The sequence below is a fragment of the Pleurodeles waltl genome, chromosome 1_2 (assembly GCF_031143425.1).
Source record: "Pleurodeles waltl isolate 20211129_DDA chromosome 1_2, aPleWal1.hap1.20221129, whole genome shotgun sequence".
NCBI classification, from domain to species: domain Eukaryota; kingdom Metazoa; phylum Chordata; class Amphibia; order Caudata; family Salamandridae; genus Pleurodeles; species Pleurodeles waltl.
This window is the reverse complement of record NC_090437.1, coordinates 78,416,348-78,488,436: the sequence shown is the minus strand read 5'-3', so window position 1 is coordinate 78,488,436 and position 72,089 is coordinate 78,416,348.

Sequence of the window (72,089 nt, the reverse complement as noted above, 5' to 3'; positions counted from 1 at the left end):
TTGGGTGAATAGAACTGTTACTTTGGATTCCTCTTTCTGTAGAACCAATTGCTATCAAGAAGCAGGTACAGAACAGAGCACAGTATTACACTGTGCTAGTGTTACACAAGATGAACCAAGTCTCCCTCCTGAATATTCTGACTTTAAAGACGTCTTTGATCCAGTAAAGGCTAGTGTGCTGCCCCCACATCGGTCTTATGACTGCCGTATAGATCTTATCCCAGGGGCCCCTTTACCTAATAACAGAGTATATGCTTTGACTGACGAAGAAACCAAATACTTAAGAACCTACCTAGATGACCTACTACAGTCTGGGTTCATCCGTCATTCCACATCTCCGGTGTCATCTCCACTCTTTTTTATCCCGAAGCCGGATAAATCCCTGCGCGCGTGTATCGATTATAGAGGACTAAATAAGGCTACAATAAAGAATAAATATCCTCTTCCTCTAATACCTGTGTTGTTGGATCAATTAAGACATTCTACTGTATACACTAAACTAGATCTGCGGGGAGCTTACCACCTGGTCCGAGTAAAAGAGGGGGATGAGTGGAAGACAGCTTTCAAGACAAAGTTTGGTTTATTTGAGTACACAGTAATGCCCTTTGGGTTATGTAATGCCCCTGCGGCCTTTCAGTTCTTTATAAATGAGGTCCTACACGAATTCCTGGACGTTTGTGTCATAGTATACATAGACGACATCCTCATTTACTCTAAGAACTCAGAAGAACATACCCAACATGTTCGTGCAGTATTATCAAAGTTAAAAGAAAATCATCTTTTTGCTAAGTTAGAAAAGTGTACTTTTAATGTCAACAAGGTGGACTTTTTAGGATACTGCCTGTCACCTCAAGGAATAACTATGGATGTAAAGAAAATCAGTGCTATTGCTGATTGGCCAGAACCATCCTCTGTAAAAGATATTCAGAAATTTCTGGGTTTCGCCAATTTTTATAGGAGGTTTATTGCACATTTTGCAGACATTGCGGCCCCAATAACTACCTTGTTGCGGAAAGGGCAACGATTTCTTTGGACTGATGAGGCGGCACACGCCTTTCAACTCCTAAAACAAAAGTTCACTTCAGCCCCAATTCTGAAACATCCTGATCCTGACTTGCCCTTTTTTGTTGAAGCGGATGCTTCACAAGTAGCTTTAGGAGGAGTTCTCTCTCAACGAGATGCAGTAGATGGCCAGTTACATCCTATAGCCTTCTATTCCAAAAAGTTATTGCCAGCTGAACAAAATTACACTGTGGCTGAAAGGGAACTACTAGCTATCAAAGTAGCCTTTTCAGAATGGAGGCACCATTTAATGGGAGCCAAGTACCCAGTTACAATCTTTTCTGACCATAAGAACCTACAGTTTTTTGGATCACTTAAAGCACTAACACCACGTCAGATGCGCTGGTTAATTTTTTTTAGCACATTTGACTTTGTTATAACCTATAGACCAGGTGCACAACAAATTCAATCTGATGTGTTATCTAGATACGGACATACCTCAGACATGAAACAAGATAAAATAGGAGAACCCATTATTCCTCCCCAAAAGTTGTTGGCACCAGTACAACAGAAGGATTTCATCACAGATCTATATAATGCACACATGCACATAGCACCTCAGGATTGGTTAAAGGATTCCCATAACACAATACAACGAGGTTTATTGTATCACGACAACATGCTGTTAGTGCCCACCTCTGAATTACAAACACAGGTGATAATTTGGCATCACGCCTCACCCTTGGCAGGTCATCCTGGTTGGGTAAAAACCCTGGAAAATGTGCAAAAACACTTTTGGTGGGACACTATAAGAAAGGACATTAAGCAATTTGTCACTACCTGTCCAATTTGTGCAAGACATAAATCTTCTCATAAGGCTCCTGACGGCTTGTTAATACCAATGCCAACACCCAAACAACCTTGGCACACTGTGAGCGTAGACTTTATTGTAGGTTTACCACCTGTAAAATCCTTCACAACAGTGTTGGTTATAGTGGATTTTTTTATCTAAAATGGCACATTTTGTACCATTACGGAAATTACCCACGGCGGCAGAATTTGCCGATATTTTTATAAGGGAAATTGTGCGTTTACATGGTTTGCCAAGCAAAGTGGTTTCAGACCGAGGGAGCCAGTTCAACTCCAGATTTTGGAAAAAATTATGTGAAAAACTGAAAATAGATGTGGCCTTATCCACTGCTTTCCACCCAGAGACAGATGGACAGACTGAACGACTGAACCAAACCTTACTTCAAACGCTACGTTGTTTATTGGCTGATTATTCTAGTGAATGGTTGGAAGCTCTCCCTGTAGCAGAGTTTGTTTATAATAATACTGAGCATTCAGCTCTACTTTGCTCACCATTCTATTTCTTGCAGGGGTATCATCCAAGAGCTATACCCATTTTGTTAGAAGATTCCCTGTTGCCTACAGTAACGGATAGACTAACGAGGTTAGGTGACATACAAGACAAAGCCAGGAAACATTTATTAAAGTACAAGGAAAGCATGAAAAGACAAGCAGACAAACACAGGTCTGAGGCCCCAATGTATAAAATTGGTGACAAGGTATGGCTCTCCACAAAGAACCTAAACATAGAGGGATCCCGAAAGCTGCAACCACGTTTCATTGGACCCTTTAGTATAACTGCCATAGTAAACCCGGTAACAGTAAAATTAGATTTACCAAAAGAATATCCAGTACATACTACATTCCATGTGTCCTTGCTTAAGCCGTACAACTCAAAAACCCGACCTGAACCACCACCTCCACCCATACCAATTAAGGGAAATCTGGAATATGAAGTGAAAAGCATAAAAGACTCAAAAAGAATTAGTGGACGTCTGTTTTATTTAGTAGAATGGAAAGGATATGATGAATCTGAGAATTCATGGGAACCAGCATCATATGTACATGCCCCACAGCTGATTAGACAGTTTTATTTAAAAAATCCAGGAAAACCCCGTCCTGTAGGAGGGCCTTTGAGGGGGGCAACTGTTAGGGTTTGTACACAGCAAAGAGCATGTCCCCTCTCACTGCACTAGTGGGTTCTGTAATAGCTCCCTTTTAAACTTACTATTGAAAGCCTTTCTTGTTATCTCACCTTCCCCCCCCTAGGCTTCTGTGTATGTTGTTTAATGTGCTGTTTTGTTTACACATTGGGCCTTGCTTTTACCAAGGCTTCTTTAACACACTCCTCCCTAGGCCATGTGTTAATCCAACTCATTTGCATAATAACTGAAACTCTGCACACCTTTCAAGAACATGTGCAGCATGTGAGGACCACACCCAGCTCTTCAAACCACACCCAGCTCTGCACACCTTCCAAGAACATGTGCAGCATGTGAGGACCACACCCAGCCCTTCAAACCACACCCAGCCCTGTCTATAAAAGGCATCCCCCGAGCCTCACCCAGTGCTTGTGCTCGTCTACCTCCCGCTTACCTGAGAACAGATCCCTCGGCGCTGGCACTCCTGCTCTTTACAGACTTTCATTGACTTCAATGGGCGCAGCTTATGGCTCTTCCTTCTTCCGGTTTCCGGTTTTTCCTTGCTTCAGCCTCTCTCCTATGAGTAACCTGCAAAAGAGAAAGAAGACAAGGTTAGACTGATCAGTATCTCTTGCCAGCAACAAGTAAGTGCAAAACCTTTTATTACCTGAAAGAACTTTGACAACAATTTCTGAATTCGTGTATAGACAATTTGAAACGAAATACCTTCCACGAACATTGTGATTCAAACTCTTTGTTACAAGAATATTTTGCAGAACTTTGTGAAGCAAACATTGTTTTTTCTCATGGAACTTTTAAGAATCGAACAGTGGAAACCATTAACAGCAAGGCAAACAGTAAATCAAGGACTTGCACAAATTACATGCTGTATTTTGATGTAAAAGTACAGTATTTGTTTTATAAAAGATTCTGGAAATATGGGAAAAAAGTTTTACAGTAATAGAAAACACATCCCAGAGCAGTAACACATTCCAAACCTGGAAACTAGAGACCAGGATCCAAGAGGTACTTTTAGAAGAGAATTTCTAATAAATAAAGGGATAGTCAGGAACCCATTTAGGAATAGGTTGCACTTATCTGTTCTTTGTTTATGTTTCATTAGGCACCAGTTTCTACAGAAGTCAGAAAGGGCCGCAGATTTGTGCAGCACTTCAACAGTGGAAACGCAGGAACGGGGTTGTCTCTCTTTTTTTATTTTATCCACTTCCCCCTTCCCTTGAGCTTCTGTTCTTAGTGCACTGTTTTAAAAACTAGTGTGCTGGAACAAGCAGTTTCAGGGTGGGGTCGGATTGTCTTCAACCTCCATCAGAACTGAACAAGAACTCAGGTGAGCTGGGCTTTGACACCCACAGATACACAGAACACGACACCAAACACAAAACTCTTCCTGTATGTGTGTTGAGTGTAGGCCTAGGTATGTGTGACGCAGTACTAAATGAAGCCATGTGGGCCCCTGAAATGGCGGCTGCCTGACCTCTAAACTGGGACAATGGGATGTGAGGTATCTGCGCTGGCGTTGTACACCGTCAAGGTAGGCGGTTGTAGACTGCGGCGCAATGCTGCATTGGTTAACATTGGACCCAATGGGTCCCAGGAGCCAATGATGAGGTGTGCCGGCGGTGATGATACGCACCGCCGCGGACGTCACCGCCATTTTCTATCTGTTAAATCACTCGATACCTGATCTTCGACAGGAGAGGACCTACACTGCAAGTGCTGCTGTGACCTCGGTCTGGAAGAGACAATGGCTGCTGCGTCTGGGGAAAGGGGCCCTGCCTTCCCTGCTCAGGAGTTGGAGAAGCTAGTCGACGGGGTCCTCCCCAAGTACACGCTACTCTACGGTCCTCCAGACCAACAGGTAAGTACACAGGGAGCACGTTGTATGGGCTATGCCTGTGTGGAGAGGGCTGGTTGTAAGAAGGAAGGGGGCAGAGTTCAGGGAACATGAAGGACTGTGAATGCATGTGCCACATGGCAAGGGTAGGGATGGGGGCCACTCACATCGACGGTGCAGTTGGTAATGACTTTTCTTCTTCCCCTGTGCATGTCATGTAGGTCAGCGCCCACCAGAAGAAGGACATTTGGCGTGCCATCGCCAAGGACGTCCGGACCCTGGGGGTCCACCAGAGACGGGGCACCCACTGCCAGAAAAGATGGGAGGACATTCACCGCTGGAGCAAGAAGATGGCGGAGGCTCAGCTGGGGATGGCCTCCCAACGTGGGAGGGGTGCCCGTCGCACCATGACCCCCCTGATGTTCCGGATCCTGGCGGTGGCCTACCCGAAGTTGGATGGGCGCTTGAGGGCATCACAGCAGACACAAAGGGGTGAGTACACTCTCATTCTGGGGACTTTGCGCGCAGTGGAGGTCTCTGGGTGGGGGAGGAGGGCTGTGGGTTTCCCTAGGCCAGGGCGAGTTACGTAGGCTAGGCCCCTCCGTAATGCAGGCCATACAGTATGGTACTCCACCCCACCTCGGTAGAGTGCCAAGTACAGGTATACATGCCCCTGTGGCATCCATGTGTGCAGATGTCCACCATAGCCATGAAGGCCAGATCCCAGGAATTGCATCTGTAGAGGCCAAGAGCACGGCGTAGTGCAGGGGGCTGCTGTGTCTGTATTGTCCGCCAACAGTAACGGTAAGCCATGCACTCAACCTGTCTTTCTTCTGTCGTCGTCCCCCCCTTTTTCTGCTCTCCCTGTTCTTTTGTGCATCAGCATCATCAGGCGGAGGTACAGTGGCACCGGAGCACGAGGGAGCTGCATCCCACATGGCCATGGAGGGCCACACAACGGACTCAGAATACACCAGTGGGACGGAGGGCGAGGGGAGCTTCACGTCGGTCACCGGATCACCAAACAGCGACACGGACTCGTCCGCCGATGGGAGCTCCCTTGTGGTGGTTTCACCATCTGTGCCCCTCACTTCTACAGGTACAGCCGCCACCTCCCCTACCAGCACCGCCCTCCCAGCAGCCCCTCAGCGTTCGCCCCGTGCCCGCTCACCCAGGAGGGTGGGCATCACCTTCGCCCCAGGCACCTTAGCCCCTGCCCCTGTCACCCCTGCTGCCCTCAGTGAGGAGGCCATTGACCTCCTCAGGTCACTCACTGTTGGGCAGTCTACCATTGTGAATGCCATTAAGGGTGTAGAAAGGGAGTTGCAACACAGTAATGCATTCCTGGAGGGCATTCATTCTGGTCAGGCTGCCATTCATCGAACCCTGTGTCTAGTCTCCCCCCTCCAACTTCCTCCACCCAGACCCAATCCCCTGTATCCCAGCCTATCCCAAGAACACCATCAGACAAGCATGCATACACCTCAACACACACAAGTAGCTCAGGCAAACATAAGTACCACACAACCCACAGGCACTCACGCAAGCATCACCCACATACAGACACAGCAACATCCACTGCCTCCACTGTGTCCCCCTCCTCATCGTCTCCCTCCTCCCTTCCAGTGTCGTCTACACTCTCACCTGCATGCAATACATCTACAGGCAGTAGGACTCGCACCAGAACACCCAGAACCACACCCCGCTCACCTGCACTCACCACCCCCACTACCATTTACACGTCCCCTGTGTCCACTCCCAGTGTGTCTGTGACACCCCCTCCCAAAGTACACAAACGCGGGCACCCACACACCCAACATCCATCCACCTCATGACAGCCTCCAGTACCTGCACCTGCACCCAAATCACCTAAAGTGTCACTTCCTACAACCACCTCCTATTCCTCCACTCCCAGACCCCCTCCAGCTACCCATCCCAGTCTTCGTCAGCAACTCTTCCTCAGCAACGTTGACTTCTTTGCCCCCACCCCTCCAATTGATAGGTCCCGTAGTAGCACCTCAGCCAAAAAAACTCCAGTACCAGTGGTGCGTGTTAAAGGTGTGTGGAGTGCACCGGCCACCAGGGCAGCCAGTGTGACACAGAGCCAAAGCACTGCCAGTCCACCCCCTGTGAAGACTCCTGGCGGCAAAACTGCTCACAAGGGTCCCAGGGGAATTGCAGAGTCAGCTGTGACTCCTCCAAAGGTGGTGAAGGGCCAGAGGAAGTCTGCACAGTCTGGTAAGAGCAGCACGGCGGAGAAGGGCGCCATCCTCCCCGGCGGCCAGGACCCCACCGCCAGCACCGTCGTCACTGGTCAGGAGACCACCGCCGGAGTCAGTGCCCAGGAGGGCAGCAGTATCGTCACTGGTTAGGAGACCACTGCCGGAGTCAGTGCCCAGGAGGGCAGCAGTATCGTCACTGGTCAGGAGACCACCGCCGGAGTCAGTGCCCAGGAGGGCCCCGGCAGCCACAGCCCCGCTGGGCAATGAGGGACCGTCATGCCACACACCAATGCACAGGTCAGAGACCGCCATGGCAAGCACCGCTCAACAGGTCAGAGACCGCCATGGCAAAGCACCGCTGAACAAGGAAAACACTGCCATGGTGAAGACGGCTGAACAGGGCAAAGCACTGCTGAACAGGTCAGAGACCGCCATGGCAAAGCACCGCTGGACAGGGAAAACACCGCCATGGTGAAGACCGCTGAACAGGGCAGAGCACCGCTGAACAGGGCAAAGCACCGCTGAACAGGTCAGAGACCGCCATGGCAAAGCACCGCTGAACAAGGAAAACACCGCCATGGTGAAGACCGCTGAACAGGGCAAAGCACGACTCAACAGGTCAGAGACCGCCATGGCAAAGCACCGCTGAACAAGGAAAACACCGCCATGGTAAAGACCGCTGAACAGGGCAAAGCACCGCTGAACAGGTCAGAGACCGCCATGGCAAAGCACAGCTGGGCAGGGAAAACACCGCCATGGTGAAGACCGCTGAACAGGGCAGAGCACCGCTTAACAGGGCAAAGCACCGCTGAACAGGTCAGAGACCGCCATGGCAAAGCACCGCTGGACAGGGAAAACACCGCCATGGTGAAGACCGCTGAACAGGGCAGAGTACCGCTGAACAGGGCAAAGCACTGCTGAACAGGTCAGAGACCGCCATGGCAAAGCACAGCTAGACAGGGAAAACACCGCCATGGTGAAGACCGCTGAACAGGGCAGAACACCACTGAACAGGTCAGAGACCGCCATGGCAAAGCACAGCTGGACAGGGAAAACACTGCCACATCAAGCATCGTTATCCCATGTGCAGCTGGGACAGTGACAGAACAGGAACCGTCACGGGGAGCCTGATGTAGTCTGGGCACCATTCCCCCTCCAGAGCCAGTGGAGACATGCATCCACTCCGTCTGTCCTTAACAGAATGCAGCACTCTGGGCACTAGTCCCCCTCCGGAACCAGTGGAGACTGTTATCCACTTGAGAGACTGTGGCTTTGCACTCCCCAGGATGGTACAGTGGGCAAGCCACCCACTGTAGAGACTTGAGAGACTGTGGCTTTGCACTCCCCAGGATGGTACAGTGGGCAAGCCACCCACTGTAGAGACTTGAGAGACTGTGGCTTTGTACTCCCCAGGATACATCAATGGGCATGGAGCCCTGTCGTGGATCTGGCGTGGTGCTGTAATCCGGCTGAGGTGCCCCCCCTTCCCTTCCCCCTGAGGTGCCTGTTGTATTTCTATCTGATGCCCCTGCAGTGTTCTCTCCGTTTGTCGACAGGTATCTAGTGTGGGCCTCATCCATGCATTTTTGGCCCAGTGGTGCATGGACATTGATATGTGCATACCTGCACTACTTCTCGTAATGTATATAATTTTGAATGTGTATATATATCTGTATATATTTGGTAACTGTATTTTGATACATTACAATGTTTGAACTGATTTCCTTTTGTCTTTGCATTCTTCCGAGGGGGTTGTTACTGTGATGTTTGGAAATGCATTGGTGTGTGTGTTGTAATGTGCGAGGGTGGGGGTGTTGCGTGTGTCCCCCCCTGACTTTTGCCTCCCACCTCCCCTATGTCGTAGGTGCAGTACTCACCGTTGTCTTCAGCGCCGCCGTTGCTGGTGTTCGTAGATGAGCAGGAAGACAAGGGCAGGGAGTATTTGTAGTTCCAGCTCCATGGTGTCCTCCTTCCTCGTGGAGTGTGTTAAGGTGAGCGTTTTCCCATTGCAAAAGCTGTTTCCGCCGTGTTTTTATCCACGGTGAATCCGCCCCGGAAAAGGTGGCGGAATGGCGGGTTGTGATACTGTTGGTGTTACATTGTCTTCCGCCTGTCTGTTGGCGGTGACCGCTGCGCTGCTTGTCTGTACCGCTGTGGCGGGTGGAGTGTTAAAGTGGCTGTCTATGTTGGCGGTTTCCGCCACGGTCATAATTCCCTTTTTTTGTCCACCGCCCTGTTTGCGGTATTACCGCACCTTTAACACCGTCCGCCAGGGTTGTAATGACCACCGTAGTGTTTTCTTTTGTGCCTACAAAGGAATATTTGAGTAAGATAGCTAGAGATCATAGTATAAAAATAGTTAGGGGTTTCTTTGAGCCCACACTGACATTTGGTACAACTTATGCGCATCGCAATAATCTAATCTGCTTACTAACACCTGTAGAGAAGAGCTTTTTAGATCACACTGATGATAGAAGAAAAGCGTTAAAAGAAAAGCTAGAAAAGGGATTACAGAAACTAACGTTTGCAAATGATTATGCTTATTGTGCAATAAAAAAACAAGGCAAATTAGCTTTAGATGCATTACACGTAGGAAAGCTTTGTATATATAAGCCAAAATCTGACCATGACACTTTATTTGTGGGAACGAGTGAGTGCAGACGTGTTTTTGTTTCAGAGTAAGTGGACGTTCATGTTAAATGGACAGGATCCAGCAATCCCAGGGATCTATTACATATGGGGACTTAATGCTTATTACCGTCTTCCGAAGGGATGGTATGGGACATGTTATTTGGGAATAGTTTTTCCAAAGATGTACCAATTTGATGACTTAATGAAGTTTCCTAAATTGTCTAAATTACATCATACTAGACAGAAAAGAGAGACAGCTGCTGCTGTCATGGGTGATATATTTGGAGAAATAATTCCTTCAGTGGGAGTTATTTTAAACTCCATAAAGATTCAAAAGTTTTCTACTATTGTGGATAACATGCTGACAAACTTCACAGGGGCTATACTCCTGATGGATACTGAACTTGCTGCAGAGAGGGCTATGACTCTTCAAAACCGGCTTGCTTTAGACATTCTTTTAGCGAAGAGTGGCGGAGTCTGTAAGATGCTTAATGAGCGCCATTGTTGTGCATATATACCGGATAATAGTAATAAGATTAGAAGTATGCTTACTAACCTAACAAGAGATAGTACAGATTTGAAGGAGCTGAAAGAACCTGGAGTTTGGGAAAAGGTTGGAAAGGGACTTGCTAAAGTGGGAAGTTGGTTTAGTAATATTTGGCATGGGATATTTGCAAAAATAATAGGGGGAATATTGAAAGTTTAGCTTGTTTATTCGGACTATGGTTATCATGTAAAATTAGTAAAAGAATTAGAGTAAAATTGGCAAAACGCAATATGAGGAGAGAAGAAAGGAAAAGGGAGAAAATATAAATATTCAAAGCAAAATACGAAAAGTCAAAAATGGGGGAAGAGATTGAAATAAAGGAACTAAGAAAGTGAAATGTTGTGAAGGGAAAGGATTTGTGTAATGACAAGTGCCATCAAAGGAGGGATTGTTGGAGTGTAGTTTTATAATCAAAATTAACATGAAAATGTTTGCGAATTAATGCATAATGATGCCGCATAGAAAATGTATTAATGTGCTTTTACTAAACGTGTGTTTGAAATGTCCCCACGGGGAGTGGCCACCATTGTATACGATGAGTAATGAAACTGACTAATAATGAAATATTAATGTACTAATGTATGATTTTGTATTAGTATTAAGAGTTATATGTTAAGGTTTTGCTAATTAATCACTAGGCATGAGTCGGGGCCTAGCTGTCCGGTTTCATATTAAATGTGTTTTTCTAACGTGCAATGTGCTGACTTGCTGAAGGACATGTAGTCGTACTTTTCCAGAAGACTAGAAGAGATGTGTAACCATAGTAAATCTTCTCATGAGAACCCGACTTGCTCAAGGAGACATTCTTGTGGAGTGCAACAGTGTAATTCGCAACAGGTACAAGATAATTTAGACTAGGGAAGACATTGGGACTACTGACTTGAGTAACAAATGTCACTTATTCCTCTCCTGACATTCTACCCGTTGGAGGCGTCAAACCAAGGAACCAATGAACTACGTGAGAACTGTTATGGGGTGACAATCTTAATGAGGCGACAAGTAAACCATTGGATGGAGATAATGATGCACCAAAACTTGACCAATTGGAAATTAGAGACTTGTTCGACAATTTTAATATAACCGCATGACCCGAGGAGAAATCGGCCATTCTTCACCATTCATTGCCCTTGTATGCCATTATATGCCATTTTGACATTGCATGCTGTTACTATGACCGTCAGTCTTAAAGACTTCGCTGTTTGAACTTTGCAAACCATCCTTACTTGCCTAGCCCGTTCTATACTTTTCCTCCTTATGAGGGAAGTGTCCCTTATTGCTTGTCTTGCTGAACTTTGCAGTGTTTCCTGGCTGATGGCGAATCAACTGATGTCCTGAGGAGGAAGACTGACTCTGTATGCTGACTCGTTATGGAGGGTAACTATATGATGATGAAATTGTAATTGACTGTTTGCCTTTTCTTTCTAGGTACCAACTGCTACATTTTGATAGAGACCTTAGTTAGATGTTTTCTAAATTTGTGTTGCTAAATTGTTTTGCATGAAGCCCAACATGCTAATGCTAATTCGAGGTTAGTTAAGGAATTCACTAAACGGACACAAATATACACATGACTGAATCTATGCTTTGTTGAATAATGCGCTAATGATACTCTGCTAAGTGTAATCCATGTTGACGTCATGCTATGTTCTATTGTTCATGATTTTTGCTTTGCTGAAATCTTATTCGAGTTGCCATATTATGACAGTGTTGATGTGTTTTCTGGTTTTGAGACTAATAAACTTGCCAGTAGAGTGTAATCAATAGGGAATAAATATCATAAATCTTACTAAATTCTGTGTGGTTATTCATGACTGAAAGGTCATGGTGTGTTTCAATTTTATTGATGTTATTGAATAATTCGATTGATTTGCTATTGTAAATATTGATGAGGTTATTGATCTATTGATTGACATGTTGATTAGTTATCTCGTCTTAAGGTGTCTCCAATCAGGGTCAAAAGATTAATTGGCCTAAAACGAGTCCCAGACAAATTAAATTATCTAAGACGGGACTCGTTATCAGTTCTGGTAGCAGAGGACGGTTTAGGCCCTTTGGGGCCCTAGGACGAGGGACCATTGTTTTAGAAGTGCTTTCGAAATAATGCAAATTGGAGAGACGATGTGCCCCTAAGTCCTAAATGATTTTCCCGGAATCTCGGAGCTTGCCGAAGTGAGTTGGGTATGTTCTCTGGTGATGGTATGAGTGAAGTAGTATTTGCGTTTGCTTAGCTTATGCATATCGCAGGTGAATTTTGAAGGTTTGTGAGAATTTAGGCCAGGAAATGTGTTAGTAGGAGTGGGCGTACTCCGTAGTATGAGAGTAGGGAAGTCGGCGAACTTCATGTGAGTGTGGCGCTTTGTGCTTAAAAATTGTCCACGTGGTTGTTGGTAATGTACAGACCCGGCGTGGTATAAGACTCCAGGGTATATTGATAAGTGTATGAAACACTTGGTTTATGTTGTAATTTGTGCGGTTTAATAGGTCAATCGGGCATGGTTGACAAGTCGAGTTTGAGTCAAAGTGTGTGAGTGAAAACCTTCGTTGGAGATTTGGTAAGTTCTAAAGTGCACTAGGACGAACCAATGACAAGTCGAGAGTGAAATTTGCGGGTCAAATTTTCTTTGCGAGTGCGGGATCTGAGAAGGAGAGAGTAGCGGCCGAGGCTTCAAGTGAAATCTCTGTAAAGTTCTGAAGCAATTGTGTTACCCTTCCTGTAGTAAACCGGCAAATTTTAGTTTGTTGTTAAGGTGCTCGCAATATATTGCCTTAGTTTTGTGTGGCTTTAGAGTGAGGAAGACAAGCCGAAAGACTTTATCAGTCGCAGTGTGTGTGACATCATTGGAGCCACGCTAGGATAGGTCAGCTAGTGAGAAGGGTCGGGCACGGTTTGGCAGCCGTCCGTGAAAGGCAATTGGTTGAGAAGGTAGGCGAAGAGTGTTCTGGGAACTAAAGTCACTTCCTGATTCGATTCTAAACAAAATAAAAGACGCAAAAATTAAGTTTTTCAAGTCTTTAAAGAGTGCCTTGAAGGGAGATGCGTATATTACAGCGAGTGTGGGGGAGCCTACACCGCCAGAGGATACTCCGGCTTATGCCGTAATGGAGGAGAAGGGAGTCGCGCCATGTCTTTGGCTAAAGCAATGGTGCAAATTAACAGAGAAAGATGGGTATTTGGCGTTTCCAGAGAATGGAACCTTTAATATAGGCGTTCTAGAGAATTTGCAGAAAGCGTTAAATGAGCAAAAGCCGCCTCCAAGACTGGCTCAGTTTGAGGCGTTAGCGATTTGGGATATAATGGCCATACGACGGAGGCAACAGAAATTCGAGAGGAGAATGAGGAAAGCAGAAAATACTCTAGCAGAGGCTAGATGGGATAGTGAGAATAAGATGTGGAGGAGGGAAATCATAGACGGAGTTAGGATGTTTCCGGCAATACCTCAAGAAGCCGAAACACAGGGAAGAAAGGCAACTTGTAAAACAGACAAGGGGTCTAGTAGGCAAAAGGAGACTCAAAAGTCCTGGGTAGATGCAGACGATTCGGATGATGATGAGTTTCTCAATCAGTTGTAACATGATCGACCACCACCATATGCCATAAATGACAACAGACCGAGTACTAATGCAGGTCCTGTAAGTTCAACACAGAATCAGGGGATCACGAATACAGTACAGGCAAATAATGCTACCACATTAGCTCCGATACAGAATGGTGCTAGTGTATTCACTGAACCCGAGGCGAAGATACAGTTGCAGCCGCCACCAGTTCAGAGGCTCTACCCTTATGTCCCAGTATTAGAAATGACTACAAATTTGATGGTGCCGCCTGATCCAGTATACACGAGATCAAAGTTAGTGCAGATTGAGCCAACTCCACATTTGCTGCCGCAGCAACAGGTGGTTCCGAATTACACTTCGGTCACAGGACCACTGTCAGTTACAGCACCTGTAATGTATCAAGCTATGGGAGCTAATGCTCCACCGGGATTGGGAAATGGACAGACACCAGCTGCTATATCTTTGCCAATTACCGTTGGTCTGCCAGTACCGCTATATGCGCAGGCAAAACCTAGTGTATGTGACCAAGGAATAATGACTCAAGAGGTGATAAGAGGAGGGTTCACAGGAAGCTCCCAGGGGATGACACCGGGAGAACAGACAGCGGAGAGGTCTAGATCCTTGTTGGACTTCAGTCCGATTGGAGTTCCGTTAGAAACCATGAGACAGGCAGGTTTGGGTCTACTAATTCCACAGGTACTGAGTGCAAATACGTCACAAACTCCGATGGTGCCAGCTGGAAATATCTCGTTGCAAGGTTTAACTGCGCAACAGTTGAATGGATGGTTTGACAAGCTTAACACTCCACAGACTACTCCTGCGACAGCAGAGCGGTCAGAGAGAGAGGAATACCTGAATTTTGAGAAGTTGGGAGTGGAGGAAGCTGAGTTAGTAGAAGTTAGTAGTAGGTTAGAATCATACATAGAATTATGATTTCTGTGCCCGAAAATAACCAAAGAAGTGAGTAAGGTGCACCAGAGGTTAGCGAACTTGGCAGACAAATATGGCATAGACTTGGACAATACTAAGCATCTGAAGAGGAGTTATAGGCTAGACTTCGAACCTAAAGATTTTGATCACATGAGGTCTACTGGGATGAAGGCACACCATAAAGAGATACTACAGAGTGCTCAAGTTTGGGGAGCTTTAGAAAAGTGGGAAAGCAGATGGGCGAAGAAGAGAGATAAGAGGAAAAGTGACTGCCTGGAACAGCAGCAGGCGAAAGCTGCGCCAGACGCGGGAACAATAAAGATGTTACCGATGAGAGAGACAGCTGGAGGGGTTCTAGTTCATGTACCATGGTCTAGAGGTGACATTTTGTCATTCACAAATGATTATCCCAGGTTGAGGGAAAAGCCGATAGAGTGGTATCAGCAAACGGATAGGTTTGTGAAGCTTGCTAAATGCCTTTGGGAAGACTTGAATACACTGTTTGAGATTATAGTTCCAGCTGACTTGTGGCTTGAATGCAAGAGGAGTGTGGATTGGCCGACAGCGGAACCGCCAAGGAACAGGACTACAGGAGCACCGTCTCCTGAGGTGATGAAGCACTACTATAAGGTGATTGAATTTTTGAAGCAGAAAGTGTTGCCGAAAGTTACTGATTGGCAGAAAATTGATCGAACGGCACAAGAAGGCAAAGAGTCGATACATGCTTACTATGAGAGGTTGTTAAAGGCGTTCAAACACTATAGTGGCACAGAGGTCATAGAACCAAAAGACATGAATCATCTTGTGTTCAGGTTCGTTGAAGGATTAAGACCAGAGATTAGTCAGATGATTAAGAATCATTTGATCTGTTGGCAAGCGAAACCGATTGATGAGGTGTTGCAGTACGCAAAATACTTTAGTGATGAGATTGAGTTGAAGCAGAGAAAGCTGAAAGAGAAGGTGATGGCGATGCAAATTAGGGCAGCTCAAGCAGGGATGGAGGGAAATGGAGTACAGCAGATGGTACAGCAGCAACCTCATGGAAACGGGATGTTTCAGCCGCAAACGAGAGGCAGAGGTTGGGGAGGTTTTGTGAACCGTGGTCCAGATTTGAATACTGTTGTGGTTCAAAATGATGTGCAAGGGATGAAAAAGATGTCACCATGCCATGTGTGCGGGGGCGTGCGACACTGGAAGCAGGAATGTCCGATGATGGTGCAGGATGGTGTTGTTCAACAAAGCAATTATGTCGGTGCATTTCAAAATGTGAAGGGTCCAAGAATGAGGGGTCCAAACCCGAACTTTCAGAATATTATGGTTCAGATGCAGGGTCTCCAGCCCATGCAGCAAATGCAAATGCCACGAGTACAACCAGTGCAGGTGCAGCAAGTGCAACAGCAGATTCCTGTGGTACCTAGACAGCAAATGCAGTTGCCTTTAGCTCCGATGGGACAGCAACAGGTGATGCTTCTTCAACAGGTCACAGGTCAAACAATGAGTCAAAATAATGCAGTACAACAGTTCCCATTGCATGGTGAGAATGGAATAAACGATGAATGGTCGGACGACTGTTCAGATAGTGAGGAGTGCAGGCTTTCAGCGTCCCTAGAAGTAGATCAGAGGGGCCCTTATGTGCATGGGAAGGTGATGTGTCACAAGGTTTCGTTCCGGGTTGACACAGGAGCTACACGCTCTACAGTCAGAAGTGCAGAGGTTCCGAAATTGCCCCTTTCAGGACGTACAATAAAGGTAGTGGGAGTGGCAAATCAGCTCCTGACTAATCCAATTACGGATCCGGTTCAGGTTGAGATTGGTACCTTTCAGGGATTACATAGGTTTGTAGTCTGTGATTCAAGTCCTGTGTCCCTACTGGGAAGATACTTGTTGTGCAAGACAAGGTGTTCAATCACCTGTTCCAATGAGGGAATTGAGGTGCAGACAAACAGTGATGATGAAGGGGACGATGGTCAGATCTCAGAACCAGAGATGGAGACCACAGATGAGGAGTACCCTTTGATAAGCTTTTCCCGATGTTCACAGTGACCGATTTGCCGACCGAATTACAGGGAACAGTCACAGAGAAGGTGTGGGACTTGACAGGAAAGGAAGTGGGATTGATAAAAGGAGTAGAACCAGTCAAAGTAGATGTGAAGCCAAATGCTGTGTTTCCCCAGGTACGGCAGTACCACATGGCACATGATGTCCTCATACAGGTGACGTAGATAATTGCAGATTTTGTGAAGCAAGGAGTCTTAAAAGAAGTGATAAGCAGCCCATGTAATCCGCCAATAATGGGATTGAGAAAGCCTTGTGGGAAAGTTCGAATTGTCCAAGACCTGAGAAAAATGAATGAGATAGTAGTAAAATGTTGCCCAATAGAGCCAAATCCAGCCGTGATCATGTTCCAGGTTCCATGTGATGCAGAGTGGTTCACAGTCGTGGACTTGTCCCAAGCGTTCTTTTCTGAGCCTCTTCATGAGGATAGCCAATTTCTTTGCAGTTTCAAATTCTTGGACAAAGTTTACATTTGGGGTCAAATTCCTCAAGGGTTTTCAGAATTGCCTTCCATCTTCAATCAGGCATTGAAGAAGGATTTGGAATCATTGGAATTGCCTTTTAGTTCAACTCTAGTGCAGTACATTGATGATTTGTTGATTGCGTCCAAAACGAAAGATGATTGCAGGTATGATACTATTGCCTTACTGAATCATTTGGGGAAGAACGGACATAAAGTGTCCCCAAAGAAGCTGCAGTACTGTCAGAAGGAGGTGAAGTACTTGGGCCACCTGATTGAGAAGGGGTCAAGAAGAATATCCAAAGAAAGAGTGACAGCCATATTACAGATGAGTCCCCCTACATCCAAGAGAGACATTAGGATGTTTTTGGGAATGGTCGACTACTGTCGCCAGTGGATTCCCAACTTCTCAATTATCTCTAAGCCCTTGGTGAGGTTGACTGTCAAGGAGGTTAAGGATGGATACCCTAACTATGTCCGAGAAAGAGATGAGGGCATTCATTGAACTGAGAGAGTGCATGTGTAGGGCTCCAGCTTTAGGTATGCCTGACTACTCAAAGCCTTTTGTACTGTTTTGTCATGAACGTGATGCTTGTTCTTTGTCTGTTCTGACTCAGGTCCATGGAGGTGCAAAACGCCCAGTAGCATATTTTTCAGCTACTTTGGACCCAGTCGCAGCAGCCTTACCGGGTTGTCTGCGTGCAGTTGCAGCAGTTGGTCAAAGCCTCACTCAATGTGAAGGTATAGTGATGGGACATCCCTTAACAGTTATGGTCCCACACTCAGTCAAAATACTACTAACCCGAACTAAGACCCAGCACATGACAAATGCTAGACTGACAAAATACAAGACGATTATATTGGGGTCACCTAATGTATCATTGAAACGCTGTACTGTGTTAAACCCGGCAACTTTGCTTCCTAATGAAAATACAGATGTTGGTGATGCTGAGGAAGTAGAACATGATTGTCTTGAGGTAACAGAACTGTGCCCCAAACCGAGACCTGACATTAAAGATACTCAATTGGAGGAAAATGATTACGTTATCTTTGTTGATGGTTCATGCCTGAGAGACTCAGTAGGAGTACTGAGAGCCGGATACGCTGTGTGTACAATCACCGGTATCCTGGAAGCATCTTGGCTCGCAAGAGTGTATTCTGCTCAAGTGGCTGAATTGGTTGCTCTTACTAGGGCATGCCATGCCGCTGACAAACTAAAAGTGACTATCTATACTGTCAGCAGATACGGATTTGGAATTGTCCATGATTTTGGCCAGTTATGGTCACAGAGGGGTTTCATGACCTCTTCTGATTCTCCAGTGAAAAATGGTGAAAGGATTAAGGAGTTGTTGCACGCGATTCATTTACCTCTTGAAATTGCCATGGTGAAATGCAGCGCTCATGTGAAATCACAAGACTTTCTGTCAATGGGAAACGGATATGCAGATTAAGTCGCAAAGTTTTGTGCATTGAACTGTATATCGTTCAAGGATCAGTGGGAATGTTACCTGAAACAGAAAATGAGACATGCACAGGTTACGCATTGAGGGTGGTTGACATAATGGAAGAGTTCAAATTGTTGCAGGGACGTGCCAGCAGAGAAGAGAAACGTTCTTGGCTTAAAATGCAACGTGTACAAAGACGTGATGATTTGTGGGTTTCAGATGAGGGGAAAATGGTTTTGCCAAACAGTCTCTTGTCACAGTTTGCAAGGTTTTACCATGGGCAAGCACATATTGGGAGAGATGCCATGATCAGGTTGTTCAAAATCGATTGGTTTAATCCAAAATTCAGACAAGCCGAAGAAGTAATCTGTCACAGGTGTATCATCTGTCAACAGATGAATGCGGGGAAAGGGACTCTGGTGAATTTGAGCCACTTTGGGTGAGCAGGAGGTCCATTTAGCAGGATGCAGATGGATTTTATTGAGATGCCTGTGTGTGGAGGTCTGAGGTACGTGTTGGTGATTGTGTGCATCTTTAGTCACTGGATTGAAGCTTACCCTACACGTAGAAATGACAGTCTCACAGTAGCGAAGTTGCTGCTTAGGGAATTGATACCACGTTTCGGGTTTCCGATCTCTTTAGAATCAGATAGAGGAAGTCACTTCAACAATGAGGTTGTTAAGCTCTTGTGTGCCGCAGTGAACATTGAACAGAAGTTTGATTGCAGCTACCATCCTGAAGCCTCAGGACTAGTGGAGCAGATGAATGGTACCTTGAAGTCGAGAATGGCAAAAATGTGCGCAGCTACCAATTTGAAATGGCCAGATGCATTGCCCTTAGTGCTAATGTCAATGAGAAATACACCCAACAAGAAAACAGGACTGTCTCCTCGTGAAAGTCTCATGGGCCGAGCTATGAGATTGCCCGCAGTGCCTGCAAATGCTCTTGTGAATATCACGGATGATATGGTGTTGGACTGCTGCAAGGGTCTGGCTGACGTGGTCCGCTCTTTCTCTCACCAGGTGGAAGCAACCACACTGCCACCGATAAATGATCCAGGTCACAATCTGAAAGCCGGTGACTGGGTTGTTGTCAAGAAACACGTGAGGAAGTCGTGCTTGGAGCCACGTTGGAAGGGGCCATATCAAGTGACACTGACAACTACTACTGCTGTGAAATGTGCAGGAATTCCAAACTGGATCCATGCCAGTCACACAAAGAAGGTGACATGTCCAACTGATGAGGAACTTGAGTTGTCGAAAATAACAGCTACAAAAAAGGAAGTCTCATGGCCGGAGAGTACTCAAAGGGGAACTGAGACTGGAGGAGAGCCCGTTGAGGAGGGCTTGGTCACTCAAACAGCATACAAGATCCAGACGGGTGACGGTGAGCCTAGCTCAACTGAGGCACCAGGGGAACCGACCCAAAGAGAGGTTCTCCCAGAAGCAGACGGATACAGGTTTGAAGCTGAACCCCTGGCAGACCCAGAAGGCGAAGGAGTTGAGGCAGAAGGAAGTCAGAGTGCTCAGACTCCTCTTGAGCAACTTGCAGGTCCAGCAAGAGGAAGCACCATAGCACAAGAAGAGGGCATTGAACAGCAACCTGAAAAGCCAAACAGTAAAAGAACACTGAAAGGAGGTAAGTGGCCAGAATCGCAAACTGAAAAGGGGAAAGTGGTCATCAATGAAACAATAGAGGAAGAGGTCGATACCACAAGGAAGGAAGATCTGAGTGAAGGAGAATTGCAGGGTGAATGTAAGTTGAAAGAAAGAGAATAGCAAACAGAAGATACGCAGGTCCTGAATGGGCTTATGCGACGTCAGCTGAGTAGCAAGAAGAGTTTTTGGCATTCTGTTTTGATTGTGAAGTTCCAGGTCAATATTATGGTACCTGAAGTCGGCTATAAATAAAAGAGACTGTGTTAAGCTGAAATGGAATAAACGGAACCGTGAAAACCTGAGAAAAGAGACTGATAAATTACCGGATGTGACACTGCTAACCTGAATTGACTTTGATAACCGATTGTGACAAGCTGCTATCTGGATTGACAAAAGACCCTGGAGTGAATGAGAAAGCTGTAAATACTTGCTGAAGAAAGACTTTTGCATAAGCTTTGCAGAGAAAAAGGAGTTATTACCCATCCTCCTATTAGTTGATTACATTTGTAGTACTTTACTCTCTGATTCTTTACAGATCATGCCTGGTCAGGAGATGACGTTGAGGGGAATAAGCGCTGTAAATATTTGGGTATTGCTTTGGGTGTTATGTGTGTGATATTCATTATAGCCTTGTTTGTGGAAATGCGTTTGGTGGATGAGAGTGAAGCTAACAATGCTACAATTTCTGAGACCGCTACACTACCACCGTGGGATAGGTTTGAGCAGGATACAAAGTTCTTGCATGATGAAACTAATACAAAAGGGGAGCTGTCTACTAATGTTTTCTATCTCTTGCTGAGTGAGTATGTTGACACTATGGATGCGAAGGCTTGTTACGTGTGTACACAAATTCCTCTTACAGTCCAAGAGGGAGTTACATATCACAGCTTGCCATTAACATATGGGATTAGTTGTAGTTTACTACGAACACGTTTTTATAATCAAGAAGAAGTGCAATATTTTTACTCGAACTATGATTTAGTATTCTCTTATGTGCCTATCACAGAAGATTTGAATAGTGTAGCTAAGTATTATGCTATAATAATGCTGATTAAGGGTTTCTTTGAGCCTAGAATGACAATTAGTACTTCATATGCGCACCGCAATAATTTGACATGCTTGCTTACATCTGTAGTAAAGAGTTTTCTAGATCACACTGAGGACAGAAGGAGGGTGTCAACATCAGAGCAGTACGCGCTCTATTGGCGACAAAAATGCAAAAACCCAGCACTCTCAAAACAACGTAATTTATGCATTGTGCTGATATGTTGTGGTTTAACCTTTTGCATTGCAGAGTTCAATCCTGAAAACGTATTTTTAATATGCTTACAAATACTGTTCCTTTGCAATGTATTGCTGCAGGTTTTCAGAGTGTGTTAGGGTGTGGCCCCTTTCCCAGGCCTTCCAGAGACTTTCCCTGCAACATGCCTGGGCGTGGTTCTGGGCTGGGCCAAGACTCTATAAAAGAGAGCCAGCCCAACTCCCAGTGCTCACTATTCAGAGGTCCCGGTGCAGAGCAGCAGCTTCTTCCGGAGCTCCTGTCCCGGCGGCCTATTTGGATCTTCCAGTCTTCTGCCCTTCATCTTTCATTGGTGATCATTGTTCCAGGCGGTAAAACGGTGGTTGGACTGTTCCGACACCGTTATTGAGAATTTTCATATTCTTGGTTTAATTTTTAAATGAGTAACAGATTACTTGCGCGCTACCATTTCTTGACATTTATTTGGTAGTTTACAAATAGGCAAGACGCGCAATTTGTTTCATAAAGGTTTGACTTTGATACTCATTGCGTGCTACCATTTCTTGACATTGGCATGGTGGCTTAAGAATCGGCAAGATGCGCGATTCGTTTTTTGGTGTTTAAACATTGTTGTCCATTGCGCACTACTATTTTTTGACATTTACATGATGTTTTACAAATTGGCAAGACGCGCAACTCGTTTCATGAGGATTTAACTTTGTTGTTCATTGCGCGCTACCATTTCTTGACATTTACATGGTGGCTTAAGAATCGGCAAAAGAAGCGCAATTCGTTTCATTGTACTTTGATCTTGTTATTTATTGTGAGCTGTTATTTCTTGACATTTAAATCGTGTTTTACGAATCGGCAAGACGCGCGATTCGATTAATGATGATTTGACTTTGATATTCATTGCGTGCTACCATTTCTTGGTATTTTACATGGTGACACTCGAATCGGCAAGACGCACAATTCTCTCCTCGAGTTTATTTCATGTTGTTTATTGTATGCCACTATTCTAAGATATTTATTATGTAATATTCGAGTTGACAAGTTATGTGATTTGTTTCCTGAATCCATATTGTGGTATTTATGGTGCACAATCCTTTTATGGTGTTTACTATATATATCTATATATCTGTAATATGTGCAATTTGTGTTGAAACATTTTAAGAGTACACAGAAGGCCAGAGTTTCTAGATGCAATATTGTATGGTCTTAGTATACATTCTCAAAACAGGATTTATATGACTGGTTTAAAATTTAGTCAGAATGTTTTTTCTGATTCTCATGTAAAGGAAAGTACTTGAATAAGAAAGTTTTCATTTAATTCATCTTGATTCCCCTACAGGTATCCGGCCATCTTGAAACTTAGTCATTTTAAACTTAACTCTTAGATTGTCCATGTTTTCAGAGTGACTAGGCTTAGAATCATAGTCTAGTATTGATTTCAGGAGATATAATTTTCATATTGTGTGTTCTAACCTTTTTCTTACTACAGGTCTCCTTCCCAGCTGTTCCCTTCCTAATCCCCTCTTCCCCTCTTGAACTCTCTCAGTCTCTGTGATTTATCTATCAGAGACTTGGAGCTGTTCAGTGGTGGACGTGTTGGGAACGTGCACAGTCCCTGAGGATCTGGTGACTCTGACAGAGGGTTTTAAGGGGGAAATTAGAAAAGGGCTTGCATCAGCGATCATTCCTTAGTAATAGTAATAATGGGGGTAGGGAACAAGGGAAGCTAGCTTAGATGCGAAACATGTAGGAAGGCTTTGCATAACGCGACCAAAGTCATATTATGACAATGTGTTTGTGGGAACGAGTGAATGTAAGCATGTGTTTTTGTTTCAGAATAAATGGACTTTCATGCTAAATGGAATGGATAAAGCGATCCCAGGGGTTTATCACATTTGTGGACTTAGTGCTTATTACCGTCTTCCAAAGGGATGGTATGGGACATGTTATTTGGGAATAGTTTTCCAAAGATCTATCAACTGGATGATTTAAAGAAGTTTCCAAAAGTGACAGAATTACTTTGTGCTAGACAAAAGAGAGAAACTGCCGCTGGTGTAGTAGGAGACATATTTGGAGCAATAATTCCTTCAGTGTGAGTTGTTTTGAACTCCATAAAGATTCGAAAGTTGTCTACTATTAAGGATAACATGCTGACAAATTTCACAGGGGCTGTACTCCTGATGGATACTGAACTTGCTGCGGAGAGGGCTATGACTCTTCAAAATAGGCTTGCTTTAGACATTCTTTTAGCGAAAAGTGGCGGAGTCTATAAGATGCTTAATGAGCGCCACTGTTGTGCCCACATACCGGATAATAGTAATGAGATTAGAAGTATGCTTACTAACCTAACAAGAGACAGTGCAGATTTGAAGGAACTGAAAGAGCCAGAAGTCTGGGAAAAGGTTGGAGAGGGATTTGCACGTGTGGGAAGTTGGGTTAGTGGTCTTTGGCATGGGTTCTTGGGAAAAATAATACAGGGAATAGTAATTGTTTTGGCTTGTTTATTTGGACTATGGGTACTGAGCAAAATTTGCGAAAGAAGTAAAGCAAAACGGGCAAAAAATAAAGCGACGAGGGAGGAAAAGAAAAGGGAGAAAATGTTCAGAGGAAAATATGAAAAGGCGAAGCAGAAAGAAGAAATAGAAATGAAGGAATTGAAAAAGTAAAGGATTGTTAAGGAATGGATTTGTGTGATGACAAGTGTCATCAGAGGAGGGATTGTTGGAGTGTAGTTATTATATTCAAAATTAATATGAAATGTTTGCAAATTAATGGCTATTGATGCCGTATAGAAATTGTATTGCTGTGCTTTTACCAAACGCATGTTTGAAATGTGCCCACGGGGAGTGGCCACAAATGTATACGATGATAAATGAAATTGACTAATGATGAATTATTAATGTACTAATGTATGATTTTGTACTAGCATCAAGAGTTATATGTTAAGACATCGCTAAAAATTAATAACTAGGCCTTAGTTAGCATGAGTCGGGGCCTAGCTGCCGGACTCATATTAAATGTGTTTTTCTAACGTGCAATGTGCTGAATTGCTGAAGGACATGTAGCCGTACTTTTCCAGAAGCTAGAAGATGTGTGTAACCGTAGTAAATTCTTTATCATGATCTTTATCATCATCTTTATCTTGCTCAAGGAGACATTCTTGCTGAATGCAACAGTGTAAACTTGCAACAGGTACAAGGTCGCCTGAACTGGTAAAGACAATGGAACTACTGACTGAGCCTGAAAGAATAAAAATGTGTACCTGACATTCTACCCGTTGGAGACATCAATTACAGGAGCCAATAAACTACGTGAGAACTGTTCTAAAGTGACAATCCTAATGAGGTGACTACCTGATTATTGGATGGAGATAATGATGCACCAAAAGTTACCCAATTGGAAATTAGGGGACTGTACAACAAGATTGATATAACCCCGTGACACAAGGAGAAACCAGCCATTACGTGCCTTTTTGCTATCACCTAGCCACTTTGTCACTCTGGCTTTGCTGTTTGATTCTTCAAAACATCCTTATCTTTGTCCTGCCCGATTCATACTTTTCCTCCTTATGAGGGAAGTGTCCCATATTGCCTGTCTTGCTGAACTTTGCTGTGTTTCCTGGCTGATGGCAAATCAACTGATGTCCTGAGGACAAAGACTGACTCTGTATGCTGACCCATTATGGAGGGTAACTATATGACAATGAAATTGTAATTGTCTGTTTGCCTTTCCTTTCTAGGTACCAACTGCTACCTTTTGATAGAGACCATAGTTAGATGTTTTCTAAATTTGTGTTGCTAAATTGTTTTGCATGAAGCCCAACATGCTAATGCTAATTCGAGGTTAGTTAAGGAGTTCACTAAAACGGATGGAAATAGACAAATGACTGAATCAATGCTTTGTTGAATAATGCGCTAATGATACTCTGCTAAAGTTAATCCATGTTGACGTCGTGCTTTGTTCTAATGTTTATGATCTTTGCTTTGATGAAATCTTATTCCTGTTGTCATATTGTAACTTTGTTGATGTGGTTTCTGGTTTTGAGACTAATAAACTTGCTAGTAGAGTGTAATCAACAGGGAATAAATATCATAACTCTTAAAAAGTTTGTGTGGTTATTCATGACTGAAAAGTCATGGTGTGTTCCGATTCTTATTAACACATTAACCAATTTGATTGATTTTTTATTGTGAATATTGATGAGGTTATCGATCTATTGATTGACATGTTGAGTAGTTATCTCTTCTTAAGGTGTCTCCAATCAGGGTCAAAAGATGTATTGGCCTAAAACGAGTCCCAGACAAATTAAATTATCTAAGACGTTATCACTCTCATTATCCCATTATTTCTTTTAGGTCTGTGGCTTACAGAATTTCTGACTTCAATGCTTCCATTAACTCTTAGATTGACTTTTGTAATGTCTAGTTGTTAGGCACTAAAGCAAAAAGTCTTGCTTAACTTCAGTATATTCAGAATAGGCAGCCAAGACTAATTTTAACTTTCAAAAGTTGGACCATGTTTTAGCTTCTCACTGCATCCCCTACTTGTAGCCCATAAAGAAACATATTGCTTTTTAAGGTTTTAAGGGAACCATGCAGTGAAAAGGGAAAAAGCTCATACTCTTGATCATTCTTACATCAAAAATCACCAGCAATTAGGGTTCCCGAATGTCTCTTTGTAGGATGATGGTTGACTGTGTTGTAAAACGTTTTGTGACATCGTGCCCTAGATAGCCCCTTTAAAGGTCTCTACCATATGTACAAAACGCTTCACTGTATTGAAAAATACACTCAGGCATGAAGCAGAGGTACTGTCATGTTTATTGGCACAGGGCTTAATGTCGGTAATAACTGACATTCAGAATGTATACACAAGACAGGGCGCGTGGACGTGCACACCCGAGGATCAGTGCGAGAAGACTCCTTGCAGTAAGAATACAAAATATTTCCCTTTTTTAACAAACGAAACCATAGCTAAATATAAACAATAAAGAAGCAAAAGTGAAGGAACAGTAAAGGATGCAAAAGGCACAGGACTTAAATTGGAGCAACATTTAAAAGAGAAAATAGCACTGGTGGCATCATCAAGTAAAGAACAAACAAGTGCTTTGAAGTCAGGCAGCAGCACTCTCCTTTTCCTGTCATATTGTGTTTTTTCATTTTGTCCTGTTATTCAGAAATTCTCTGTTCTACAGCTTTTATGTTTGTTATGTTCCTCCTTTCAACATGTCTCTTAAGTCGCCAGGGTCATAAATCCTAACGGGGTTCATGTCCTTTAAGTAATCTAAATGGTCTCACCCCTGTGGTGTTGTGTGCTGTGATGTGATAATTTCATAATCTTTCCCAAACATAGGTGGTCATTATGAACATGCCGGTCTGGACTGCCATGGCGGCGGTGGCGGTCATGACCGCCAACAGCATTGCGGTCCAGACTGCCATATTCTGAACACAGTAGTGAACTGGCTGCTTCACCGCCAGACCAGAGTCGACCACCGGGCCAACTGTGGGCACATTCAACCTGGCAGTGGAGTCCGGACAGGTGGTAGGATTATGATCCTATTTCCACCAGGGATTCCCTGGTGAGTTACCCTGCCAGGTAATCCCTGGCGCGAAGCATACGGCTGACAGGAATAATCATTCCTGTCACCTGTATATGACACGCCAGGCCCCTCCCCCCACTCTCACAACACCTACCCACCGCCCAATCCCCTAGATCAGCCCCCACCCCCAAACCCCAAAAACCGACCCCCCCAACCCTCCACCCCCAGAACCCCATGTAGGTCCCCCCAACCCAACCCTCACCATCCTCCACCCCCGACCTTAACATACAGGTCCCCACAAACCCCAACCCCCCACTTCCACATGCACCCATTCACTTACATGCACACACTCATACATGCACTCAGACACACACCCCCTCCCCGTTACCTCTCGGACAGCACTTACCTTTTCCATCACGCTGCTCTGGGAGGGAACGGGCTCCCTAGATACTGCTACTCCGGCATAGCCTCCTCTCCATACACTGCCACGCCTATACTTGTTTCATTATAGACGTGGCGTATATGGACTGATGTAGCGGTGAGGGTGGAGCAGCATCCACCCCTGCCACGGACTGCCAGCATGGCGCATGGCGGCCCTCACCGTCATCAATGGTGGTTAGGCTCCATGCTTCATTATGTGGCAGGATGCCGGCAGCCAACACTGGCAGTCTTTCATTGACCGCCGGCATGGTTGGCGGCGGGGCATCCCACCAAGTTCATAATGACCCCCATAATCTCTCTTTCCACTCTTTTACCTTTTTTGCATCCTTGATGTATGCCTTGGGGATCGTTAAACCTCTCAACCTGGCCAATGTACTGGCGATCATACAATGTCATAGTAATGTGCTCCACATTACCATTTAAAAAAAATCTTTCATCCCTTGTGAAATGAATTGGACACCATTGTCAATTACTAAGTAACTCTGAAATCTTTGCTTAAAAAAACACTTCTTTGAAAAACTTTACAACTACTTCAAAAGTGACCCAAAGTGTACCTCTGGCCATTTGGAGTAATAGTCACAAGGACCAACAGAAATCTAGAGTCAATAGTAAGGCGGTCAAATGGATCAGCGATATCACATCCAATTTTCTCCCACATTTGGTTTAGTCACAAAGGAGCAGGAGAAGTTGTAAGCATTTGCTTACAGCTATTACATGCTGCACATTTCCTGGCCCTTCTTTCATCCATCTTATCCAATTCTGGCCCTGGGAATGCTCTCTTGGAATTCTTTTCACTGGTGGCATTGCAAGATGTACTCTGTAAACCATATGAAGTATCTTAGGCTGGAATGCTTCAGGGACTACACATTTTGCGTTCTTCATCAAGAGGCCACCTTCTTCTTCTAGATCTTTGCAAACATTCCAAAGTGCATGGACATTTAAAGAAATTCCAGCTTTGTGTGTTCAGCCATGCTTCACCCATTTGCACATCTTGCACTACATGGAATCTGATTCCACACTCTCATAGTGCTGGACCTGGCCATACCTGCTAGGTCACCCCAAACTTTTTGCCTCCATCCCTTCCTTTGCTAAACCCATGTTTATTTGGCTTTTAGGTCTTTGTGCACTTTAGCAATGCTAACCAGTGGTAATGCGCTTGTGCATCCTCCTTCAAACATGGTAAAATTGGACCACTCCTCATTGGCACATTTAATTTACTTGTAAGTCCCTAGTACATGGTACTACCTGCAGCCAGGGCATTTAAATTAAATGCTACTGGTGGGCCTGGAACACTTATTGTGCCACCCACTAAATTAGCCTTTTAAAACATGTCTCTAGTCTGTTAATGCAGCCTGTAGTGCAGTTTTAAACTCCCATTTCAACCTGGAAAAATCCACTTTTTGTCAGGCCTAAACCTTCCTTTTTAATGCGTTTACGTCACCCCTAAGGTTCTAAAGGTTCAGAGGGCTGGTTGCATTTTATATAAAAGGTAGGATGGCTGTTTACATTTTAAATGTCCTAAGACTGAAAAACTCTTAAAGTCATTTTTCACCATTGTAAAGCCTATGTCTCCCATTGACTAACACTGGGTTACGTTATTAAATCTCATAAGTGATATCTTTGAATCGGGAGCAGATAGAGATAAACTGTTTACACTTAAAGTATTTGTAATTTGAAATCCCTTTTAATGGTAAAGTTGGATTTTAAGCCACAAAGCTGAAAAATAATTTAAAGAAGGTTGGCATTTTCTTGCCCCAGCCATTTGTACCATGTCCTTGGCTACATGACTGTGAATGGCTCTGCTGTTATGGATTGTGTCTCGCTTCCAGAGAGTGACACAAAGGGGCTTAGATATAGGCAAGATTCTGAGAGGATGACTAGGGTGGGGCTGCAACCAGTCCCTCTTGCACTTCAGAGGGCTTTGCCTCCTACCACACAAAGGAATCTGACACCAGGCCAGCCTGCCTTTTAGCACCGCCAGACAGACATCCCCAGACAGTTTGAAGCCTTGACAGAGGAAAGGGAAAAACTTTCCAGAACCAGATGAGAGCAGAACAGGGAGTTCCCCCCAAACCACACAAAGGGTAGCAGCTGGTATAAAAATTGTCCCTCCAGAGCCAATCTTTAGAACACTCATGAACACGTGGTAGTTATAGAAGAATGACTGTCCTGCTGCTTGAAGGACTGCCTTGCTGTCATACAAGTAAGACTGGACCTGCTTGTCTTCATCCTAGGCTTACCAGAGGGAATCCAATGGTCAGCTGACTGGCCTGTGTGCTACATGGACACGGCATCCTTCATTGGCCTCCCTGCATCTGTCCTGCTGACCTGCTGCAACTACACCTGCCTCAGACTCGCTAGTCTCTGCTGGAGTGAGTCCCTGATCCCCAAGACGTGCCTCCCCAGGTCATTGACCCTTGCCTGGCATCAAATTGCACTCCTCTGCAAGAAAAGCCCTGAATTTTGGGCTCCTCGTGACTGTGAATGAGCCCACTGATTCCAAGATTCTTGCGCCAATCGCCAATGTGAAGCTCCAGTGAGACATGCTCTTCAAGCCACAGCAACAGTCAGCAACGACTGCAATGTGACAGCCACATTTTGCACTACAGCAGCGGTATCCTGCAGTGGCCGTCAATGCAAAGCTATTGGAACGACTCTCTGTGACGCCCGATAGTCTCTTTGTGCTACATCGACAACAGTCCACAATGCCAGGTCTGCTCTTCTGACTACAGTGGCAACCATCCACAACACTCTACCTGCTCCTTGTGGTCTCCTCCAGTCAGAATGGAGCTCTTCTCCCCAGACTTGGAACTTAAGACTTCAGATGGACTAACCTGGTGCCTGTATCCTACCTGACCTCCATCACGGTTGGCCTGTACTTGATACTTTTCCTCGATCTAGTGTGATCAGATAACCCTGAGTGGCGCATTGTGCTACTAGGTGCTACTTTCACTAAAATATTTAAACTTGAATATCTCTTGTTCTATTAATTTGATTTTTGTTGCTCTGGTATCATTTTATTCATTATAATTTATTATATGTTTTAAACTGGTTTGTGTTTTTTCTTGCATTGTGTTTCCACTTTGTTACTGTTTGTGTGCTTGATAAATACTTCATACATTGCCCATAAATTAAGCCAGACTGCTTTTGTGCCAAGCAAGCAGAGAGTTCAGCACAGGTTAATTTAGTGACTTTTATGGTTCACCCTGACACGGATTGTGGATGTAATCTTTGTGGGGCTTCCACTCACTCAACCAATAACCTTATTTCTTACACATCCCACTCCATTTCTGTCAACCCTTTAAATGAGGATGACAACAAGTGATTTAACGCGAAACAAAATCACTGGTTTCACTCACCCCTTCTGCTACAAGTAATCTGGACAAGTAATCTGTGGTGATATTTATTTTTCCTGGCACATCACACTGCCTAAAAAAATTGCAATCCTATAATATGGAAACCAATCTGGTGAAGCAAACAGTTGTATTCCAACAGTCTCTTGGTGAAAGAATATTTATTAGAGGTTTATGATCTGTTCTCAAGATAAACCAAGAACATCGCACAACATTACGGACGTTTTATATAGCCCATGAGCATGCAAGTAACTCTTTTTATATTTCAGCATACCTGCTATTAGAAACATTCCACTTGTGAGATGCAAACATAAAATTCCACTCTTTTTTAACGTGTTTTTGTGATAATACAACTCCAACACCATACAAACATGCATCACTAGTAATCATGCATGTTTTCCTGATATAACAAGCTTTGAGAGTTGGAGCATACAAAATAGCTGATCATATCAAAGGTTTTCTGTAGATCAACCATCCACTTGGATGTGGAATCTTTCCTTGGTAACTTACTTAATGATTCCATTTTCTCTGCACAATTAGAGACACATTTACTATGTACAATATAGTCTATTAAAATATTAGTGTTCAAAGCAAGGTTATTGATACACAAACTCAGCATGCCATCCCCCTTGCATGCTAAAACAGAAGATTCAAGTTCTCAATAACACCTTCCTTCATCATTTGATCAAAACATGTTTTAATTCATCTCTCACACTTAGGGCAAAACCTCTCAGTGTTAGCTTACAAGGAACAGATTTTGTTTTAATTTCATCTTGTGCAAAAAATCCCTTAAGTAATCTTAGGTGCTCTGAAAAAATATGCGGGAAATTGTTGAATTAACACAGTGTCTTTATCAGCCTCATTTACAATAAACACTTGATCTTTACTTCTATGGTCTAAGGTAATTACTAATTTCCATGAGTCTAGCTATCCCAGCACATCCACATCTCTATGTGAATCATATACTTTTATTTCTGAATTCCTACACTTGAAAATTGTATTGCTGCGGACAAACCCCAGCATGACTTCTTTTCCACCATCAAATGTTTCAGCCATACCATCCGGTGGTTTTAATTCATCCACTTTAACCTGTCTAACAAATTCTCTGTCAAACTCATCTTTGGTAATGATAGTCCTTTGACATTTCTCTTTGTGCTGGCACATTCTGACAAAGTGTGCTAGTCTTCCACAATTTTTTCGGTCCTTTCTACTGGCAGGACAAGATTTGGACAAGGCCACATGAGTAATACTACCACATTTGAAACACTCAATTACTTTGGAAACCGTTCTTCACAGCTAATATTGACCTTCATTGTGATTAGTTGCATTAAAGACAGCTGAGCATCTAGTTTCACTTCTATCTTTCTTGACAGTTTTCATCCAAACTTCAGATTGTTAAATTGCCATAGTGGTAGCAATAGTATCATTCAGACTGGCATCACCCACAACCAAAATTTGCTCATACATTTTTTTATTCTTCAAATGGATAATAATTCGGTCAATGATCATTTTATAAGCCATTGTACCAACATTGCACGACATTGACAGAATACTAAGAGTTGTTACAAATTCATCAAATTATTATTTTTCCATGGATGCTAGTATAAAGCATAACATTTATCCACTGCAATGTTCACTCTGGCATTGAAACTTTTTTTTCCATTCTAACAACAGCTTCATAGAACTCATTGAAATCCTCATTTCCTTCTCGGATCTAACTTGAGATAATGTTCTAAAGACCACTTGTACTTCTGATCCCAAGCAATGTAGGAAAATAATCTTACACCTTTCTACTGACATGCCATCAGCTATGAGGAATTTCTCTGCTCTGAAGAAATTTGGGTGGCAGTTCAAACTGCATGGTTAGAGTCTATATATCTTAAATAAAGTGTGGTAATTTATGGACGAATGTCTCTGTAACAATTATGTCAAGGACTCTTAAACTATGTGCTCCTAAAATAACCGTGAAACTACAGTGCTTCAGACACAAAGACAGTAGAAAGCAAAAACAGGAATTAATAAATTGTGGTAGCTCAACAGTCTCCCATTACATTTCAGCACTTTCTAATTATGAATATAACAACAACAGCAAAATGTGCAGATCTAAAGGATTATCCTGAGGAGAATAAGATGAATCAGTACATAATTGTTAGAAATGGGGTATCTAGTTGGCAGGGGTATTCACCTTTTTTCCAAATAGGGACCACGATTCTAGTCAGGGTAAGTTACACACAATCCACATTATCCTGTGCCCACCCTCTGGTAGCTTGCCACTGAACAGTCAGGCTTAACTTAGAAGGTAATGTGTAAAGTATTTGTTCAATAATCATACAGTAACATAGTGAAAACACCACAAAAATACACTACACAGGTTTAGAAAAATATAAGATATTTATCTGGTTAAATCAAGGTCAAAACAATAAAGATTCAATAAGCACAAGTTGAGATATCACTTTGCAAGATTAAAAAGAGTCCTACAGCTTAGAAATCAATAATTGTCTCTTGGTCACACAAAGTACCAGGACATATAAAACACACCTGTATATGTCCTGCCTTTTACCTACATAGCACCCTCCCCTTTGGGTTACCTAGGGCCTTCCTTAGGGGGGGAATTATATGCCGATAAATAAGAGTGTAAGGCTTCACAAGTACTTTTAAATGCCAAGTCGAAGTGTCAGTGAAACTGCACACACAGCCATTGCAACGGCAGGCCTGAGAAATGGTTAAGGGGTTACTTATGTGGGTGGCACAACCAGTGCTGCAGGCCCACTTACAGCATTCAATTTATAGGCCCTGGACACATGTAGTGCACTTTACTAGGGACTTACATGTAAATCAAATATGCCAATTGGGAATGAACCAATGTTACCATGTTTAAGGGAGACAGCATATGCACTTTAGCACTGGTTAGCAGTGGTAAAGTGTGCAGAGTCCTAAAACCAGCAGAAACAGTGTCAGAAAAGTGGAGGGAGGCAAACAAAAAGTTGGGGGATGACCCTGCCGCGTGGCCATTTCCAATATGTTTCCCTTCCAGCCTAAAGCCAGGGTAGGCTAATCAATACTTTATGGACTTCCCTGCTTAGGGTGCTAGAACATGGGCAATGGCCCACTACTGCAGGGGCACTTGCCAGTTCTATGTCTTTCTGAACTCAGTGAGGATCATCTTTCTAAACTCTCTAGGGCAACTGAATCGATCCATGGGGAACCCTTCTCCTCATCTGTGGACCCCACCTGTGAAGCTTCTAACTTTAATTTCCTCACAGATGCATCCCGGCAGGCAGACAGTACCTCCATGGCCAACAAAGTGATGTGGCCCGTTTCACTCCTTGGGTCTGACTTCTATTCCCAACCCAGGGAAAACTCTGTCCATAAGGACAGTAACCAACAGAGGCCACTGACAGCTGTCAGTGTAAAGAGCCAGGCCCCAGACCATCCACTGCTAGGTGGAAGCCCTGAGCAAGGCTTTTGGGCAAGCTTCTCCTCTAGCCTTGAAGCTGACAGGGAGTTCCCTATGGGCTCCTGAGGTTTCCCTGATCTCTGAGGTATCTCCGAATGGGGGGCAGTAGTCCCAGGGGTCTTTTACCCCTTCTCCACTCTCCCTCCCACTAGTTCACGGGTGGTATCCTGACACTGATCAATCAATCCAGGGTCTGTACACTGAGGCTGGACAGGGGTGAGTCCTCTCTCACCTTGCTCCTACACCCGGGCTCCTGTACCCTCCTTTGGGGAGTGGTATTGCCAGACAACTGAACTGTCAGGGCACCCTTAAGGGTCACCCCACTCAGTTCTCCTGCCACCAGGGGTAACCCAATCCCCAGAATGCAGTCAATGGGCATCTGGGGACTAATTATGAGCCTTCTCAGGGTCACTTCTTCATCCCACTCTCGGGATACCAGTGCCCTAGGGCAGAAAAGATCCTCCCAGTGGGCTGGAGTTACCCTACACAACTGGCCGGGGGAAACTAGCCTCTCCACCATCATGGTATGACTAGCCCCTGTGTCACTCAGAGCAGTGGCTGGGATCCCATTCACTCCCACCTGGTGGAAGGGATTACTCCCACCCTCAGAGATCACCAGCTTATCCTCTGAGTCTATCTCCCAACTGAAGGAGATTAGGGCATGGTCTATGACCTGCCCCAGGGGACTACTTTCCCCTAAGACCGAATTGGCCACCCTCATAGAGGTCCCAACAGTGGGTGGTTTATTTGGATAGACAGAGTCCCCCTGCTTGTGTCCTAGCTGGGAGCACTCAAAGCAACTGGGTTGGAAATGGGGTGCTCTGGGCCACCACCCACGAGAACCACCACCCTGTTTCTCAGAGAGGGCATGGGAACCCTTTCCTCACCCCTTACTCTGGGACTTGTCTGGGCCACCTTAAACCTCCCCCTCACCCTGCTGGGGGGAACCTGAACCACCCTTCTTGGGTTCACTCCCAGGTACCTTCTTGGACACTCTGGTGCTAGCCCAGAGGTCCGCCTCCTCAGCAAGCTTCCTAGGATAGCTTACTGTCAATCAGCTGCTGGTGCAACTCTGCAAAGCAAATACTGAGCATATGCTCTCTCAGGATCAAATCATATAACTTTGTATAATCATTTACTGTACTGCCATGCACTCATCCATTTAGTGCCTCGCTAGAGAAATCATAAAAGTCTACCCAAGGTTGTGTGGAGAGTTTGGTGCTGTCCCTGAATCTTTGGTGATACTTCTCAGGAGTCAGCCCAAACTTGGCAATAAAAATGGCTTTCATGAGCGGGTATGTGTTCTGGCCCTTCTTTTCTAATGTGAGGAGTGTGTCCTTCCCAATTACTGGTACATGTTTCCACAAGCCCACCCCCCATTGTTCTTCAGGAACCCCATAAGCCCTTAGTGCAACTTCATAGGCATCAAACCATTTGTCAATGTCATCTCCCACCACATAACTTGGCACCACATCAATGGATATACAAACCTTTTTGTCTCCAGCAGGTCCTGTATTATGCTGCCACCATCACTGCTGGAGTCGGACTGCCTAGACTTGAGGCTCAGCTCTTTTAGACTCAGTTCATGAGCCAGTAGTAGTTTCTTTTCAGTCAAGGCTCTCTCAGCTGCAGCCTCAACTTGTTGGGCTTCTCTCTCAGCTTTCCTCTCCCCTGCCTCCATGTTTAATCTGACAAATTGCAGTTGAAACTCTCTCTCCTCCCTCCTTTCCTCTGCGGTCAGGCTGTGGCTTGAGAAACTGCTCCCTGGTTTAGCAGGGGGCAAAAATCCGGGGGTGTCACCACCCACTCCTTTTGACTAATTCTCTGGGGAGCCCATTCTCTGATTCCTCCACCTCAACATCCTATTGTGAACAGACGTCTGCCCAGGCCTTCAGCGCCTTTTGGTACTCCTCTGTCCTGCAGGTACTCCAGGTAAGTAATCCCATCCCCTTGCAGAACCCTTTCAGCTGGCTGACAGTGTATATCTCCAGCTTAGCTCGGTCAAACTCTCCATCTCTTCCTTGAGACCCAGCCAGAGACATGTTGTTTATGATTAGATTAAAATGTCAAGCAGGAAACAAAATTGCAGCAAAAAGAGAAAAAATGAAAGTGACCATTAACTGTGGGTAGCTAGTGTACACATAGCTATTGTATGTCACTGCACAAACACAAGTCTTATCCCACCACTGATCACCAATGTAAGAAATGGGGTCTCTAGTTGGCAGAGGTATTCACCTTTGTCCAAATAGAGACTACAATCCTAGTCAGGGTAAGTCACACACATTCCAAATTATCTTGTGCCCATACTCTGGTAGCTTGACACTGAACAGTCAGGCCTATCTTAGAAGGCAATGTGTAAAGTATGTGTGCAATAAATCACACAGTAACACAGTGAAAACAACACAAAAATACACCGCACAGGTTTAGAAAAATAGAAGATATTTATCTGGTTACATTAAGGTCAAAACTATAAAGATTCAATAAGCAGAAGTTGAGATATCACTTTTGCAAAATAATAAAGAGTCAAATCTTAGAAATCAACAATTGTTTCTTGATCACACAAAGTGCCTGATTTGCGGCAAAAATAACACACACTGCGACTGCAGAGGAGGAGATGCGTGGAGAAGACAGGGTGTGCATCAGATATTCATACGCAGCACAGACGATGAGTGGTTTCTTTCCACGCTGCAGGGGGCTTTGCATCAATTTCTGGCCCGCAGTCTTGGTTCCTCACTGGAAAGCGAATTTTTTGTTGCACAACAGGCCCTGTGTCGATTCTTCACTTGGGGAGTCAGGCTGCATCGTTCCGGTTCAGCGGTGCATCGATCCAGTAGGGCTGTACGTCAAATTTCTGGCCACAAGGCAGGCGCTGTATCAAATCTTCACTCAGGAAGTCGGACTGCGTCGTTCTGGTTCAGCTGTGCAGCGATTTTTTCATCGCAAGTCAGGATGTGTGTCGTTTCCGGCAGGCTGTGGGGCGATTTTCAGTGCACAAGGAGTTCCTTCAAAAGATTAAGGTGGTCATTACAACCCTGGCGGACAGCAGTGTTAAAGGTGCGTTAATACCGTAAACAGGCCGGCGGACAAAAAAAGGGAATTATAAACTGCCAACACAGACAGCCACAGCGGTACAGACAAGCATCGCGGCGGTCACCGCCAACAGACAGGCGGAAGACAATGTACCGCCCACAGTATCACAACCCGCCAATCCGCCACCTTTTCCGGGGCGGATTCACCGTGGATAAAAACACGGCGGAAACAGCTTTTGCAATGGGAAAACGCTCACCTCTACACATCCCACGAGGAAGGATGACACCATGGAGCCGGAATTACAAATCCTCCCTGCCCTTGTCTTCCTACTCATCTACGAACACCAGCGCCGGCAGCGGCGAAGACAACGGTGAGTACTGCACCTACGACATAGGGGAGGCAAAAGTCAGGGACACACACACGCAACACCCCCACCCCCACCCTCGCACATTACAACACACACACCAATGCATTTACAAACATCACAGTAACAACCCACAACCCCCCGGGAAGAATGCAAAGACAAAAGGAAATCAGTTCAAACATTGTAATGTATCAAAATACATTTACCAAATATGTACAGATATATATATATACACATTCAAAAGTATATACATTAGGAGAAGTAGTGCAGATATGCACATATCAATGTCCGTGCACCACTGGGCCAAAAATGCATGGGCGAGGCCCACACTAGATACCTGTCGACAAATGGAGAGAACACTGCAGGGGCATCAGATAGCAATACAACAGGCACCTCAGGGGGAAGGGAAGAGGGGCACCTCAGCCGGATTACAGCACCACGCCAGATCCACGACGGGGCTCCATGCCCATTGATGTATCCTGGAGAGTGCAAAGCCACAGTCTCTCAACTCTCACAAGAGGTTGGTTTGTCCACTGTACCATCCTGGGGAGTGCAAAGCCACAGTCTCTCAAGTCTCACAAGTGGTTGGTTTGTCCACTGTACCATCCTGGGGAGTGCAAAGCCACAGTCTCTCAAGTCTCACAAGTGGTTGGTGTGTCCACTGTACCATCCTGGGGAGTGCAAAGCCACAGTCTCTCAAGTCTCACAAGTGGTTGGTTTGTCCACTGCATTATCCTGGGGAGTGCAAAGCCAGTCTCTCAAGTCTCACAAGTGGTTGGTTTGTCCACTGTACCATCCTGGGGAGTGCAAAGCCACAGTCTCTCAAGTCTCTAAAGTGGGTGGGTTACCCACTGCATTATCCTGGGGAGTGCAAAGCCACAGTCTCTCAAGTGGACAACAGTCTCCACTGGTTCTGGAGGGGGACTGGTGCCCAGAGTGCTGCATCCTGTTAAGGACAGACGAAGTGGATGCATGTCTCCACTGGTTCTGGAGGGGGAATGGTGCCTAGACTGGATTAGGCTCCCCGTGACAGTTCCTGTCCCGTCACTGTCCCAGCTGTACATGGGATAACGATGCTTGATGTGGCGATGTTTTCCTTCTTCAGCGTTGCTTTGCCATGGCGGTCTCTGGCCTGTTCAGCGGTGCTCTGCCCTGTTCAGCTGTGCTTGCCCTGTTCAATGGTGCTTGCCCTGTTCAGCGGTGCTCTGCCCTGTTCAGCGGTGCTTTGCCATGGCGGTTTCTGGCCTGTTCAGCGGTGCATGCCCTGTTCAGCGGTGCTTTGCCATGGCGGTCTCTGGCCTGTTCAGCGTGCTTTGCCATGGCGGTCTCTGGCCTGTTCAGCGGTGCTTGCCCTGTTCAGCGGTGCTTTGCCATGGCCGTCTCTGGCCTGTTCAGCGGTGCTTGCCCTGTTCAGCGGTCTTCACCATGGCGGTGATTTCCTTGTTCAGCGGTGCTTTGCCATGGCGCTCTCTGACCTGTGCATTGGTGTGTGGCATGACGGGCCCTCATTGCCACGTCTACCTCTATCCTGTCTGTCATTTCATACCAGTATTTGGTCACTGTGTTGTACCTTTCCATTACGGTTTCACAGGTGTGGTTACCAACGTGTGTCATCTGCTTGCATCCTTCAAGGACTTGTGATGTGTGACATAGGTATGTTGGCTTTACAATTGGAAACGCATTATGACACTGTCATTGATAATACATATTTACAAAATCACAGACTGACTCCAGATTGTTTTGTGGTTCAAGGGTGTTTATTGAAGTGCTCAAAAATGGAGGGGGGTTGTAATATGGTGATGGTGGACGGTGGAGGAATGTCCATGGCAGAGTCCAGTCCATTGGTCACACAGGTGCACTGCCCATATGGGCATAGGAAGTGGAGCTGGGGCAGTTTAAGTATGGACAGGGTAACAAAGTGGGACAGTGGGAGGACAATCAGGGTGGTCTCATTTCCTGGCGGTGTCTTGCCATCTTGCTCTGTCCTGTTCCTGGATCTCAGGGACCGCATGCGTGGTGGTTGTCCGTCTGCAGGGGGTGGGGTGCTGGTGTGGTGGTCCTGTGGCGGGGCGTCCTGTCCACTAGCGCCGACAGAGGTGGTGGGCAGTTCATCGTCCAGGCTAGTGTCAGGGGCCCCTTGGAGTGCCACGGTGTCCCTCATGGTATGCTGTATGTCCTTCAGCACCTCTACGATGGTGCCCAGGGCGGAGCTGATGGTCCTGAGCTCCTCCCTGAACCCTAAATACTGCTCCTCCTGCAGGCGCTGGGTCTCCTGAAACTTGTCCAGGACCGTCGCCATCGTCTCCTGGGAGTGGTGGTAGGCTCCCATGATGGAGGAGAGGGCCTCGTGGAGAGTGGGTTCCCTTGGCCTGTCCGCCCCCTGTCGCACAGCAGCCCTCCCAGTTCCACTGTGTTCCTGGGCCTCCGTCCCCTGGACCGTGTGCCACTACCACTGCCCCCATGTCCCTGATTTTCTTGGGGTGGTGGGTTATCCTGGGTTCCCTGTAGTGGTGGACACACCGCTGATTGACGTGTCCTGGGTACGGAGGTATGGGCTAGCTGGGTGGATGCTGTGCTGGTGTTACCAGAGGGTGGAAGGTCAGTGTTGGGCTGTGCCTGTGCAAGGGGAACCGACTGTCTCGAGGCCCACGATGGTCCGGGCTGGTCATCAGGATCCAGTAGGGCAGAACAGCTATTGTCACTGTGGGCCTCTTCTGTGGGTGGAGTGGAGTTGTCTGGACCCTCCGGTGTGGTGACGTTCCGTCGTGGTCCTGCAGGGACATAAGAGCATGATTATTGTATCTGTGTGTGTAATGGTGTGCAATGGGTGGGTGTGCGTGGACCCCAGTGCAAGCATTCCAGTGTGGGGGCTTGTGTGATGATGGTTGTGGGGCGTTATGGGTATGTGCAGGGAGCATGCTTTAGTGAGGGGTGACCATGCTTAGTTGTGTCATGCAGGCTTGGTGTTGGGATGGGTGGTTTGTGTTATTAGTACATTAGTGAGGAGTTTGAGTGATAGGGGAGGGGTTGAGAGTGAGGGTGTGTGATAGCATGCAGGTAGGGTGGGGGATATGATAGTGAAGATTTGACTTACCAGTATCCATTCCTCCACCGACTCCTCCGAGGCCCTCTGGATGCATGATGGCCAAGACTTGCTCCTCCCATGTTGTTAGTTGTGGGGGAGGAGGTGGGGGTCCGCCGCCAGTCCGCTGAACCGCAATGTTGTGCCTGGAGACCACTGAACGCACCTTCCCCTGTGGGTCGTTCCACCTCTTCCTGATGTCCTCCCTATTTCTTGGATGCTGTCCCACAGCGTTGACCCTGTCCACTATTCTGCACCATAGCTCCATCTTCCTGGCTATGGATGTGTGCTGCACCTGTGAGCCAAATAGCTGTGGCTCTACCCGTAGGATTTCCTCCACCATGACCCAGAGCTCCTCCTCGGAAAACCGGGGGTGTCTTTGGCGTGACATGGGGTGGTGTGGGTGATGTGTGGGGTGGTGTCAGTGTTGATGTGTGTGGTGATGTGTAGTGGTGTGTGGTGTATTGTGCGTGTAATGTTGTATGGGTGATGGTATTGTGTGCCTCTGTGTGGTGGGGTTCTCAGTTGCTGTGCTTTCTGTCTCTCTGGCCTTCGGTCGTGACTTGTGGTCATAGGGGTTTGTGGGTGATGTGGGTGTGTGTTTTATATTGTGTTGCGTGTGTGGGAGTGGTGTATGTATGTGTATCAGGTGTGTGTATTTTGAATGGTCCAATGTGGTGGTGTTTTGGAGATGTGTGTGTATTTTGAGCACGGCGGTGTGTACCGCCAATGGAATACCGCGTTTGAAAGACCGCCGCGTGGATTCGTGGGTCGTGATAGCATGGGCGTGTTTCTGTTGGCGTGACGGTGGAGGATTTGTTTTCGCCAGTTTTACACTGACCTTTGGTGTGGCGGACTTGTGTGGGTGTCTGAGTTTCAGCGGATTCCGAGATGTGTGTCATAATAGCTGTGGCGGTATTCCGCGGCCGCGGTGGTGAATTGGGGGTCTTCTGTACGGCTGTAAGAGGCTTTTACTGCCAATGTTGTATTGACCCCCTAAGTCTTTTTGGCCCTGTGGCTTCCCGAAAACAGGAGGCAAGCTCAATCCAAGCCCTTGGAGAGCACTTCTCAGCAAAGTCAGAGGGCAGCAAGGCAGCAGGGCAACAGCAGGGCAACAGCAGGGCAGCAGTCCTTCTCAGCAAAGCAGTCCAGGTGAGTTCTTGGGGCAGCCAGGCAGTTCTTCTTGACAAGCTGCGGGTTCAGGTCCAGAAGTGTCTGAGTTGGTGGGGTCAGCAACCCAGTTTATTTACCCAAAAATGCCTTTGAAGTGGGGGAGACTTCAAAGAGTGGTTTTGAAGTGCACAAGGTTCCCTTTCAGTACAGGTCTGTCTGCCAGGGACCCAGTAATGGGTTTGGCAGTCAATTGTGTAAGGGCAGGCCACTAGCCTTTGAAATGTAAGTGTCAGCCCCCCCCCCACCCATTCAGCCCAGGAAGACCCATTCAGTATGCAGATGAGTGCAGGTGTGACTGAGTATCTTGTGTCTGTGGTTGTCTGGGTGAAATGCACAAGGGAGCTGTCAACCATCCCAGACGTGGATTGGAGACAGGCTGTAAGGCACAGATGGATTTAAGTGTAGAGAAATGCTCACTTTCTAAAGGTGGCGGTTCTAAAATAGTAATATAAAATCAGACCTCACCAATAAGCAGGGTTTTCTATTACCATTCTGGCTATAATAAGCATGACCTGTTTACCCCTTTCTAGTCGGAATCTACCACTCAACCAGTATGTGAGTGCAGCCCCAATGCTAGCCTATGAAAGGAGCATGCCTCACAGAAGTGGAAAATACATTTAGGAGTTTTCCACTACCAGGACATATAAAACACACCTGCATATGTCCTGCCTTTTACCTACATAGCACCCTGTCCTATGGTTTAACTACGGCCCACCTTAGGGGTGACTTATATGTAGAAAAGGGGGAGTTTAAGGCTTGGCAAGTACTTTTAAATGCCAAGTCGAAGTGGCAGTGAAACTGCACACACAGGCCTTGCAATGGCAGTCCTGAGACAATGCTAAGGGGCTACTTATGTGGGTGGCACAAGAAGTGCTGCAGGCCCACTAGTAGCATTCAATGTACAGGCCCTGGGCTCATGTAGTGCACTTTACTAGGGACCTACAATTAAATCAAATATGCCAATTGGGAATAAACCAGTGTTACCATGTTTAAGGGAGAGAGCATATGCACTTTAGCACAGGCTAGCAGTGGTAAAGTGTGCAGAGTCCTAAAACCAGCAAAAACATTGTCAGAAAAGTGGAGGCAGGCAGGCAAAAAGTTGGGGGATGACCCTGCAGAGATGCAATTTCCAACAATAACAATAGTGGAAAGTTGAAATACAGGAATTAAACCTGTGAGTTATTAGCCCCACAACATTCAACTATTTTGAACCATGGCTAAAAACAAATGCTATGCCCCGATTCTATCCCCAAGGCACCACTTGCAAAGCCTCTATGGATGCATAGGACAGGATGCTCACTCCATCCTAGTCAATAGGTATGCCCTGTGAAGAATGCTGTGCATGGTTTTGTTATGCAGGAATTTAACAGTAGCTCCATTCTGCTGCATCAAGAAATCAAAATCTTAATACAGCCCATCTCTGGGAGCCAAACAAGTCGACCAGTGTGCCGCCTTATACTCACAGGAAAAGAAAGTGGACAGATGCATCACTGGACACCGCTGGTGCATGTGGAGCAAAATGGAAGAAAACAGCGGCAGGATCTGACAGACTGATCAATCTCTGTGCCCAGAGCAATAGGAATCGTTCAGACACTCATCGCTCATTGCCAATTGTTTTTAAAACGAACTCAGGCATGAAGTAGAGAAACTCTCATTTTTACTGGCACAGTGCTTAATGTTGGTAATAAGAGACGGTCAGAATTAAAATACAGAACACGTTGTGTTGGCATACTCACTCAAAGAGTAAGAATACAACACTTTGACTTCATAGTTGTTATGTTCCTAATTTCACTCACCACACTACTACGCTTTCTCTCACTCAGCCTCTCAAACACTTATTTTTCCCAGATACTTTCAGAGTATTAGGCGATTCCCTCTGAAATAAACTTCTGCAGAACTCAAAGACAAAAATGTTTTGCCCAAATTAAAAAAATGTTTACATCTTGGCTCTTCAGTTGTAACTCTGTGTACCTTTGAATTTTGTGCTTTTGATTTTCTGCCCTCTTCTGTGCATCATAGTGCCACAAGCCCTCCACAAGGCTGCATGTCCGTGCTCTATAAATGCACGTGGATAGATAGTCTTGGTGGATTAAGGTAGATTTTCCTAGTAACATATCAAGAAAAGTCCTAATTTTATTAAAAACACAGAGGCGAGTATCATGCTTTTCTTTTCTTGATAGAATTTAATAGCAGCAGTCAAGAAAAATAAACAAACTACAAATCCCAAATAGCAAAGGCTACCAGCGAATGGTAAACAAAACGTAGTACTTATGTGACAACCAATTAGCATAACATATCCAGTATAATGACGTCACTTGACTGCGAACAGCCCTCTTTTCTTGCTCGAGAAGTTAATAAGTACGAAATAAAGGCAAAATAGACAACAAAATGAGAGCCATGATGAGAGAAAAAAGCTTATGAAAAAAGTTCATAAATCCAGGAAACTGTAACTTGTCTGGAGAAACGGAAACAACAAGATTCCCAACAAGGTCTGGAGAAGAAGCATCTGCATGTTTGGATCCAGAAGAACTGACAGCAGAGTTATGAGGAAGGTTGAGAAGGGGTCGGAGCCACTGTCAGGGTGGGAAAAGAACAAGAGGTTAAAAAACATTGTGGTGGGGTAATACTCTGTGTCTTTAATGAAATTAAGACTTTTCTTCATAAGTTCCTAGGAAAATCTAGATTGTATATCAAGACTGGAGGCTCCTATTATGCTTGTTTAAAGCACATTAATCACAGTTGAAGAAGCATTGTCAGAGGTTTGCAATAAAATACTCTAAACACATTTTCATTGTCAGCTGATCTAAGAATGTCCTCCAAGCGGGAACCAGCCCAAAATGCCTTGGAAGCCATAGCTCACCTGGAAGAATGGGCCCAAAAAATGGAGGTATCAGTACCTATGAAGGACATGATCCATTTTACCCAGCGAGCAAGTGTAGCGAAAGACACTGGTTTCTAAGGTTTTCTAAAAGAGATAAGGAGTTGAGATACCGAGGACGTTCTCGGATCGACAGTTTTCTGTCTGTAAACCTTCAAACATTGTCCAACACACAGCTTGGGACGGTCAGGAAGATAAAGGTAAAACACAGTTGTGAGACTAGTTTTGGTACGTTAAACCACTATAAATAAAACACATGTTGGAGGTAATTGACAAGAAGAAATGTATAAAGCTCTAACATCAGAATGTCTTTTAATAGAAATGAGGCATAACAACATTGTTAGTTTTGCAGATAGCATTTTTCAGAGAAAGAAGAGAATTACTGGGCCATGTCAGAAACAGATATAAAACAACATTTACATGTCATAATTGACTGTATTTGGGAAAAGGGGGATTAGAAAATGTTGCTCTTTTCAAAAGCCGGCAAACGAGAGGCTGTTCTCCCACTGGTTTTCCATTGATGTAGGGATGGTTGGAAGAGATTGCTGACCTATAAAGATTGATAGTGTGATAGGATTTTCCTTTGCTAGCCTCTGCCGCTAGAAAGTTAATAATAAAGGTTACATTTGCTGAAAAGGGATTGATGTCTCTTCCCAGACACCAGCTGTGCCATAAAGACCAAGCTGACTGGAAAGTTTTCATAGTTCCTGGAGCCTAGGATTGTTTGATATATTCTGAAGCTTCCGACAAAAAGAGTGGGAAAGGTTGAGAATTCCCAAAATTTTCCTAGCCGAAAGAGGAAGAAGATTGTTTAAGACTAGGTTGTGAGGGCAACTTAGAGGGTCCAACGAGAGGTTCGGAAAGGAAGGGAGAAGAATGGGAAAATCTATGGACAATTCCATAAAGGTTCGGAACCATACCTGGGATTGCCAGAATGGAACTATGTGCACCAGGACAGCTTGTTGTCGTCTCACCTGTGCGAGTAACCTGCTGATCATGAGGAAAGGAGGAAAGGCATAATTCAGAGAAGTTGACCAATCCTGCAAAAAAGCATCTGGGGTTAATGCTAATAGATCTGGGCGCCAGCTGTAAAATTGAGGAAGTTGGGAGTTGAGTCAAGAGGCAAAAAGATCTATTATCAAGGAACTCCATTGGCCCTGAATTGACTGGAATACAGAGGGAGGAAGTTGCCAGTCGCTGGTGTCTCGAAGATGTCGCGAATGCCAATCTGTTACATTATTGAGACTGCCTAGTAGATATTCTGCATGAACCATAATTTTGTTTGAAAGGCAAAATTCCCAGAAGCCTTTTGCTAATTCCACTAGAGGTTTGGATTTGGTTCGCCCTAAGTGGTTTTGTACCTTACTGCTGAAATGTTGTCCATCCTGAGAAGAAAAGCGCACCAAACTCAGTTTTTTGCAAGGTTTCTGATTGCAAAGGAGCCAGCAAGCATCTCTAAACAATTGATATGCAACCTGGACTCCTCTAGTGACCATGTACCTCCAGTCGATATTGGTCCACAACGGGCTCCCCACCCCGGGCGGCTTGCTTCTGATTCTAATACAAGAACGGGGGCTGATGCAAAGATGGCCATTCCAGGCATCTAAATAGCCTATCCACCAAGTTCTATGCAAGAGTCTTGATCTAGAGAAATAATGTCTGGATACACTAAGCCATTTCGTAAATGCTGGATTTTTTGTCTTTGCAACTCCTGATAATGTAAAGGGCCTGGGAAAATGGCTTGGATAGAGGAGGAAAGGAGACCTACAATTTGTGCTACAGGTCTGAGAGAAATCAAGGAACTGCGCAGAATCTGAAGGATTCCCGATTTTATGGATTTTACTTTCGCCAAAGGAAGATGAAGAGTGGTGGATACTGAATTTATTTAGAAACCCAAGAATTCTATTTGGTGGGAAGGTGTCAAAAGGGATTTCTCTTTGTTGAGTATAAATCCTAGGTCTGACAAAAGAGAACATGTTAAGGTGGTGTGAAATTGAAGAGAGACAGGACTCTGGTTCATTATAAGAATGTCTTCTAGATAACTTATGAGTCTGACCCCTTGAGTTCTCAGAAGAGCTACTGCCGGTTTTATTAGCTTGGTAAAGCACTGGTCTAACCACTTAAATTGTAGACATTTCCTGTAATCTGGATGTATAGGAATGGTGAGGTATGCATCCTGCAAGTCCAAAGAAACCATCCAAACGTTTTGGAGTAAGCGTCTCTGAGATGAAGAATTGTTTACATCTTGAAATGTCTACAAAATGGTTGAAGTATTTGAGGTTGATTACTGGACGCATCTTTTTGTTTTTCTGTTGAACTAGACAAATTGAACTGGTGAAACATGAAGGGTCGGGGTGACAAAGGGCAATTGCTTGTTTCTGTAGAAGGAACTGTACTTCTACGGAAATGAGGTTGGACATTTCTGTTGAAAACCGCGGAGGAAATGGCAGGGAAGACTGAAAGGGTTTTGAGTAAAGCTCGATAGCATAACCCTGTACTGTGTTTAACACCCAAGGGTCTATAGTGATGGATAACCATTTTGGAAGAAAAATGCAAAGATGACCCCCTACAGGAGGAAGGCCAGAAAGTAGACTCACCTGTTTGATTAGAGTATCTTTAACCTTTAAAACTTCTGCCTTGAAAAACTGTGCCTCTTTGTGGGCAGAATTGAGGCTTAAACTCCTGATGGGAGGCGTTGTAGGATCGTCTGGAACCTTGGTTATTGTAACCGCCACCGGCAAAGCGTTCCTGCCTCTGCCGGCCCTGGCAAAAACCTGTTGGGAAAACATTTTCTTCAAAGACTGTTGAGCTTTATCTAAAGAAGAAAAGGTGGAAATGTATTTCCTTCACTCTTTCACAAAAGAGTCACTGAAGAGAAGGCCGTCAGCCTTGACACCAGAATCCACTATCCACTATCGCCAAATTTACCAATTTTGGATCTAATTTGAGCTGGAGTCCTTTCCTGCGTTCATGGGTTAGAGCAGAATTAGCATTGCCGAGTAAGCAAACATCTTGTTGGACCCAAAGAGATAATTCCTCAGGATCAATTGTAGTGTCTTCTAACTTAGCCACCTCTGCGAGGTCAAAAATGGGCCAACCACATCCAACAGTTTATCTTGACATGAGGACCATGTGTTATCCACATCCTTGCATGGATCCTTGCCAAATTTGGAAAAAAAAGGTCAGAAGAGCTAGATCAATGGTAGGGGTTATTGTGATTTTTTGAAGGAGATAAGGACAAGGGGATTCTTATCTTAGCTTGGCCCTAGTTTGTTTGTCCAGAGAAAAATGTAATCATATTCCCCAACTTGATCCGAAGGGACCCACTCTGTGGAGTTTGGGTGGTGAATATGACTGGGATCGAACATAGGGAGTCTGTCTGAATTTGTGACAGTCTTAGGTTTTGTAAGATCTTGTGGTGTGGTTTTGTGTTTTTTTGCTGGGGGAGGACATAAAAATTCTCCTTTGTCATTGTCAGATAGGTCCTTATCTGAATCCATATCAGCCAAATCATCATCCGTATCTGGAATGGTGGAAACTATAATAGGGGACAAATTATGGTTGGTTTTTGTTTTGCATTTCATGGACAATTTTAGTTTTTCTTGGCTATTCCCCTCCTTAGAAGGTGGCCTGTGAGGAGCCACGTCCTCTGCCTTGTGTGAGGGAACCTCACTGACCAGGAGCGCCAATTTATATTGTTTTTAGGTTGAATATTGGCTGAAGGAAGCTTTCTGCTTTCCCTCGCAGACTGGGACAAAATCGTCTTTGACATCATATTAAAAAAAGAGTTCTCTAGATTCTTTGATAATTTTTCCATAGAGGCAGAAACTGCCTGTAGTATAGAGGCTTGAATGAAGTCATTCAACTCCTCTTTAACTGCATTTTCCTCATCAGGGCCATCCTGCAGTAAAGAAGCGCTGTCAATCTCTATTATAAATGGTGAAGTAATCAAATTAATCAAGGTTTATAGAAAATCCTGCAAGGAAGGGGTTAATTTCTGAAGGGAGTGGACTGAAGGGACTAAACTCCACCTATAGGAGGTAAAATGAGGCCAAAGGGGTGTGTATGGGGCGTGTATGTTTGAGCCCTTTGTTGCTAAAAATAGAAGCAGATGAGGCTCCTCAGGAGCAAAAAGGAAATGGGCTTCTCCAGGAAAGGAGAATATTGATAATAAAAGGAACCTGAAGAGCATCGTGAGTTGAGCGCATCGTTCCTCAGAAGCAGTAGAAAATGGCAACCGATATCTGAAGAACGCTTTAGAATCGGAGCGCGAGGGTGACAGCACTCGCAAGCAGATCAGCAATGTGCCATCTCAAAAGAAAAAAAACGAAACAACAGGCCCACAGCGCGCAACTGTCAAGCTTTAGATATTGCCATATGACAAATGAATAGGACCAAATTCATATACTGTATAGACAAAACAAAATGTAGTACTTAACTTGACTGCGAGCAGCATGAAAAGAGGGCTGTTTGCAGTCAAGTGACGTCATTATACTGGATATGTTATGCTGATTGGTTGTCACATAAGTACTACTTTTGTTTCCCATTGGCTTGTAACCTTTGCCACCTGAGATATGTAGTTTGTTTATTATTCTTGACTGCTGCTATAAAATTCTAGCAAGAAAAGAAAAGCATAATAGGAGCTTCCGGTCTTGATATAAAATTGTAGTTTGGGAGGGGACAGGAAGAGATGAAAGAAATTAAACTGTTTGATTTTATCTCGGTTGATGAAGACTAGGGGGCATATTTATTATTATTTCAGACAATACACAGCAGCAAGAAAATTTGCTGCACCATGTTATGTGAAAGAGAGAGAGCAGAAATACTCCATATTTACAAAGGTATGGAGCATTTCTGCTCTTTCTGTGCACTGTGTGCTACTTAGCACCAATGCTGGCACCCCTGAACCATAATGCAAAGGTGCCTCAGTTACAGGCAGAATTGTTTTTGTTCAGGAAGGATACCTACCTGCAAAAAAAAAAAAAAATCAGTTTTCTTCTCTTCGAATGTGTGATGCAGAAAAGCATTTTACAGAGAAAGAGGAAATAACAAGGAGAAAATACGATTTTTCTCCTTGTTGTGCCAACCTCTGGGAGGCGTACCAATATGAATCAATCCCATTGTTACAAACCTTTGTAAATCTGTAATTTGGCAAAATTCGTGGGAAGATGCGTTGGAATGCCCACGCTCCAGCCATGGAACACCAGCCAGCTCAAACTGTAATGTAATACAGTGCAAGCCACTGTGCTGCATTTCATGTCTTTACAAAGCTGTACGAAACAGGGCAGATAGACCCTTGGATGGTTGGTAAATCTTACTTATGCTTTTACTTCTTACGTTTAACTTCTGATGAAGCATCCTGCAAAAATGGCAAAGTGAGAAAAGGAAAGTCGTACCTCACAAAAAGCTTGTGGCTAGATACATTAACCGATGTGCTTAAGGTGTTTATTGTCCTTTCATATAATACAGCTAAAGTCACAAAGGCATATATAGCTTTATTTTCCCTTGATGGCAAACGGTGAAAGTGGACATGCCCACATAATGCTAATTCATAGAAAAAAAATGTTGTTTTTAATTGCAGGAGTTAAACACATTGGACGGATTAAACTGCACTTGAACTTGAATGTCAACTCCCAAAAACCACCTTGTGGGAAAAGAAATATAATATCATTTGTTTGAAAACTTCAAAAACACATTCACTTTAGCTGCCCTTTTCCTTATGACCTTTGAAAGAAAAAGGTGCAAAACACCATTTGAATGGAGGCCCAACTGAAACCTTCGCAGTATGACAACAACGGTAGTTATCTGGAGTATTCAAGGCGTCGCAGCCAAAACATTTCCCAGCTTTTAAACTGACGCTCCTTTGTCAGCATCACCAGCCCACAGCAGAAGTGAACTTTGCCACCAGTATTTGCCGCCATTGTTCGAGAAATGACAGACTTAGTGGAAACACGAAAAGCGTCATGCTTGAGGTTGTCAGCTGTGTGAGAGCATTCCTACCTGTCAGCGTGGGTGGTCTGCTGAGCACGGGCTGCGTTTCCAGCAGAAGTCCGCACAAAAGGAGATGAGTAATGCGCGCAACAGCGAGAACATTCCAGTTACATTTCATTTTCATGCCATGACTGTATGAATGATTAATCGCCACAGTTCAGCATTATCATGGGTGCATGTCTTGTACTTGCATGGACGAGACAAAAGCGGCTCCCAGAAACCACTGTTGATGATCTTCAGGTTTACCCGGTTTCTAATGCTAAGGAAATTAGTTATCCGCGCACTATACGAAATTGCATTTCCCCATAAAGTACACCCTTACAATCTTATGGCAGCCATGTAGTAGGAGAGGCCTCCTGGAGTTACAAAGGCATTTCTTGGGCGGAACGGGAAGTCGTGGTAAGACACTGTCAAAAAAGTTGGAGTGATTGAGTGGGTGGAAAAACGAATTTAACGTTGGAACCTTAATAAACCGTTTCTGGGTCTATGCTACAAACGTGTAAAAAATAATAAAAATTCAAAGGGCTTTCTTTGTTAATGTACTTGGGAACATTTTTTCGAGTCATTTTTTACTGGGAATTTGTGGTACTTGATTTCGTCAACACTAGAGTGTTGACATGTATGTAGTACATTTCAAAATCAGTTTATCATTTTCAGTTTCTCTGAATTGTAATATTTTTTCATCAGTCAATTTCTCCCACTACGGCTTTGCTATCCAACTGGCCAACCACTCTCCCAATCGTCAAATCGATGCCTAGGCGCATGGAGAACCCCAAGGGCCAACTTCACGAAAGTGCTTTTGTCAACACCAGTGACTTTGCAGATGTAAATGACTATTTCGTAATACACATACATGTAATGCACTCAACAAATATAATTGCTAATTGCAACATACACATTGTAATTCTTTGCAAATCACAAGGGATTGGGACAGCAAACACGTCTTCTTTTCTGTGTTAGACTTGCAATGGAAACCGTGATTGAGCGGTTGTGGACTAAAGAGGACAGGTGGCAATCATTCACAAGTGGAACGTGTCAGTTACTGAGCGCTTCACTAGGCTGTAGTAATAAGAAGGGCTGACAGCTAGGTTGCATGGACCCTTGCAATGTGTTTCACAAAGTGACACTTTTTGTGCCATTGTGACTTCCTCTCCCTTAGGGCCAGATGCAGGAAACACTTTGCGAGTCGCAAACGGCAAAATCTGCCGTTTGCGACTCGCAAATGCATGTTTCCAATGCAGAAATGCATTTTGCGAGTCGGGACCGACTCGCAAAATGCATTTCAGAATCGCAAATAGGAAGGGGTGTTCCCTTCCTATTTGCGATTCGTAGTGGTATGCAATACCATTTGCGACCGCATGTGCGGTCGCAAATGGTGTCGCAGTTACCATCCACTTGAAGTGGATGGTAACCCACTCGCAAATTGGAAGGGGTCCCCATGGGACCCCTTCCCCTTTGTGAATGGACCCAAAACTATTTTTTCAGGGCAGGTAGTGGTCCAAGGGACCACTACCTGCCCTGAAAAAATACCGAAACTAAAGGTTTCGTTTTTTTTTTTAAGTGCATCTCGTTTTCCTTTAAGGAAAACGGGCTACACTTAAAAAAAACTGCTTTATTTAAAAGCAGTCACGAACATGGAGGTCTGCTACCTACAGCAGGCCTCCATGTTTGCGAGTGCCTATAGTCGGTATGGGGCCGCAATTTGCGACCCACCTCATTAATATTAATGAGGTGGGTCTCTGCGACCCCATACCGACTTGCAGACGGTGTCTGAGACACCGTTCTGCATTGCAAATTGCGACTTGCAATTTGCGAGTCGGAAGGACTCGCAAATTGCAAGTCGCAATTTGCAATTTTCCTACATCTGGCCCTAACAAACTTGGGCATAGCCAATAGGTCTAGTCTACGCAAGAGTTATTGGCTTTGCCAATGTGTTTTAGACATGTTTTACACCAGAGTGGCTGCTGTTCATGGCTAAAAATTAGTGGCATAGTGGTATGGTGTGGAGTAGAGCGGCATAGAAGCAGTGGCGTAGTGCCCAGTGGTGCAGGGTACAGTGCAGTTGTTTAGAATGCACTGGCGTAGAGTGCATTGGTTTAGAGTGCAGTGGCATGAGTGGCATGGGACAGAGTAGAGTGACATAGAGTGCAGTGGAGTAGAGTGGCGCAATGGCGTAGAGGGCAGAGAAGACTCGTGTGGCAGAGTGCAGAGGCGTAGTGTAGAGGGGTGCAGTGCAGAGTAAGGTATAGTGCTGTAGAGTGCAGTTGCGTAGAGTGGAGTGATGCAGAGTAGAGTGGCGTAGAGTGCAGTTGCGTAGAATGCAGTAGTACAGAGTAGATTGGTATACAGTACAGTGGCAGAGAGTGCAATGTTGCAGAGTAGAGTGTCAGTGCAATGATGTAGAGTGGAGTAGAGTGGCACAGAGAGCAGTGGCGTAGAGTACAGTGGTGCAGAGTAGAGGGCAGTGGCATACAGTGCACTTGTTTAGAGTGTATTGGCGCAGAGTGCAGTGGCATAGAGTGCCATGGGGTAGAGTAGCATAGAGTGCAGTGGAGTAGAGTTGCATACAATAGAGTGGCAGAGAGTGCAGTAATGCAGAGTGGTGCAGTGTCATAGAGTGAAGAGTAGGCTCATGTGAGATAAATGTAGAGTCCCAGACATACACTCTAGTGCTGTGAGACTACAGACAAGTTGTGGGTACCTCACATCCTGATATTAGTTGTGAGACTGTCACCCACACCATCTGCCCTGCCTCAATAAATGTTTTTAGGTTGAAAGTCAATGGGTGGTTGGGGTAAGCCAGATGTTTTTGTTCAATTTGTTTAAACTAGCATAAGGTTGATTACCTTGATGTGTCCCAAACTTTTTGCCAGGGATTTTAAAATGTTCACAAACATAATCCAAAATTTGCTGTTACTTTCTCTTCAAGAAAGATTGGGTAGATTTGGGTAGGTTGGATGGCCTTCTGCAGTACTGAAAGGCATTCATTTACTACTGAACAAGGACATAATGTGACACCTGTATGTAGCATGCCAGGAGGCAATCACAAAAAGACCACAGTGAATAAATAGTGCTATGTTAAAAAAGAGTAAATAAATGCACTGACAAGATAGTGAGGCATGGCCTCTCTTGGGTGTGTCTGTAAAACTGACGTTTGTTCTTGAATTTTATGACAAGACCGGAGGCTCCTATTATGCTTTCTTTTCCTGTTTTATTTCAATAGCAGCCAAGAAAAAACACCAATCCCAAAGGTTTGCGTAACAGGCAACCAATGGGAGATAAGAATAATAACCTTAACCAATCAGCGTAGAGTACAGTGGTGCAGAGTAGAGGGTAGTGGCGTACAGTGCACTTGTTTAGAGTGTATTGGCGCAGAGTGCAGTGGCATAGAGTGGCATGGGGTAGAGTAGCATAGAGTGCAGTGGAGTAGAGTTGCATACAATAGAGTGGCAGAGAGTGCAGTAATGCAGGGTGGTGCAGTGTCATAGAGTGAAGAGTAGGCTCATGTGAGATAAATGTAGAGTCCCAGACATACACTCTAGTGCTGTGAGACTACAGACAAGTTGTGGGTACCTCACATCCTGATATTAGTTGTGAGACTGTCACCCACACCATCTGCCCTGCCTCAATAAATGCTTTTAGGTTGAAAGTCCATGGGTGGTTGGGGTAAGCCAGATGTTTTTGTTCAATTTGTTTAAACTAGCATAAGGTTAATTACCTTGATGTGTCCCAAACTTTTTGCCAGGGATTTTAAAATGTTCACAAACATAATCCAAAATTTGCTGTTACTTTCTCTTCAAGAAAGATTGGGTAGATTTGGGTAGGTTGGATGGCCTTCCGCAGTACTGAAAGGCATTCATTTACTACTGAACAAGGACATAATGTGACACCTGAATGTAGCATGCCAGGAGGCAATCACAAAAAGACCACAGTGAATAAATAGTGCTATGTTAAAAAAGAGTAAATAAATGCACTGACAAGATAGTGAGGCATGGCCTCTCTTGGGTGTGTCTGTAAAACTGACGTTTGTTCTTGAATTTTATGACAAGACCGGAGGCTCCTATTATGCTTTCTTTTCCTGCTTTATTTCAATAGCAGCCAATAGAAAACACCAATCCCAAAGGTTTGCGTAACAGGCAACCAATGGGAGATAAGAATAATAACCTTAACCAATCAGCACACTGTACAACATAAGATATACCAATCCTGACTGCAGGCAGCCCTCTCTTTTCTTGCTGCACGCAGTCAAGATAAGTATATCTTGTGGTGCTCCATACAATTTTAAATATTTGTTTGGTATTTGCTGTTTTATTCTTAATATCTAATTATTCCCTAATGTTTTAATGTTAAGCGCGCGTTTCAGCTGCCTCTTTCAACCGTATGTTTCTTAAAATTGCATCGCGCGCGCAGCGCCAAGCATTATTCCAGGGCGCCTTCGCTCGCGTAGCCGTGTGAGCGTTCTATTCTGAACGCCGGCTGACGCGAGCACTTCATTTACATTATCCCCGTCCCAAGGGCAGCTGTTTTGAAGCGCTCGTTCAGACTTTAGCCCTTTCGCTTCTATAAACATTTCGGCAGCTCTCACCTTTGCTCCCCATTTTGGCTCGTTTCTTCTGCTGACTCTGCCACTTCCTGGTGAGGCGTGGCTCTCTTATTCCGGCCTCTCACTCGATAGTTTCCTGGTGAGTCACACTTTGTTGTACTAAAGCCCTGCCCTTCAAATTTTAGCCTCTTATTTACCAGTTTATCTTCTTCCCCCAGTAAAATGGATTTTTCAGATTTCTTCTCAGCAAATGAAGATTCTGAAGAGAAGTTTTCTTCCATCTTAAATAATTTTATACAATCTTCAGTCAAAAAAGCAGTTTCTGCTTCTATGGGAAAAATTTCCAAACAAATTCTAAATACTGTGTCTTCCTGTCTCTCCCAATTACATTTGGCCCATTCTGTGGGGGAAAGCAGAAAGCGCAAAGCCTCGGAGGCTTCTTCTAATCAGGCTAATGCCTCGTCTGCGCTAATGGATGGTGAGTCAAACTCACTCAGGATAGAGGGCGAAGCTCCTCACAGGCCTCCTAGTACGGAGGGGAATACATTTATGGGTACCAAAAGTAAAAACAAAACAAAAAACGTGTCTAAGACCCATAAGATTGTGATTGAGGACATTAGAGACACTGATGATGATGGGGATGACATTGATTCTACCTCAGACAATGAGGATGCTAAGACCTCAGATTTTTGGATTGGGCCTCCTCCTAAAAAGTCTAAATCAGTATCAGCTGACCAAGCACACACCCCACTGCTGGATTCCGACGGCAATCCCATGTTTGATCCTGGCTTAATTCACCACCCCAATTCCACTGAATGGCTACCTTCAGAACATGTTGCTAGTTATATTCTAGCAAAACTGCATCTTCCCCTAGATAAACAAGTACGGGTCAAACTACGTTCTGAGTGTCCCAGGCCCTCTCTTCCCCTACACATTACTGCAACTCCTTCTATAGATCCGTCCCTCCTAACTTTTTTCTCTAAATTCGGGAAAGATCCCCGCAAAGGGGTAGACAGAGCCTGGGCCCTGTGCCAGGATAAAGTTCTTGATTTGGTCGGTCCCTTATCCCGCATTTCTGACCTGGCAGAATCTGCAAGAATCAATGAAGAGTCTACTGATCCTGAAGAACTGTCCCTCTGGATTCAGAGAGCCTTCTGTTTGCTTGGTAACGCTAACTCAGCTATGACACATGAGCGTCGAAAAGGACTTTTACTCAAGCTAGATCCTAAGCTAGCGAATCTGGCAGCTATGGATCCAGGAGCTAAGGCTGATGGCTTGCTCTTTGGAGATTCTTTTATCAAAGAGTTAGGCAAATATGTTACCACCTTTGCCTCACTGGACAAAGTACAGCAGTCGCTTAAAAAGGTGTTTAACACACGGGTTTTTGCCAGGGCCGGTAGAGGAAGAGGCCGCTCCACCGGCCGGTCCTTCAGGAATCAAGGCTTCAGAGGGTCTTACAACTATCAACAATAACAAGACTTTCAGCCGCAATTCTACCCCCAGCGTTCCAGAGGGTTCAGAGGCAGGAACCAACGCAGGTCCTATAACAATTCAGGTAAGCCAGTCTTCTGGTCATCTTTCTGTTGGGGGTTGTCTAAAATGTTTTCTTCACAAATGGAAAGAGATTACCTCAGATCCTTGGGTTCTCAACACAGTCAAAGGCTATTGAATAGAATTTTACAAGACTCCCTTCCAACGTCTCCCCTTCTTCCCCTCATCTTTGCAGAAGAGATGTCAAATCTCATTTCTACCGAAATTCAAGATCTCCTCCGAAAACGAGCTATCCAGCCAGCTCACCCTCTTCCAACCAGTTTCATAAGCCCCCTGTTTTTAGTAATCAGGAAAAACAAAAAAATCAGACCAGTCATCAACCTCAGACAATTCAATCAATTAGTTGTTTATCGACATTTCAAGATGGAAACAATTCTTCATTTAAGAGACTCGCTTCTTCTAAATGACTGGATGGTCCGTCTGGACCTACAAGACGCATACTGAACAGTTCCTATTCATTACTCTCACAGAAAGTTCCTCCAGTTCCAATGGAACCATCAAACCTATCAATTTACTTGCCTGCCCTTCGGGCTTTCTTCGGCTCCTTGGAGTTTCACCAAGCTAATGAAACCTATTGTAGCTCTTCTCCGATCTCAAGGCTTCAGAATGATAATCTATCTAGACGATATCCTTCTCATGCATCAAGACATCTCTATCTTTCGGTCTCAACTGTCCTACACCACATCCCTCCTTTCAGATCTCGGTTTTATAATCAACAACTAGAAATCAATATTTACTCCGTCACAGACAATGGAATTCCTAGGCTTTATAGTCAACTCCTCTCAAGGCCTTCTACAACTTCCAAATACAAAAATAAAAAGTATCAAATCAGAGATAACCCTATCTTTACAGCAGACTTCTCTCTCCCTAAGGTCTCTTGCAAGGATTGTAGGTCTTCTTTCTTCCTCGATACAGGCAATATTTCCAGGCCCTCTTCACTATCGGGCTCTACAGAGATATAAAATGTGTCATTTACGCAAAGGTCTTGCTTATTCAGATTTCATCCCCCTCGACCTCGAATCCCGTACAGAACTTCAATGGTGGCTCGACCATCTCAAAGCTTGGAATGGCAGGACCATCTTTGCCTCAGCCCCAGATCTTGTCTTAGAATCCGATGCAAGCCTAACAGGTTGGGGCGCAAGGTGTGGGCAAATATCGACTGGAGGCACATGGTCTCTGCAGGAGTCTTCATTGCACATCAACTATTTAGAGATGCTTGCAGGCTCCTTTGCAATCAGAAGCTTCACCAAAAACAGAGTATGTTGTTCCGTACTACTGCGTATGGACAACCTCACGGAAGTCAAATACATCAATCACCTCGGCAGGTACCAAATCCCAACCTCTAGCCGAACTATCCAAACATTTCTGGGAATTCTGTCTCCACCGAAAAATTTCAGTTCGAGTAGAATACTTGCCAGGTTCACTCAACTCAGTTGCAGATTGGTATTCGCGTCATCCTTCCGACTCCAGCGACTGGAAGCTTCACTCTTCGGTCTTCAACTCTCTTCATGGCAAATGGGGTCCTTTCCATATAGACCTCTTCGCATCCCGTCTGAATACTCAACTCCCTCATTTCTTCAGCTGGAGGCCAGATCCTCAAGCTTTAGCGACCGATGCATTCCTTCAACAGTGGTCCCATTCAATAAACTACGCCTTTCCTCCTTTCATCATGATAAACAGAGTACTCGCTCATCTTCGTCGTCAAAAAGCCACAGTAGTTCGAGTTGTTCCGCTGTGGCAATCTCAAGTGTGGTATCCCCCTCTTCTCGAATTATCAATCGACTTCCCTGTACTTCTGACCTCCTTCCCTTCTCTCCTTCTCAATCCACAAGGTCTCCCTCACGATATCATTCTCCGCGAATCCCTTCTCCTATCTGCCTGGAAAGTTTCAGGTCTTCCTCATCTTATCCAGGAATTTCACTCAAGGCTTCAACCTACATCAACAATTCCTGGGCACCAGGCACTTCCAAGGCTTACAAATCAGCTTGGTCCATCTGGCCTAGCTGGTGTCTGGGAAAAGCATGTGATCCCTTTTCAGCAGATCTCACTCTGATAGCTAATTTTCTTGCCTCTCAGGCTAGCGCCGGCAAATCCTACAGGACCTTAATCTATATAGGTCAGCTATCTCTCTGCATCATCCTTTTATAATCGGGAAACCCATAGGAGAACATCCTATCGTCTGTCGTCTTTTGAAAGGAGTAAAATTCTCCAAACCTCCAATTCCCAAATATACCGCTTTATGGGATGTTAATCTTGTCTTACAAATGTTCATATCCTGGCAGGATAATAACTTATTGCCTTTGAAAATGCTTTCCGCTAAACTAACAATGTTAATTTGTCTAGTAGCTATCAAACGTTTGTCTGATGTGAAAGCCTTGGATATCTCAGCTCGTCACTTCAACCCGACTGGTGTACTGTTCAATGTGTCTCGTCGTAGTAAAACCAACATTACTTCTGTTTTCTATCCGTTCTTTCCCAATCATCTGAATCTATGTGTGGGAAACTGTTTAAAGGTTTATGAACAAAAGACGGCCGATCTTAGAACATCTTCTGCTTCCCAACTTTTAATCTCCTTCAGGAAACCTTATAAACCTGTATCTTCCCCTACCTTAGCTCGTTGGGTCAAATGGGTAATGTCATTAGCGGGCATTGATACCTCAAAGTTTGGAGCCCATTCTGCTAGAGGGGCTATGGCGTCAAAAGCCTTTTGGGCTGGATCACGTTTGGAAGATATTCTAAGATCGGCAGATTGGTCAAATGATTTTATTTTTCGCACATTTTATTGTAAACCTGTTAATACAGAAACTTCTGTAGTAAGTAACATGCTTTAAACAAGCATAATAGGAGCCTCCGGTCTTGTCATAAAATGTAGATTTTCCAAGTATTTTATGATGGAAAGTCTTAATTTTATTAAAGACACGGAGGCGAGTATTATCCCACCACTTACTGTACTAATGTTGTTCTTTTCCCACCCTTTTAGTCACTACCAACGCTCCAGCGTCCTCTTCAAACTAATCCATCTGATTCTGTTTCTACCCAAAGTACTCCTCCAGCGCAATCACCATTGAAGTAGGATTCCTCCGTTCACCATCCTGTCAAGTCTTTCTACTCGCCTACCCTGGACAGAATTCAATACTTTTTTGCACTTGTTCTGGCAATATGTTTAATTTGTTGTATTTTACCTTTATTCAAATCATTTTCTTGACAGTCTTGCAGCTGAAAAGAGGGCTGCCTGCAGTCAGGATTGGTATATCTTCTGTTGTATAGTGTGCTGATTGGTTAAGGTTAATATTCTTATCTCCCATTGGTTGCCTGTTACGCAAACCTTTGGGATTGGTGTTTTTTAGTAGCACCAGCTACCTGAAATGAAGGAATTTGCATTACTAATGTTTTAACTAAATCTTAACTAAATTAGTAACTTATCTTATATGATTTTAATTAACTGAAATAAAGGTTATGTGTTTTGAATTTTGCAATTGATTCTGGATATGGAGACTCAATGTAAATGATTTTGGTCTGCAGCAGTTCTGTCAAGGGAAAGCTTCCACTCTCCCCTTTAAAGAAGAATATTGCTTTGATTTAGTTGCATAAAAAAGGTTTATTTTCATTTACTAAGATTTTCATAAGCCACAAAATATTTATTAATAAAGCATATTATGTTTCCCTTTATGCTGTTTTAAAAAGGAATTTAAAGTTAAAAAGTACATCCAGTGGCACATTTATATTCGGTAGGCCTCCCGACCTTAAAATATATTTGTAAAAAGGCCCTGTTGTAAGAAGGTAGCCTCTTTCTAGCCTTGATGCCCCCACTTTTGGCCTGTTTGTGAGTATAAGTCAGGGTGTTTTCACTGTCTCACTGGGATCCTATGGGCTGCAGCATTTCTTTTGCCACCCATAGGGAGCTCAGACAATTCTTACACAGGCCTGCCACTGCAGCCTGAGTGAAATAACGTCCACGTTATTTCACAGCCATTTTTCACTCCACATAAGTAACTTATAAGTCACCTATATGTCTAACCTTCACCTGGTGAAGGTTGGGTGCCAAGTTACTTAGTGTGTGGGCACCATGGCACTAGCCAAGGCCCCCACATCGTTCAGGGCAAATTCCCCGGACTTTGTGAGTGCGGGGACACCATTACACGCGTGCACTATACATAGGTCACTACCTGTATAGCGTCACAATGGTAACAAGTCTCTAGCACAGAACCCGGGTACTGCCAAACTGCCTTTCCGGGATTTCCACTGCAGCTGCTGCTGCTGCCAACCCCTCAGACAGGATTCTGCCCTCCTGGGGTCCAGGCAGCCCTTGTGTGTAAAAATAAAGGCCATAGGCCAGGGGATAAGTCCTGTCCAGGTCAACCCCCTGAGCCTACCACCACTAATACATCAAACTCTAGTGCCCCTGGCAGTAGTGGTAATAGTGGTGGGACTGCTGGCAACAGTCAAAGTAAGGGTGTAGTTGGGTTCACTTATGGGTCCGTCATAGAAACTGGGGTAGTCAGTCCCAAGACAGTTTCTGTCACACCTGGTGGCATTGGCCTTGCCACACTGGATGCTTGTCCCCTTACAATGGATAAGTACAGGCAGACAGTTTCAATAAATGGTGTTGAGGCTCAGGCCTACAGGGACACAGGTGCCAGTATCACTTTGGTGACTGAAAACCTAGTGTCTCCTGAACAACACATCATTGGACAACAGTACAAGATTATTGATGTCCAAGCTATAGTTCAGCTTAGTTGGGGTGGAGTTACTGGCCCTAAGCAGGTGGTAGTATCACCTAGCTTACCTGTAGACTGTCTCTTAGGTAATGAACTAGAGGCCTCAGGTTGGGCTGAGGTAGAGTTTAATACCCATGCAGCCATGCTGGGTATCCCTGAGGAATTGCTTCCTCTCATTACAGCTGAAATGAAAAAGCAAAGGAGAGAAAAAGGCCTGAAAACTCAGGATCCTTCTCCAACAACAGGTAGAAAGGGCATCACAGTATCCCCTACCCACCCTGCCATTCAGGATACCATTACTGTGGTGGGGGAACCCTCTCCTGGGGTGGCACCTGTACCAAGGGAAACATCAGCTAACACAGCTGTACTCCGTGAGGTAGAAGTACCTCTCTGTGGGATAACTAATATTGTTGAGAAAAAGTCCACCATTTTAGTTAACATGGAGCATCCCTCCAACCCTCCCAAAGAAACGTTAGTGCAGAAACCCTGCACTGCCTCACAACACTTAGGACAGCAGCCTTGCCCTAGTGTGGAGCTCATAGGACAGCATCCCTGCCCTGCTCCAACTCAAGAGAAACAGCAACCCTGTTCTCTCTTACAGCCATATGGACAAAATGTTTGCCCAGCTATGGCTTTACTAAGACAGCATCCCTGTCTGGCATTCTCATCATTTGATATAGGTCCAGTGGACAATTCCCACTGCTCTAAACTTAAACACACTAATAGGAACTCTGAAAATATAACTTCACATTGTTTCCTAGCTAAAAAACTTCAAACAGTGTGGTTTACATCCCCACAGGTATGTAACCATATAGTGGATGATAAAGGGAGTAAGCAAGCTATTGCAGAGCTACACTCTACTTATCACCACTTAGACAATAAAGACTCAACTGGCCAAGGTTAGCCTTATTGTCCTTCGTTTGGGGGGGGTTGTGTAAGAAGGTAGCCTCTTTCTAGCCTTGTTACGCCCACTTTGGGCCAGTTTGTGAGTATATGTCAGGGTATTTTCACTGTCTCACTGGGATCCTGCTAGCCAGGGCCCAGTGCCCATAGTGAAAACCCTATGTTGTCAGTGTGTTTGTTATGTCTCACTGGGATCCTGCTAGCCTGGACCCCAGTGCTCATAAGTTTGTGGCCTATATGTGTTCCCTGTGTGGTGCCTAACTGTATCACTGAGGCTCTGCTAACCAGAACCTCAGTGGTTATGCTCTCTCTGCTTTCTAAATTTGTCACTGCAGGCTAGTGATTACATTTACCAATTCTCATTGGCACACTGGTACACCCATATCATTCCCTTGTCTATGGTACTTAGGTACCCAGGGTATTGGGGTTCCAGGAGATCCCTATGGGCTGCAGCATTTCATTTGCCACCCATAGGGAGCTCAGACAATTCTTACACAGGCCTGCCACTGCAGCGTGAGTGAAATAACGTCCATGTTACTTCACAGCCATTTTTCACTGAACATAAGTAACTTATAAGTCACCTATATGTCTAACCTTCACCTGGTGAAGGTTGGGTGCCAAGTTACTTAGTGTGTGGGCATCGTTCAGGGCAAATTCCCTGGACTTTGTGAGTGCGGGGACACCATTACACGCGTGCACTATACATATGTCACTACCTATGTATAGCGTCACAAAGGTAACTCCGAACATGGCCATGTAACATGTCTAAGATCATTCATGATCTCCCAGGTCTCTAGCACAGAACCCGGACACTGCCAAACTGCCTTTCTGGGGTTTCCACTGCAGCTGCTGCCAACCCCTCAGACAGGATTCTGCCCTCCTGGGGTCCAGGCAGCCCTGGCCCAGGAAGGCAGAACAAAGGATTTCCTCTGAGAGAGGGTGTTACACACTCTACCTTTGGAAATAGGTGTGAAGGGCTGGGGAGGAGTAGCCTCCCCCAGCCTCTGGAAATGCTTTGATGGGCACAGATGGTGCCCATCTCTGCATAAGCCAGTCTACACCAGTTCAGGGATCCCCCAGCCCTGCTCTGTCGCGAAACTGGACAAAGAAAAGGGGAGTGACCACTCCCCTGACCAGTGCCTCCCAGGGGAGGTGCCCAGAACTTCTCCAGTGTGTCCCAGGCTCTGCCATCTTGGAAACAGAGGTGTTGGGGGCACACTGAACTGCTCTGATTGGCCAGTGACAGCAGGTGACGTCAGAGACCCCCTCTGATAGGCTCTTACCTTTCTTGGTAGCCAAACCTCCTTTTCTGGCTATTTAGGGTCTCTCCTCTGGAGTATTCTTCAGATAACGAATGCAAGAGCTCACCAGAGTTCCTCTGCATCTCCCTCTTCGACTTCTACCAAGGATCGACCGCTGACTGCTCCAGGACGCCTGCAAAACCGCAAACAAAGTAGCAAGGCGACTACCAGCAACATGGTAGTGCCTCATCCTGATGGCTTTCTCGACTGTTTCTTGGTGGTGCATGCTCTGGGGGTCACCTGCCTTCACCCTGCACTGGAAGCCAAGAAGAAATCTCCCGTGGGTCGACGGAATCTTCGCCCTGCTAACGCAGGCACCAAAAGACTGCATCACCGGTCCTCTGGGTCCCCTCTCATCCTGACGAGGGTGGTCCCTGGAACACAGGAACTCTATCCAAGTGACTCCCACAGTCCAGTGATCCTTCAGTCCAAGTTTGGTGGAGGTAAGTCCTTGCCTCCCCACGCTAGACTGCAAACCTGTGTACTGCGTGATTTGCAGCTGCTCTGGCTCCTGTGCACTCTTCCAGGATTTCCTTCATGCACAGCCTAGCCTGGGTCCCCAGCACTCCGTCCTGCAGTGTTCAACCGTCTGAGTTGGCCTCCGACGTCGTTGGACCCTCCTTTGTAACTCTGTGTGGACTCCAGTTCACAAATCTTCCAAGTGCCTGTTCGGGTACTTCTGCGGGTGCTGCCTGCTTCTGTGGGGGCTCTCTGAGTTGCTGAGCACCCCTTCTGTCTCCTCCTCCAAGGGGCGACATCCTGGTCCTTCCTGGTCCCCAGCAGCACCCAAAAACCTCTACCGCAAACCTTGCTGCTAGCAAGGCTTGTTTGCGGTATTTCTGCATGTGAATACTTCTGCAACCTTCATCACGACGTGGGACATCTTCCATCCAAAGGAGAAGTTCCTAGTCCTCTTCGTTGTTGCAGAACTCCAAGCTTCTTCCACCTGGAGGCAGCTTCCTAGCACCTTCATCTGGGGTTTTCTGGGCTCCTGCTCCCCCTGGACACTATTGCGACTCTTGGACTTGGTCCCCTTGCCTTGCAGGTCCTCAGGTCCAGGAATCCACCTTCAGTGCCTTGCTGGTGTTTGTTGTTCTTGCAGAATCCACCTATCACGACTATTGTGCTCTTTTGGGGTAGTAGGTGTACTTTACTCCTACTTTTCAGGGTCTTGGGGTGGGGTATCTTGGACACCCTGGCTGTTTTCTTACAGTCCCAGCGACCCTCTACAAGCTCCCATAGGTCTGGGGTGCATTTGTGATTCGCATTCCACTTTTGGAGTATATGGTTTGTGTTGCCCCTAGACCTATGTTCACCTATTGCAACCTATTGTAATTCTACACTGTTTGCATTACTTTTCTTACTATTACTTACCTGTTTTGGGTTTGTGTACATATAACTTGTGTATATTACTTACCTTCTTACTGAGGGTACTCACTGAGATACTTGTGGCATATTGTCATAAAAATAAAGTACCTTTATTTTTGGGAACTCTGAGTATTGTGTTTTCTTATGATATTGTGCATATGATATAAGTGGTATAGTAGGAGCTTTGCATGTCTCCTAGTTAAGCCTAAGTTGCTTTGCCATAGCTACCTTCTAAAAGCCTAAGCTGCTAGAAACACCTCTATTCTACTAATAAGGGATAGCTGGACCTGGCACATGGTGTAAGTACCACAGAGTACACACTATAAGCTAGGCCAGCCTCCTACAATAGGGGTTTAAATGTGACCCATTGCTCGATTGGTAGCCAGAGTAGGGTGGCCAGAGCCTGCCGAGGATGGTGATTTCTGGCAATGTTCAGCAGAGCCCATGCTCATGTATTCTGGACGACCTGCAGTTTTTTGTGGCTGCTTTTGAGGCTCCCAGATAAAGTGGGTTCCCCTAGTCCAGGCAGTAAAGAATAAGTGCCTAGACCACATGCCTTCTGGACATGATTGGAAGTAGGTAAAGTATTTTCTGCAGTATTCTGAGAATGCCGACGCAGTGTGCAGATCCATATCTAAAAACATAATTAACCAAAACACCAAGCTTTTGATAGCTACCTTGGGGGTGGGGGCAGGGGTAGCAGCTAGACTGTCCGGCCAGCCCAGTTTGAAGTGGAGGTTAAGGTTATTGCCAAGGACCATTAGCTCAGTTTTTCTCCATTGAGCTTAAGAAAGGAAGCTGCCATCCAACTGTAGGAGGCTGGACTGGCTTGTAGTGAGTACCAAGGGGTACTTGCACCTTGCACCAGGCCCAGTTATCCCTTATTAGTGTATACGGTGTCTAGCAGCATAGGCTGATAGATAATGGTAGCTTAGCAGAGCAGCTTAGGCTGAACTAGGAGACGAGTGAAGCTCCTACAGTACCACTTAGTGTCATATGCACAATATCATAAGAAAACACAATACACAGTTATACTAAAAATAAAGGTACTTTATTTTTATGACAATATGCCAAAGTATCTCAGAGTGTACCCTCAGTATGAGGATAGCAAATATACACAAGATATATATACACAATACCAAAATATGCAGTAATAGTCTTAGAAAACAGTGCAAACAATGTATAGTTACAATAGGATGCAATGGAGACACATAGGGATAGGGGCAACACAAACCATATACTCCAAAAGTGGAATGCGAACCACGAATGGACCCCAAACCTATGTGACCTTGTAGAGGGTCGCTGGGACTATTAGAAAATAGTAAGGGTTAGAAAAATAGCCCACCCCAAGACCCTGAAAAGTGAGTGCAAAGTGCACTAAAGTTCCCCAAAGGACATAGAAGTCGTGATAGGGGAATTCTGCAGGAAAGACACAAACCAGCAATGCAACAACGATGGATTTCCAGTCGAGGGTACCTGTGGAACAAGGGAACCAAGTCCAAAAGTCACAAGCAAGTCGGAGATGGGCAGATGCCCAGGAAATGCCAGCTGTGGGTGCAAAGATGCTGCTACTGGACAGTAGAAGCGTAGGTTTCTGCAAGAACGACAAGGGCTAGAGACTTCCCCTTTGGAGGACGGATCCCACACGCTGTGGAGAGTCGTGCAGAAGTGTTTTCCTGCCGAAAGACCGCCAACAAGCTTTGCTAGCTGCAAATCGTGCGGTAACGGTTTTTGGATGCTGCTGTGGCCCAGGAGGGACCAGGATGTCGCCAATTGCGTCAGGGGACAGAAGGGAGTCGAGCAAGACAAGGAGCCCTCTCAGCAGCAGGCAGCACCCGCAGAAGTGCCAGAAACAGGCACTACGAGGATGCGTGAAATGGTGCTCACCCGAAGCCGCACAAAGGAGTCCCACGTCGCCGGAGGACAACTTAGGAGGTCGTGCAATACAGGTTAGAGTGCCGTGGACCCAGGCTGGACTGTGCACAAAGGATTTCCGCTGGAAGTGCACGGAGGCCGGAGTAGCTGCAAAAGTCGCGGTTCCCAGCAATGCAGTCTGGCGTGGGGAGGCAAGGACTTACCTCCACCAAACTTGGACTGAAGAGTCACTGAACTGTGGGAGTCACTTGGACAGAGTTGCTGGATTCAAGGGACCTCGCTTGTCGTGCTGAGAGGAGACCCAGGGGACCGGTGATGCAGTTCTTTGGTGCCTGCGGTTGCAGGGGGACGATTCCGTCGACCCACGGGAGATTTCTTCTGAACTTCTAGTGCAGAGAGGAGGCAGACTACCCCCACAGCATGCACCACCAGGAAAACAGTCGAGAAGGCGGCAGGATCAGCGTTACAGAGTTGCAGTAGTCGTCTTTGCTACTATGTTGCAGTTTTGCAGGCTTCCAGCGCGGTCAGCAGTCGATTCCTTGGCAGAAGGTGAAGAGAGAGATGCAGAGGAACTCGGATGAGCTCTTGCATTCGTTATCTAAGGAATCCCAAGAGACAGAGACCCTAAATAGCCAGAAAAGAGGGTTTGGCTACCTAGGAGAGAGGATAGGCTAGCAACACCTGAAGGAGCCTATCAGGAGGAGTCTCTGACGTCACCTGATGGCACTGGCCACTCAGAGCAGTCCAGTGTGCCAGCAGCACCTCTGTTTCCAAGATGGCAGAGGTCTGGAGCACACTGGAGGAGCTCTGGGCACCTCCCAGGGGAGGTACAGGTCAGGGGAGTGGTCACTCCCCTTTCCTTTGTCCAGTTTCGCGCCAGAGCACGGCTAAGGGGTCCCTGAACCGGTGTAGACTGGCTTATGCAGAAATGGGCACCATGTGTGCCCATGAAAGCATTTCCAGAGGCTGGGGGAGGCTACTCCTCCCCTGCCTTCACACCATTTTCCAAAGGGAGAGGGTGTAACACCCTCTCTCAGAGGAAGTCCTTTGTTCTGCCATCCTGGGCCAGGCCTGGCTGGACCCCAGGAGGGCAGAAGCCTGTCTGAGGGGTTGGCAGCAGCGAAACCCCAGGAAAGGCAGTTTGGCAGTACCAGGGTCTGTGCTACAGACCACTGGGATCATGGGATTGTGCCAACTATGCCAGGATGGCATAGAGGGGGCAATTCCATGATCATAGACATGTTACATGGCCATATTCGGAGTTACCATTGTGAAGCTACATATAGGTAGTGACCTATATGTAGTGCACGCGTGTAATGGTGTCCCCCCACTCACAAAGTCCGGGGAATTGGCCCTGAACAATGTGGGGGCACCTTGGCTAGTGCCAGGGTGCCCTCACACTAAGTAACTTTGCACCTAACCTTTACCAGGTAAAGGTTAGACATATAGGTGACTTATAAGTTACTTAAGTGCAGTGTAAAATGGCTGTGAAATAACGTGGACGTTATTTCACTCAGGCTGCAGTGCCAGGCCTGTGTAAGAATTGTCAGAGCTCCCTATGGGTGGCAAAAGAAATGCTGCAGCCCATAGGGATCTCCTGGAACCCCAATACCCTGGGTACCTCAGTACCATATACTAGGGGATTATAAGGGTGTTCCAGTATGCCAATGTAAATTGGTGAAATTGGTCACTAGCCTGTTAGTGACAATTTATACAGAGAGAGCATAACCACTGAGGTTCTGGTTAGCAGAGCCTCAGTGAGACAGTTAGGCACCACACAGGGAACACATACATATAGGCCACAAACTTATGAGCACTGGGGTCCTGACTAGCAGGGTCCCAGTGACACATAACAAACATACTGAAAACATAGGGTTTTCACTATTAGCACTGGGCCCTGGCTAGCAGGATCCCAGTGAGACAGTGAAAACACCCTGACATACACTCACAAACAGGCCCAAAGTGGGGGTAACAAGGCGAGAAGGAGGCTACTTTCTCACACAACCCCCCCCCCAAACGAAGGACAATAAGGCTAACCTTGGCCAGTTGAGACTTTATTGTCTAAGTGGTGATAAGTAGAGAGTAGCTCTGCAATAGACTGGTTACTCCCTTTATCATCCACTATATGGTTACTTCCCTGTGGGGATGTAAACCACCCTGTTTGAAGTTTTTTAGCTAAGCAACAATGTGAAGATGTATTTTCAGAGTTTCTATCAGTAAGTTTTAGTTTAGAGCAGTGTGAATTGTCCACTGAACCTATTTGTAGTGATGGAAATGCCAGACAGGGATGCTGTCTCAGAAAAGCCATAGCTGGGCAAAAACTTTGTCCATATGGCTGGAAGAGAGAACAGGGATGCTGTTTCTCTTGAGTTGGAGCAGGGCAGGGATGCTGTCCTATGAGCTCCACACTAGGGCAGGGATGCTGTCCTAAGTGTTGTGAGGCAGTGCAGGGTTTCTGCACTAAAGTTTCTTTGGGAGGGTTGGAGGGATGCTCCATGTTAACTAAAATGGTGCTCTTTTTCTCACCAATGTTAGTTATCCCACAGAGAGGTACTTCTACCTCAGGGAGTCCAGCTTTGCCAGCTGATGATTCCCTTGGAACAGGTGCCACCCCAGGAGAGGTTTCTCCCACCACAGGAATGGTATCCTGAATGGTAGGGTGGTTAGGGGATACTGTGATACCCTTTTTACCTGTTGATGGAGAGGGATCCTGAGTTTTCAGGCCTTCTCGCCTTTGCTTTTTCATTTCAGTAGAAATGAGAGGGAACAATTCCTCAGGGATGCCCAGCATGGCTGCATGGGCATAAAACTCTACATCAGCCCAACCTGAGGCCTCTAGGTCATTACCTAAGAGACAGTCTACAGGTAAGCTAGGTGATACCACCACCTGCTTAGGGCCAGTAACTCCACCCCAACTAAACTGAATTATAGCTAAGGGAAGAAACTTAGTGGAGTTATGGACATCAATAATCTTATACTGTTGTCCAATGATGTGTTGATCAGGGTGCACTAGGTTTTCAGTCACTAAAGTGATACTGGCACCTGTGTCCCTGTAGGCCAAGGCCTCAATACCATTTATTGAAACTGTCTGCCTGTACTTATCCATTGTAAGGGGACAAGCAGCCAGTGTGGCAAGGCCAATGCCACTAGGTGTGACAGAAACTGTCTTGGGAGTGACTACCCCAGTTTCTACTATGGACCCATAAGTGAACTCAACTACACCCTTAACTTGACTGTTGCCAGCAGTCCCACCACTAGTACCACTACTGCTAGGGGCACTAGAGCTTGATGCATTAGTGGTGGGAGGCTCAGGGGGTTGACCTGGACAGGACTTATCCCCTGGCCTATGGCCTCTGTTTTTACACACAAAGCACCAAGGCTTTTTAAATTGTGTAGGTTGAGAAGAAGAGGAAGAATTTGTTTTATCCCCACCCCCTGAAGAGTGTTTAAGATTTGAAGTGGGATCTTTGGTTTTACCCTTATCCCCATGCTTATCTTGAGATTTTTCACCATCTTTCTTCTTATTGTTCTCTTTGTCACCACCTCTATGAACGTTTCTGTTCACCCTTGTTCTGACCCATTTGTCTGCCTTCTTTCCCAATTCTTGGGGAGAGGTCAGATCAGAGTCCACCAAGTACTGGTGCAACAAATCAGACACACAATTATTAAGAATATGCTCTCTCAGGATCAAGTTATACAGGCTGTCATAATCAGTAACTTTACTGCCATGTAACCACCCCTCTAAGGCCTTCACTGAACGGTCAATGAAATCAACCCAGTCTTGTGAAGACTCCTTTTTGGTCTCTCTGAACTTTATCCTGTATTGTTCAGTGGTTAAGCCATAACCATCCAGGAGTGCATTCTTAAGAACTTTGTAATCATTGGCTTCACTTTCTTTCACAGTAAGGAGCCTATCCCTACCTTTTCCACTAAATGATAGCCATAGGATAGCAGCCCACTGCCTTTGAGGGACATCCTGTACAGTACAGGCCCTCTCAAGGGCAGCAAACCACTTGTTAATGTCATCCCCCTCCTTATAAGGGGGAACTATCTTGTGCAGATTCCTGGAATAATGCTCTTTTGCAGGATGACTATGGGGAATACTGCTGCTGCCACCATGGGTTTCTAAACCCAGTTTCTGTCTCTCCTTCTCTACTTCTAAAGTCTGTCTCTCCAAATCCAGCTGTTGCTTCTTGAGCTTCAGTCTGGTTTGTTCCACTCTCAATCTATTGAGCTCCCTTTCTAACAATCTGTCATCAGGGTGGGTGGGAGGGACATGTCTTGAAACAGAAGTATGATGAGAATGGACAGAAGGAGACCTGTCCCTTACAGAAGGCACCCTAACAGCTTGGTTAACAGAAACATCACTTCTACTGTGGTGAGAATGAATGCTCTTGCTATGATGTGAGACAACACTATCTGTATGGTGTGACTCTACATCAGTACCAACTATGCTAGACTGTCTAGTAATGGGCAGGCTCTGAAGTTTCTTTCCTGAATCTTTTCCTAGGGGTGTCCCTGGATCAGATTGGGAACCATTAGCTACTTTTTCAACAGATGGGGCCCTTTTGGCCTTATCTTGTTCTCTAAGCATGTTAAGCAATAATTCCAAGGAAGGATTCTTCCCTACACTCAAACCTCTCTCTATGCAGAGACTCCTTGCTCCTTTCCAGCTAAGGTGATCATATGCAAGTTTGGACAGATCCACATTTTGGCCTGTGCCAGACATTTTTAGAGAGAGTTAAAGTGATAGAAAAAGAGAAAAAAGTTTTCAGAACTTTTAGAAAGGCAGAAAAAAACTTTTAAAACTTTTTAGAACTTTTTAGAAAGTTTAGAAGTACTTTTCAGCACTTAGAAAAGAGTGAAAAGAGGAAATGCAAAACTTTTTGGTTATGTGTATATACACTGAACTTGTTTTG